We start from the raw sequence: 72,089 nt of genomic DNA on the forward strand, positions 1-72,089 counted from the left end.
ATAGTGAATATGCTTTGGACCAAATAGTGTTTGTCAAAGGTATGGAATATTACCAGTGTAGTGCAAAAATAGGCCCACCCAAGGCAAATACAAATGAATGTGCCTGGTTACAATAAAACTTTATTTACAAGAAGAGGCTTATAGGAGATGGTTTGCAATGTGTAGTATTATGTTTACTGTGTAAAGTATGTAAACATGTTTAAGCTTTGTCAAAATTCTGTACTCAAAAATGATGACTTATAATGCTTAAAACTGGGAGGGAGTTGACATTTATTGTTATAAGGGAAGGAACTCTCCTCTTTCTTACACCCATTTCTTAACTCTTATTTAGAGTAGTTAAGTTGTACAACCAAGTGCCCTTTTCTAAACAGTAAGAGCTATTTTAAAAAACATCAATGCTCCATACAATTATTGGAATGAAAATATAAAAAATAAACAGGTAATGAGATACAATATTGGAAGGATGTTTACCTAATCACTAGTATAACTATTTTCCACTCTTGGCCTGGTCAAGAAATACTTGCATATGTGTGCATATGTGTATCTCTACATAAATTGCTCCCTAAGTCTTTTACCTTTTGTCAAAAATTTCCACATGACAGATTAAAGTTACTGTCATCAAAATAAAAATCAGAGCCTGAGAAATGTTTTTATACTGAATTCAGTTCCTATTTAGCATTCTTATTTTGGATGACTTCTACTTTAGAACTTTTTCCAAAAGTATCTCAGGTCAAAATTAATTCAAGAAATTTAAAATCAGCCACAGAAAGAAGGAAATCCTGCCATTTGTGACAGTGTTCATGGGACTTGGGAGAATTATGCTAAGTGAAAGACAAATATTGCATAATTTCACTTATATGTGTAATTTAAAAAAAGAAAAGCAAAACCAAACTCACAGAAGCAGAGATCAGATTGGTAGTTGCCAGAGGTGGTAGGTGGAGGATATGTGAGGGTGTCAAAAGTTACAAACTTCTAGCTATAAGTAAATCCTAACTATAGTTGACAATGCTATATTTTATATTTAGACCTTGCTAATAAATTACAGTCTCAAAAGTTCTTACCAAAAGGAAAAAATAAATGTAGCCACATGATGTAATGGATGTTAGCTAAACTTATTGTTGTAATCATTTCACAATATATACAAATATCAACTCATTATGTTGTATACTTTAAAGTTTTATAATGTTATATGTCAATGCTGCTGCTAAGTTGCTAAGTCACTTCAGTCGTGTCCGACTCTGTGTGACCCCATAGATGGAAGCCCACCAGGCTCCCCCGTCCCTGGGATTCTCCAGGCAAGAACACTGGAGTGGGTTGCCATTTCCTTCTCCAATGTGTGAAAGTGAAAAGTGAAAAGTGAAAGTGAAGTCGCTCAGTCGTGTCTGACCCTTAGTGACCCAACGGACTGCAGCCTACCAGGCTCCTCCATCCATGGGATTTTCCAGACAAGAGTACTGGAGTGGCTTGCCATTGCTTTCTCCGTATTTTCTTTTTTTTTTTCAGAACCCCATCTCCTAAATACTAAATTAAAAAACCCAATAAAGCTGAAAAGATAAAATTAAAAATTTATTTGTAGGTTTTTTAATTTAGTATTTAGGAGATGGGGTTCTGAAAAAAAAAGAAAAAACAACTAACTAAGCTTAAATTCTCACAGTCATTTCGTCAGTTATGTAATCTTATGTTCTGAAGTATCTTTGCATTTATTTTCTGAGAAAGAAAAACTCACTTTTCAGAAGTTATATAAAAATGTTCCATTTTGTTGTTTACTGTTTCTTGTCTATCAAGTTATTACTCCATTCATCCATTTAAAAAGTATTTAATGGGGGCTTTCTACATGCAAGTCTTGTTTATGCTTTGCTTAGTTGCTCAGTCATGTCTGACTCTCTAGTCCCATGGACTGTAACCCGACAGGCTCCTCTGTTCCTGGAATTCTCCAAGCAAGAATAATGGAGTGGGTTGCCATTTCTTCCTCCAGGGAATCTTTCCAATCCAGGGATCAAACCTGCATCTCTTCAGTCTCCTGCATTGGCGGGAAGATTCCTTACCACTAGCACCACCTGGGAAGTCCTTATCTATAAGTAAATGGATATGGCTCTTGCTTTTATGGAGTTTCTAGGCTGATAAACAAGCCAGAGTAAGCAAGTAGATGCAGGAATGTTTATTTAAAATGTAATCGGTTATGTGTGCAAAGATAACAGAATCCATAATGTAGAGCATGAGTTGCACACCTCCAAGAAAGAATTATGCCTCTTTGTTATACATATATATTCTGATTCAAAGGTCATTTACTTAGAATCTAGGGAGTCAGTATCCCTGAGTGGGCAGTCAGCAATTCCAGGAAGTGTGATGGAGAAAAATAGTGTGATGAAAGATAGGGAGAAAAGACAGAAGTGTAAAAACAGAGATATATTGTTCATATAACAGTTATGAAAGACTTTTCTAGGAAGTTAACATTTTAGATAAACAGAAGAGGGAAGGGAATAACTTTACTACAGCAAAGAAAGAATTTTCCAAACTAAGAATAGAACAAAAACCAAAGCCTCATGTTGGAAAAAAATTGTTTTGTGAGTTTTTTATTTTTTTGCGAGAAAAAGAAAGTCAATGGGATTGGAGCTAACCTGTAGGCATGTGGTGAGGTAGTAAGAATCCTAAGGGACTCAAAGTCACAGTGAGGATTTCCAATTTAATTCTGGTGAAAAGGGAAATGACTGAAGAAAGTGAGATACGGTCTGACATATATTTTCAGAGGAAGTTCTGAATACTTCATATTCAGTCAAAAGTGCTGAAATGAGACCAAGCAGGAAAGTACCTCATTGGACCAGGAAAGCAATAATAGACAGGAAGAAAAATAGAAATAGACAAGTTTGAGATATATCTCTCTTCATTCAGAGCTTCTTTAAGTCAGAATGAAGAGCTTCCTGAATGAATTTCAACTATTCATTTTGATCATATTCCCTTGTTTAGCTTCTGTTCTACAAATTTTCTAGAGTGGAAAACATCACTAAAATATCAATAGACTTGAATTAAATTAGACATTTCCTAATTTTCTATGCCAATAGAATTTTATTATATATTTATCCACTAAGTAGGCAATGTTTAGAATGATAAATAAATGACAAGTTCCTGCTTTGCATCCTAACATCCTCTCACAGACAATAGTAATGAAAGTAAAAATGACCATCTTCTCTTAATATCATAATATCCTCAGTATAATAATTTTATATATTGTCTAAAACTATGGCTCATTATAAAGTCAAGTGCTATAGTAAATACAAGGATACATATTTTTTGTTTCAATCTTGGATATTTTGTTTATAAGTTGAATATTTCTTTTTTTTAATGGGAGTGCAAATTTATTTTTTTTTCTTTTCACACACACATATTTATTTATTTATTTAATAGTGCAATTGTTTTTCTTAACTAACTTAAATATATACATATTTAATTTTAGGCTTTGAATATATGTATTTATTTAGAAGTAATTTATTTTTATTTAGCATAAATTTTTTCTAAAAGATATAGGTAAACAGTCCTTGTTTTCAAGTTCCTTTAGAATCAGCCTTATTTCTTGTTAAGGAAAGCTGATTGTGCTCGCATATGAAACAATATAAATAATTGTTCAGGTATTTGTATTAGTTTATCAAGAATGCATTCTTATCACAGTCTTATTTATGTATTAAAAGTTATAGTGTTATAATCTGTTGGAAATAATACTAGCATTGAGATTTTACAATCTAATTCAGAATAAGTTATACCCATCGCTGAAATGCTCTGAAGGTCTAGCTGCCTCAGTGTTTCCTCATTTTAGAGAGAAGCTTGATATCTGCTTCATGGGACACCTTCACTGCCAAAGCTGTCCCTGAGGCTCACTATTCTTTTGTCAATTAGGCCTAAATCCTGATTTCAGACCAACTCTCTTGAAATGTTTCTGAAATAAAGTTACAGGAAATTAAAATATTACCTATAATGTTATTTTTAAGAAATGGAACCAGAAAGTTCAGCAAAATTTTTGATAAGATAATGTCTGATAGCTTCATCCCACATACATCTATTGAAATCTTATATATGCTCATTTTTAAACTGAATCCTACAAGGAGGAAATCAATAGAAGTGTAATTCTTTTCAGGAATTAAAATGAAAGTCTGGAGTCTGGCTAAATACTTGATTAACTGCTGTTAAGAAAACATTCTTATATAATTATTTTTCCAGAGTGCCTCCTGGCATGAATCCTGTATTCATTTTGAGACTCCTTTCCCAATTTGTCTGGTATAATTATCTTACCCATCACTAGGCTTTCTCTTCAAATTTATTTAGCTAAAAATCAACCTAATCATACCCCTTTTTCTGAGTTCAAGGAGAGAATGTCAGATTTACACAATGAAATCAGGGAAAGAAGTAGTTGCCACTCTGATAGTATAGTTTGTGAAGCACCAAATTTTTAGTGAAGACATTTAGCATAGACATTTAAGATTTTGACACGAGCAATGACATTGAGAGGTTGAAGGATAATTTATTCCCCATGTAGATTAAAACAGTGAAAAGCAAAATCAAAACTATTTCTTTTTGATGAACATGCTTTTCAATCTACATTTTCTTCTCTCAGCTCTGTACAATAAATATAATATAATCCTCATCCTTGACCAGCAAGTTGCTCAGAGATTAGTCCTTTATACTTATGTAGCTAGACATGCCCCCTGCTACATTAAACTGCATGCAGCTAAGGAGATTCATTGTGGAGGAGAAGAGGCTGGCCAGTTAGCAGACATGTTTGCGTCCTCATATGGCAGCATAAGAATTTTACTGGTAGAGTAAAAAACTCTTTGAAAGCAGGAACTGTTGCTTTCATTTTCATATTCTCAGGATCACACAGCTTGCACTTACCCAATACAATCAATGCAAAAGAGATAATTATTGAATGAAAACTAACTATTCATTCAATAAAACTAATCACTCATTTATCCAAAATGTATCGATACATATTGCTTCATACTCACTACATACAGGGCTCTGCGAGTGGCGTAGTGGTAAGGAATACACCTGCCAATGCAGGAGACACCAGAGATGCGGATTCCATCCCTGTGTAGGGAAGAAGAAAATGGCAACTCACTCCAGCAGTCTTGCCTGGAAATCCTGTGGTCAGAGTAGCCTGGATGGCTACAGTCCATGGGGTTGCAAAGAGCGTACACGACTGGGCACATGAGCATATTAGATGTAAAACAGATAAGATCATTGTCCTCAGGCATTCTGGGTCTTTATGTTCTTCCATTTATAGATGGTTGTCAATAATTCTTCTGTGTGCTGTATTAAGTTTTCTAGAACAATTTTAAAGCAATACTGTGACACACAACTTTGTAAAATAGCAGAGCTAGTGATACCAGCGTCTTTCAGGTCAAGGATGGAGACACTTCAAAACACAACTGGGAAGTTAATATAGAAAATATCCCTTTACTTAACAAGAAATAAATTTTTTCTGGGCCTCTGGGAAAAAGTATCCTAATAAGCATATGTGATATGAAACACTGGTTCCTAAGCCTTGCTATACATCAGAATCATTCAAGGAGCTTAATAGAAAAAGAATTATCATATCCTGAAATCATGCAGAATAAGTCCCTGGAAACTGACATTTTCATGTCTCTCAGATACTAAAAGGAGTAGCAAGTGTGATTTATGCTTATAAAATAGAACTCTCTCTCTAATCAAACACAAAATGATATTTGAAATCTGTTTTAGAGATTTAATACTATATCGCTGAGTTCATGATATTGTGATTCATTGATTTACACATCTGTAGTCACTTATTTCAATACCTTATTGCTTAGCATGGTCCTCACTATATAGTAGTCACACAAGACTCTTGCTAAATGACTGAATTAATTGAAAGGATTCTAATAACAGAGAATGATCTTATACCCCTTCATATACTCTAGTTTCCTGGACTGCAAGGAGATCCCACTAGTCCATTCTAAAGGAGATCAGTTCAATGGAAGGACTGATGCTAAAGCTGAAACTCCAATACTTTGGCCACCTCATGCGACCAGTTGACTCACTGGAAAAGAGTATAATGCTAGGAAGGATTGGGGGTGGGAGGAGACGGGGACGACAGAGAATGAGATGGCTGGATGGCATCACCGACTCTGTGGACATGAGTTTGAGTGAACTCCGGGAGTTGGTGATGGACAGGGAGGCCTGGCGTGCTGTGATTCATGGGGTCGCAAAGAGTCAGACACGACTGAGTGACTGAATTGAACTGAACTGATATTCTAGTTTCCAGCATAGTTTTTTTAGAAAAATAGTCCTTCATTGTACATCAATTTAAAAACTATTATTGAGAGAGAAACTTAGAAGCATGCACACACACACACACACACAGAGTCAAGGATAGTGGCTCACCTGGGTGTTCACACAAAGAAATTGATTCAGACTCTGATTCTGGTGATAATGGAATAGTTTTAATTGGACTAAACCTGCCATATATAACAATTCTAAAAGTTGGAGAAAAAATATCACGACAACTGTGTGACCAAAAGTTGTGTTACCAAATCTGAGCTCGTACTGCTCATAGGAAGACAGGCAAATAAACTGAGAGACAGGGTGTTGGAGCAAGGAATGGCAACTTCACTTAGAAAGGCAGAAGATCTAGAACATAGTGAAATAGGGCCCCAAAGAACCAATCCTACAAGAGTTTGAATTCAGACTATTTTTACACTAAAAGTGGAGGAGTTGTGGCGGGTTGTTGCAGACTTCTTGGCACTGACCAGACCTCGGAGAAGATGTAATAATTCTGTGTTTTTGCAGCTATCAATGTAGGTCTGGTCACATTGCTCCTGCAAACATTCAATAAGATAAATGTTATTTTCTGCTCTGCAACATTTTACCTCCATAAGAATGTACATGGCTTTAAAGGTCAAGCCTGAGAGACAGAGCCTTGAGAAAGAGGTATTATGTATATTTCAGTCTATAGGCAAAATTATTTTACTGATAGATGAGACAAAGCTACGGAACTGGCATGACTAAACATACGCAACAGAGCACAAAGCTTCAAACTAAAGGAAGAGATGCATTTTGGAGTCAGGCTTGTTCTTCTCTGTTATGGTAGGCAGAGACTGGAAGAGGTCTGACCCTCGAAAGAAGACAATGATTGGATGATATCCATCTGTGTATGACTTTCCCTGAGCACAACACCAGTCCACATGTGAGGCAGTAAGAACTCAAGCAGATAGTTGCAGTGTTTTGGGACTTAGAGGTCAGGGAACAGGGATGGTAGAAACTAGAGAAAATGGAGATTACAGGGGAAATATGTGAAAAGAGGAAGCACCAAGAGGGGAGCCCTAAATAAATTGCCTTCACACCTTTGGCTGACACTTACTTAGGCTGCTGCTGCTGCTAAGTTGCTTGTCATGTCCGACTCTGTGCGACCCCATAGATGGCAGCCCACCAGGCTCTGCTGTCCCTGGGATTCTCCAGGCAAGAACACTGGAGTGGGTTGACATTTCCTTCTCCAATGCATGAAAGTGAAAAGTGAAAGTCAAGTTGCTCAATCATGTCCGACTCTTAGGGACCCCATGGACTGCAGCACACCAGGCTCTTCCGTCCATGGGATTCTCCAGGCAAGAGTATTGGAGTGGGGTGCCATTGCCTTCTCTGACTTACTTAGGCATATGCAGGTAAAGACTGTAAGGATATAAAAAGTCAATAATTAGAAAACCAAAAGAAGTTAGAAGAGATTGCAGGAACCACGCACTCCAGGGATGAAAGAGCTTAGAGTTCAAGCCCTAAAAATGAACAGGACTTTAAAGCATAAAAGAGACTTTCTATTGAAATGAAACAAAGGCCCAATTTAGGAGTAGATTCTAGTAAAGTATTCATTTTAGTTCAGTCGCTCAGTTGTATCTGACTCTTTGCGACCCCATGAATCACAGCATGCCAGTCCTCCCTGTCCATCACCAACTCCCGGAGTTTACCCAAACTCATGTTCATCGAGTCGGTGATGCCATCCAAGCATCTCATCCTCTGTCATCCCCTTCTCCTCCTGCCCCCAATCCCTCCCAGCATCAGGAGTAAACAATAACATATTCATCCTAAAAATAAAAGGAAAATCAGAATAGACCCATTTTAACAAAATATTTAACCAAATTATAGGTTGAGTGGCATCTCAATAATTTAACTACTTTTTAGAACCAATATCTACTTAGTAGAAGTTTAAGCTGGAATCAAGTTTGCTGGAAGAAATATCAATAACCTCAGACACCACCCTTATGGCAGAAAGTGTAGAAGAACTAAAGAGCCTTTTGATAAAAATGAAAGAGGAGAGTGAAAAATTTGGCTTAAAACTCAACATTCAGAAAACTAAGATCATGGCATCTGGCCCCATCACTTCATGGCAAATAGATGGGAAACAATGAAAACAGTAACAGACTTTATTTTTTGAGGCTCCAAAATCACCTCAGATGGTGACTGCAGCCATGAAATTGAAAGATGCTTGCTCCTTGGAAGAAAAGTTATGACCAACCTAGACAGCATATTAAAAAGCAGAGACGTTACTTTGCCAACAAAGGTCCATCTAGTCAAAGCTATGGTTTTTCCAGTAGTCATGTATCTATGTGGAGTTGGACTATAAAGAAAGCTGAGTGTTGAAGAACTGATGTTTTTGAACTGTGATGTTGGAGAAGACTCTTGAGAGTCCCTTGGACAGCAAGGAGATACAACCATTCAATTCTAAAGGAAATCAGTCCTGAATATTCATTGGAAGGACTTTTGCTGAAGCTGAAACTTCAATACTTTGGCCACCTGATGCAAAGAACTGACTCATTTGAAAAGACCCTGATGTTGGGAATGATTGACAGTGGGAGGAGAAGGGGATGACAGAGGATGAGATGGTTGGATGGCATCACTGACTCAATGGACGTGAGTTTGAGTAAGCTCTGGGAGTTGGTAATAGACAGGGAAGCCTGGCATACTGCAGTCCATGGGGTTGCAAAGAATCGGATATGAGTGAGCGATTTAACTGAACTGAATAGAACCAAAAAACTTAACACCTTTCTGGGTATAATAACAAAATGTAGAGTCTTTACAATGCATCATATCTTATTTTCATAACACGAGAGATAATACTGGGCACTTGAAAGAATAAGAAAATGTGCCCCACTCCCCTAATCATAAGAAAGCTGTGGTGCATATACATGATGGAATATTACTCAGCCAATAAAAAGAATGCATTTGAATCAGTTCTAATGAAGTGGATGAAACTGGAGCCTATTATACAGAATGAAGTAAGTCAGAAAGAAAACCACCAATACAATAACTACAATAAATACATCTGTGAACCTGTTTCTGTTTTGTAAATAAATTCATTTGTAGCATCATTTGAGCTTCACATATAACTGATATTATATGACATTTGTCTTTCTCTATTTTACTTCAATTAATATGTTAATCTCTTAGGCCTTGAGAACAGAACTGGTTTCCTTGAAGAAAAGGAAATTCTGCTTGTGGATTGCAGCTTCATTTTCTGCCCAAGAATTCTACTTGTTCTTCTCAGTGACCTGCCTTTAAGAAACCTCCACTATTTTATATATATATATATATATATATATATATATATATATAAGCTCTGTTTCTCTAGGGGAACCTCAGCATAAAATCAACTTAGACCAGTCACTCATTTCTCAGATAGAGCAATTATAACCCACATAGAGATATGCCCCCAAATACACAGAGATTTGGAGGTAGAATTGTGGTCCAAACTGAAGTCTTTTTGCTCTAAATCTTGTACTTCTCTATTATTCATGTAATTTAGGCATTTCTGTCAGGAGATGTCAGATTCTTCCCTGCAATTTCAAATTTCCCAGACTATCTAGCAGGAAAATCTTTCAACATGAAAAAATAGACACAACTTTTAAATAGTTGTTCTATATTACATAGGGAAAACAGTCAAATCTTTGATACAGTTTTACCTTTTGCACTGAATTAAAAGTTCTGTTAACTATATGGTTAGGTTTCTCAACTGTAAAATGTGGTCATTGGTTTGGCCATGATCCTAATGCTAAAATATTTTAGTATTTTCTAAATCTTCTATTTTATTTCTACCAGATTTCACCATGAAGGACAAAAAAATGAATCTAATGAGAATTTGTCTGTATTTAAGGTACACTGCAAATACAAATGTATGTTCTTATCATGACTTTGAAGTATTTTAATTCATATTTGGCTAAGTTTATCTAGAAAATTAATCACTAATTAAAAATACATACACAGGGTATTCATGAAGTAAGTGGAAAGATAAGTAAATGACTTCCCTTGTATCAAATAAGTTTAATTTACTAGGCAAAACAAATAAAGACACTGTACTATAGCACATTGTAGGGCATAAGAACAGAGGCATCATTTGACTCAAAGACCTGGTTTTGAATCCTAACTCTATCAGTTACTAAATGTGTGACCCTGGATAGACTTCTGTTTGCTGACCTCTAAAACCTGAATAGTAACACCTACTTCAAAAAAGTTGCTGTGTGAAATGCATATGCTGTGTTCCTAAAGAATGTGACGGTATACCAGAAAATACCAAGTGCTTGTCTGGTGTTCTCTAAAGGCCCCCCTGATGGTGCCTTTGCCTATCTCTTCATCCTTAAGTTATTTCACACTCCCCCTTTTCTACCAAGCTCACTGTACTAGAGCAAGCCTAGCTTCAATTCAGATCCTCAAAAATTTCTAGAAAAGCTTTAAGATTCTTCTTATATTTTTACTTATATTTAGAAAGCTCTCAATTTGACCTGGCTGTTCCCTGTCATTCTTTGGCATTGCCTTTCTTTGGGTTGGAATGAAAACTGACCTTTTTCCAGTCCTGTGGCCACTGCTGAGTTTCCCAAATTTGCTGGCATACTGAGTGCAGCGTTTTCACAGCATCATCTTTTAGGGTTTGAAATAGCTCAGCTGGAATTCCATCACCTCCACTAGCTTTTCTTCCTAAGGCCCACTTGACTTTGCACTCCAGGATCTCTGGCTCTAGGTAACTTATCACACCATCCTGGTTATCTGGGTTGTTAAGATCTTTTTGTATAGTTCTTCTGTCTATTCTTGCCACCTTGTCTTAATATCTTCTGCTCTGTCAGGTCCATACCATTTCCATCCTTCTGGAATTTTTCTTTTTTTTTTTTTTTTAAGAAGTGTGAATTCTTAAGAAAGGCTGCTGGAGCTGCCTAAAATCTAATATAACTCATGTTATTATTGTGTAGGCTTGTTGAACTACAGTGTGCAAAGCACTTGGTATTTTGCACTTTCTGACTTAACAGCTGGAGATAAAATGGATTTTTTTTGACATTTCTTGAGGATAGAGGCTAAGTTAATAGTGTGAAGGAATACTTAGAATGTTAGAGCTGAACTTAGACCCCCATCTCTAAAGTCTTTTATTTAAAAAAATATTTATTTATTTGGCTGTGTCGGGTCTCAGATATGGCAGGTGGAATCTTTAGTTGTGGCATGTGAAGTTAGTTGTGGCGTGTGGGATCCAGTTCTCTGACCAAGGATTGAACCTGGGGCCCCTGCATCAGGAGCATGGAATCTTAGCCACTGGACTACAGCGAAGTAGCCCTGTCTCTAGAATCTTGATGGAGCATGCTGTCCTCCAAAGTACAGTTCTGCTCCATGACTTCCCTGGATCTGGCTCAGTGCCTAGCACCACATGAACCATGAGAAGAGCTTTCTTTGGGATGCAGCAAGCAGCAATTCAAATTCAGTAAGTTTGGCTCCTGAATTTAGAGCAGGTCTTCAAGTTGGGAAAATTTTACTCCAAAAATTAGCTGGGAGTTTATTGGAAATGTCTGCAGATGACTTACTCATGTCCCTAGTTTTAACTACCATCAACTGGGGACCTCCTTTGTGGGAATAAGGGAGTATTTTCTGTTGATTTTCTTTGATGCTCACCCTTAATTTTTCTTTTTTTTTAAATTTTTCATTAAGAATCATTTGTCATATTGCTTTAGTATTTCTTTGGTGTGTTAAGAAAGGTACATATTAACCACTTACAACATCTGTAACTGTTATGAAAGAACATTGTTGTTTTCATAAAAAACACTAAATAACTCTCATAACACTATTGGACATTCAGTCCCTCCTTTCAATCTACTATAGCCATACTAGAAACATTTCAATTACTATACATTGATCATTCACTAAGCATTTATTTATTTATAAAATATGTTCACACATTAATGAGAGAGCCTAAATTTGAGAAAAATTATATAATGTAAATAAGTAAGTGTTCAGTTCAGTTCAGTTCAATTGCTCTGTTGTGTCCGACTCTTTGCGACCCCATGAATTACAACATGCCACGCCTTAGTCGTGTCCAGTTGTTTGTGACTCTATGGACTGCAGCCCACTAAGCTCCTCTTTCCATGGGATTCTCCGGGTGAGAATACTGGACTGGATTGCCATTGCCTTCTCCAGAGGATCTTCCTGACCCAGGGATCAAACTTGAGTCTCCTGCATTGCAGGTAGCTTCTTTATTGTCTGAGCCTCCAGGGAAGCTCAGTACTATATAATGTAAACTACGTGTTTAAAGAATCAGTTCAGTTCAGTTCAGTTCAGTCGCTCAGTCATGTCCGACTCTCCATGACCCCATGAATCACAGCATGCCAGGCCTCCCTGTCCATCACCAACTCCCGGAGTTCACTCAAACTCATGTTAACAGAGTCGGTGATGCCATCCAACCATCTCATTCTCTGTTGTCCCCTTCTCCTCCCACCCCCAACCTTTCCCAGCATCAGAGTCTTTTCCAGTGAGTCAACTCGTCGCATGAGGTGGCCAAAGAATAAGCATCTGTAAAATGAGTAGACTTAGGATAAAGAATAAAGCATTAAATACTATTATGAGAAACCCAGGTGGAAATAATTTTCTGTCAAAACAAGAAAATCTGAATGTTTCCAAAATAAAGTAGAACCATAGTTAAAAAAAAATAAGTAAGCCTTAAGAAGTTAGACAAAGAACTTTAAAAAAAATAAATGAGAATGAAGATTTTATGATACCATTCCTAATGCAATGAAGGTAACACTAAAAAAACTGATTATAAATGCCTAGGAATTGATTCTATTTTGAAGCTACCCATTTAATAGTTGAAGCTTTCTTCCATGTATACAAAATAATTATGACTTATTTAATGGAGAAAATAGGTTTCTGGACATTCATATATTCAACAAATATTTTCTGAGCACTGAAGATCTCTAGGCATTGGTTTGGAAAGGGAGGAAAAACTATGATTAAGAAAAGAAATAATTTCAGTCTGTTCCAGGACTGAATATTTTAATTTGCCTCTTGAGATACATGTGTTATACTTAATTTTGCTCTGTGGCCTAAAAGCTCATGCTACTGAATTATATCACTGTTAAATTGCTATCCAGTCTCTGGTTGGATTAAACCAATGTAAAGTATAGACAGGAGAATAGAGGATAATAAAAAAATGGACATGGGATATTTTTCTCTGGACTACATATTTTTTGGGCCAAAATTGGCAGTGGATGCATTCCTCAATTAAAGGCCACACTACTTACTGTGTGTCCCTTTCCCAGGGTTAAAATCAAAAACCCAGAGACTGCTCCCTCCCTTGCCCCTTCAAGTCTAGGGATGGTAATAGGCTCTCACTGTAGCTAGGACCAGGGCATTTTCACATTTCGTTTCCCTTAATGCTGTGTAAACCTTATAAACTCATCCTTGGATCTGCCTTGTGTCAGATTCAGACGCATTACAACACACAGATTCTTTTTTTTATTAGATAAAATGTGGTAAGAATGAATTAAAAGTTTCCACTTGATTGCTTAATTCCTATTATCTATCATATATAAACTGTGTCCTGTGCTTAAAAGCAGACTTTAGAGAGAGAGGTATTTTAAATATAATGAAGACAGGGTGGATTTTACTCTTCTAAATTAAATGTACTTCTTTCTGTTCATAATTTATATTATACAAAGGAATAATCTGGAATTCAGTCTTATTTTCTCTTATATGCAAAATGCACAACAGACTAAAGAAGTTAAATATTTTAAACAGACACGTATATTCTTTATCTGTATATGTGTGTGTGTGGGTGTGTGTCTAGATACAAATACATGCAACACGATGTATCTGGATTTTGTCTTATATAATACAAAATCACTTTAAGAAACTTCCATGGAATGTTGAATTTCCTTGAAAATTTAATGTGCTGCATAGTTCTCTGACATAGATGGAAAAATATAAAACTGAGAGAGAGAAAAAGTGAAGGTAAGATTTTATCCCTTCACTGCTTTCTTTGAGCATTCTTCTTTTGACTATAATAAAAACAGATTATGTGAGAATCCCTCTTTCAAGAGTCCATCAGTTGTCAAATATATTAAAGTTTCATCTATAGTTTTAAACTTTTTGTCTTGTTATGTGTATTTCCAAATTTGATAATAATTTAAAGCTTAATCTAAAGCCATTTCCTGATTATGTCCTGACAATTAAATATCACAAATCTCCAGAATTCGTGTTCAGTGGAGATCTAGTTGATTTCAAGTCATTGAGACTTTAAGGTCTACAAACCTTATTCCATTATTAGAGCAAGAGATTTTGCTTAACTATAATTTGGATTTTTCCACCCTATTTTCCAGTCCAAATAAAAAGACATATTTATCCTGACACACCATAGTTCTAAAGTCTTTCTAATTCTGCCTAATATCACTCTTATTCAAGTCATTTGAGTGCATAAGGAGCTAGTTAGAATGCTTCATAAAACTTTGAACTTGGATGACAAAATTTGATCATTCCAGTTTCTGGATTTGGAGAAGAGTGGTGAATAAATAACTAGGCCTTTTCTTTATGGAAATCTACAGGATTATAAAGATTTATGTGAATGTGTATTGACTAATTTTTACACGTTTACACTCATCAGTCTCTAAATTTTCACACTCAGGTCTCAGAAGGCAGTGCCAGTTTATGGAAACACCTAAGACAATATGACCTCATTTTTCTCAAATAAGTTTTTATTTTATTGGCTTCTAATGGCTGGATGGCATCACCGACTCTGTGGACATGAGTTTGGGTGAACTCCGGGAGTTGGTGATGGACAGGGAGGCCTGGCGTGCTGTAGTTCATGGGGTCGTGGAGAGTCGGACACGACTGAGCGACTGAACTGAACTGAACTGAACTGAACTGAGGCAATGCTGATTGTTTCATTTCACAGACAGCTGGTAATTGGAAATATGACTTATTTAGTCAATATTTAGTTTCCCTGGAATAAAGTAAGCCATGCAGAGTTATGAAGAATTATGAACGAGTTGCACCATGATCTCTTGGAAAAGAGAAGTAACCAAATGGCCTCACGTTGTATTATCTTAATAATCCCAGGGAATGTTGCTTTCTAAGCAAAAGCATATGATATGTGTATGTGAAAGCAGGTTCTTATCTCTCTGAGCTATCTGTTTAAATTGTTATCAATAGATTTCAGACTAGGAAAGCAAGTTTGTATTTCTGGGAGAGACACAAATATTCACAGATCATTTTTAGAAATCCCTAGCTATGGAAAAGAGCCACTTTTCATGTAAGTATTTATCCTTTTGTGTAGTACCTTGTATTGCTATTCTCTTTCATCTCCAATAGAGTCTGAGCCTTTCAGTTCAGTTCAGTTCAGTCACTCTGTTGTGACCGACTCTTTGCGACCCCATGAATCATAGCACAACAGGCCTCCCTGTCCATCACCAACTCCTGGAGTTCACTCAAACTCATGTCATCGAGTCGGTGATGCCATCCAAACATCTCATTCTCTGTTGTCCCCTTCTCCTCCTGCCCCCAATCCTTCCCAGCATCAGAGTCTTTTCCAGTGAGTCAACTTGTTGCATGAGCTGGCCAAAGTATTGGAGTTTCAGCTTTAGAATCAGTCCTTCCAATGAACACCCAGGACTGATCTCCTTTAGAATGGAATGGTTGGATCTCCTTGAAGTCCAAGGGACTATGAGTAACCAAACCGTTCTTTATGAATGTCTGGTCATCTAACTCTACAGTTTTTTTATTTTCTTTTTGTGCTTACCATTATTTAATTCAAGTTATTAATTTGCTTATTTATTTTTGTTGAAGTACAGTTGGTTCATAATGTTGTGTTATAATAGTTTCACATGAACAGCAAAGTGATTCAGATTTTTTTTCAGATTCTTTTTTCTGTATAGGTTATTATGAAATACTGCATACAGTTCCCTGTGCTCAGGTAAGTCCTTGTTGGTTATCTATTTTATATGTAGCAGTGTTATATGTTAATTTCAAATGCCTAATTTATCCCTCCCCTCTACCTTTACCTTTTGATAACCATGAGTTTGCTTCCTAAGTCTATGAATCTACTTCTATTTTGTAAATAAGTTCATTTGTATAATTTTTAAGAGTCCACATATAAATGATATCATATGGTATTTGCTTTCACCTGCCTTACTTCCCTTAGTATAATAATCTGTAAATCTATCCATGTTGCTGCAAATGGCATTATTTTATTCTTTTTTATAAGATATAAACCTAGAGATAAACCCACAAACCAACGGTCAATTAATCTATGACACAGGAAGTAAGGATATACAATAGAGAAAGATAGTGTCTTCAAAAAGTAGTGATCAAAAACTGGACAGCTACAATAACATTCTCTAATACCGTATACAAAAATAAAATCGGAATGGACTGAAGACCTAAATGTATGACCAGATACTATGAAACTCCTAGAGGAAAACAGGCAGTCACTCTTTGACACCTATCACTGAAAAATCCTTTGGGATCTATCTCCTAGTGAAAATCAAAACACTGTATTCTTTGTAACTCTACCAAATTCCCTGACTTAACTTCTCTATCCCTCAATGCAGGGATTTTATTAGTATGCCAAATGGTTCATTCAATTTTTTTTTCTCATAAGGTAACTCTTAATACCATTTAGTTATCTTTAACTTCATTCAAGACAGTTTTGTTAGGTTGTGTTGTGCCAGCTGTCACATCAGTGTGCATTAAAAGAACATAAAAATTGGTGAAATTTAATATTGAAAGTAGAAGAAAAAAGCAATAATTTTAGCATATTATGTTTTATTATTTCAAGACAGGTAAAAACACAATTGAAACACACACACAAAATTATTTATGTTGAGTATGGAGAAGGTGCTGTGACTGCTCGAATGTCTCAAAAGAGCTTGTGAAGTTTCCTGCTGGAGATTTCTCACTGAACAATGCTTCATGGACAGAAAGACCAGTTGAAGTTGATAGTGATCAAATTGAGACATTTGATGCTTTCAAACTGTGGAGCTGGAGAAGACCCTTAAGAGCCCCATGGACAGCAAGAAGATCAAACCAATCAATCCGAAAGGAAATCAACAGTGGATGTTCATTAGAAGGACTGATGCTGAAGCTGAAACTCCAGTACTCTGACCACCTGATGTGGAAAGCCAACTCACTGGTAAAGACCTTTATGCTAGGAAAGATTGAGGGCAGAAGGAGGAGGGGATGACAGATTGGATGGCATCACCAATTCAGTGGACACGAGTTTGAACAAACTCTGGGAGGTAGTGAAGGACAGGGAAGACTGGTGAGCTGCAAAGAGTTGGACATGACTTAGCAACTGAAAAAGAACAGCAACGTTCTACTACGTGGGAGACAGACAACATACTCAAAATATCCAAACTAAGAAATGAAAATCATTTGCACCTGTCTGGTTATGTTAATCATTTTGATGTTTGGATTCCACATAAGTTAAGCAAAAGAAAAACAAACAAGCAAAAGAAACCTTAAGAATATTTCCACATACGATTTTCTACTGAAACTTAATAAAATCTTTCCATTTTTTAAAACAAATTGTGATAGATGATGAAAAGTTGGCACTGTACAATAACGTGGAATGGAAGAGAAACGAATCATCACCAACCATAACAAAGGCTTGCCTTTATTCAAAGAAGGTGATGTTGTGTATATGGTGGGATTGCAAGGGAGTTTATTATACATTCCTTCTGGAAAACCAAACAATTATTTCCAACAAGTACTGCTCTCAATTAGACTAACTGAGGCAGCACTCAATGAAAAGCATCCGGAATTAGTCAATAGAAAACAAATAATCATCCATCAGGATAACGGAAGACTGCATATTTCTTTGATAACCAGGCAAAAGCAGTCACAGCTTGCCTTGAAAGTTCTGATTCATATGCTGTATTCACCAGACATTGCAGCTTTGGATGTTCATTAATTTCAGTCTTTACAAAATTCACTTAACGGAAAAAAAGGTCAGTTCTGCGGAAGACTGAAAAAGGCACCTGGAACAGTTCTTTGCTCAAAAAGATGAAAAGTTTTGGGACAATAAAATTATGAATTTGCCTGAAAAATAACAAAAGTTAGGGGAACGAAATCTTGTTCAGTAAAGTTCTTGGTGAAAATGAAAAATATGTCTTTTAATTCAAAAGTTGAAGGAACTTTTTGGCCAATCCAATGTCTCCTAACTCAAATCGAAAATGGAATGACTAAACTCTCTGTCATTCTGTGTGCACTCACCCATTCTTGCTGTCTTCCCACTCGTCCTATGAGTAAGGAGTCCCATACTTTGTCAATACCTCATGACTTGGATTTGTCAAATTAATTTCTATGGTTCTCTCCTGGTTCTGCTCATAGTTCTTTGGTTGCTTTTTCTAGTGAGAAATGGGGACTGTTTATAGATATGCCATTCTGTACTCATTTAAAGTGTCTTAACAAAGTGGAGAAGACCCTGATGCTGGGAGGGCTTGGGGTCAGGAGAAGGGGACGACAGAGGATGAGATGGCTGGATGGCATCACCGACTCGATGCACGTGAGTTTGGGTGAACTCCAGGAGTTAGTGATGGACAGGGAAGCCTGGCGTGCTGCAATTCATTGGATCCCAAAGAGTCGGACACAACTGAGCGACTGAACTGAACTAAACCAAGTGTTCTACACTCAGCCCTTTTCTTCGGTTATATTAACATTTCATCTTGGACAACATTATCCATACCCAGGATTTCAAATATCTGCTTCCTAAATGTAGATGTCTCCCAAGTCTACAATTTCAATCCATTCTTTATTTTGAGACCCGTAAAATCAGCTTCTTATATATAACAAAGACATCTCAAATTCAACAAGCATGATACTAAAATAATCTATCTCTGCCCTTCTGTTTCTTCCAATAATTTGTTAAACTAAGTTAAATTAAGTGCACCTCTATAAACATAATCACATAGACCACCACCTTGTCTAACTCAATGGAACAATGAGCCAAGCCGTGCTGGACCACCCAAGACAGATGGGTCGTGGTGGAGAGTTCTGACAACACGTGGTTCACTGGAGAAGGGAATGACAACCCGCTTAAGTGTTCTTGCCTTGAGAACCCCATGAAGAGTATGAATTACTGTCCATGGGGTCACAAAGAGTCTGACACGACTGAGAAAATGAACTAAACTATAAACATAATAATATGTGTAAGCTATGACCAACCTAGACAGCATATTAAGAAGCAGAGACATTACTTTGCCAACAAAGGTCCGTCTAGTCAAGGCTATGGTTTTTCCAGTAGTCATGTATGGATGTGAGAGTTGGACCATAAAGAAAGCTGAGCAGAAGAATTGATGCTTTTGAACTGTGGTATTGGAGAAGACTCTTGAGAGTCCCTTGGACTGCAAGAAGATCCAACCAGTCCATCCTAAAGGAAATCAGTCCTGAATATTCATTGGAAGGACTGATGTTGAAGCTGAAACTCCAATACTTTGACCACCTGATGCGGACAGCTGACTCATTTGAAAAGACCCTGATGATGGGAAAGATTGAGGGAAGGAGGAGAAGGGGACGACAGAGGATGATATAGTTGGATGGCATCACTGACACAATGGACATGGGTTTGGGTGGACTCTGGAAGTTGGTGATGGACAGGGAGGCCTGGCGTACTGTGGTTCATGAGGTCACAAAGAGTCGGACATGACTGAGTGACTGAACTGAACTAAATTGATGTGTAAGAAAATTGGAAATCCCTAATATTCATGGGTTCCTAAAGGTATATCATTGGAGAAGGAAATGGCAACGCACTTCAGTATTCTTGCCTGGAGAATCCCAGGGACGGGGGAGCCTGGTGGGCTTCCATCTATGGGGTCACACAGAGTCGGACACAACTGCAGTGACTTAGCAGCAGCAGCTGCAAAACTATATCAAATCTAATTTCTGTATTTCTTTTTAACATTTCCCCTCCACTATCCTCATCTTTCTACCATTTACTCACAGAGTAATTATATGTTCAACAACCATGTGCTAGACATAGTTTTACAGTTTCTGCTACCTTAGACCAGCTTGTCATCATGTCTCATTATTTCTTGCTTTTATGTTGTTATGATCACTATAAAAATATGTACTATCATGTCACTTCATTACCATAGCCTTTAAAAAGTCTTTGTGCTACAGGTCAAAGAGCAAGTTTTAAAGGAAAGTCTTGATCTAGTTCCTGCCTGGGTCTGTAGAATCCTCACTAAACTTTCTTCAAATGTGTTCTGTTCTCACAGGCCTTTCTAGATGCCCATTCTGCTCCCTCTCTTTAGAATAGTCCATCCCTCATTTATAAATAAACCCTATAACACTTTCACATTTTAACTCGTGTGTCTCTTAGTTTTGGAAGACTTTCCAAATGTGTTCTCCAACAACATGTTAAATACTTGACTTGCACTACAGCACTTAGCATGTGATTTTGAATTTCTCAGTCTATCTTTCTTACTGGACGATGACTTCCTTGAGAGGAGGCAAAGTGTCTTTTATCTCTATAACTCTAATATCTAACATATATCTCAGTGTATGCCTCTCAATATGCCCCTGAATGTAGAAATGAGAGACAGATGATTGAAAATATTCTTATAAGGACTAGCACAAAGCCACTTCATTTTCCCTACTAAGAATTGACTTTTGCGAGTTACTCATTTTGAGTGGTCTCTACTGAGATGCTTTATCCATGAATACTCTTAGAGAAAACATTACTGTAGGGGAAGATTTTTCCTTGGCAGAACATTGTGTACAACCTAACTTGGCAAACATATGGTAAAGGAAACATACCTGATATATCAGCAATCCAAAAAAATTAACAGACCTCAGATATACATATACACACACACACATATATATATAATGTATAAATACACATATATACCATCTGTATGCATAATGCATATTTGCACTATATATATATATATTTGCATTTTATTTATTTGCTAAAATAGAGTTTGGGAAAGGAAAAAAGTACATTGAAAAACCAAACAATAAATATGTGTTGATCATTACAAATTTAGTGAATCCTAACAGGAAGGAAGAGTTCAGTCGTAAAATCTAGGAATTCTTCTTCCTCCAAAGATTGTTTGATTCTTCTTCTATAATTAACCATTGTTTGGTGGGGAGCTTTTTTTTCCACTTTTTTTCCAGAGGTTAATAATGTGAAGTTATTTTAGCAAATAAAATAAAATAAAATATTAGAAAATATGTGATTTTAAAGGAGATTTTGCAATCTGTGGAAATTGGGGTCAAAATATCTAGTCTTTTCAGTTTTGTGCAGACTCATGTTTTGTTGGTTAGCTAGCTTTAAGATACAGTGATTACTTGCTTTTAGCCATATCTATAAGCTTATTTTTGCTGTCATTTGCTATTGACCCTAATAAATTAAAACACTCCAGGAAATCACATTTAAGTTATTTTAGCTATTTAGAAACAGAGATAGAGAGAGGCAGAGAGAGGCAGAGAGAGACTGTATTATGCAAAAGACTTTTAGTTTCTGAAAGCTAAAAATATGTAATTAAAAAGTCTCTGTTCTCAAGGTGTTCCTGGAGGCATGTTTGAGGGAACAGAGTGGTTGGCAAAGAATCAGTAACTAGAATATAGTGAGCTTTTTAACATTATGGAGCTAGAATGGAGTTTTAGTGGAGCCAAAATGGGGGAGCCAGTGAGGTAAAGAAAGGATGTATAATTATCCAAGTAATTTAGGTTATAAACCACACTTAGTTCAATTATAATGAACTGAAGCACTTCATAATTGGTTCATTCTCTATTGTGTGTGGCACACATAGCCCTAATCTTAAAGCATCATTATCCTTCCTTTTGAAGCCAAGCCATGTAAGCATCTAACCTCCCAACCCTCTAGACCCCCTCCCACTTATGTGGCAACTCAGCATGCTTCTGATGATGAGAGCCACAAGCCACTGCACGTTGCCAGAACACACACATGGGTGGCAACGGTGATTTTTCTTTCCCTTAGACCAGCTATTATGTAAGGCACATCAGGGAAGTGAGTACAAAATTGGCATCCAGGTGTTAAGAAAAAAGGAAATAAAGCCCACTGAATATGCCAGGCTCAGCTGAACTTATTATACTGTCTAGAAACCACTCGCTCCAGCTGCCCTTGAGACCATCTGGAAGAATCACGGTAGAGATGGGGCAAAGTGAAAAGGAAGGTTAAAGTGATGCTTTATTAAAAGAAAAAAAATTATTTTAAAAAAGTTATATATGTTAGCTAACTTGGGAATAAAGATGATATGAAAGATATATTTCTTCTTTTAATTATTGTTATAAAGAGTGACATTTCAGAACCCTGGAAAGGGGATAATAGCACCCCCAATAGTGCAAATCTTAAAAAAATTAATCATTTTTGTTCCTCTGTCTTGTCTATGTGTTACACAGATTGCACAGTTCCTGGAACTGGCTATTGCTCTCCCTGTAGTATTTCTTCGCTTCCTTTTCCTTCTTCTCCCTTTCTTCTCTTCTTTCCCACTTTCCTTCCTTCCTTTTCTCCATGTTGTCTTTCTTCTCTTTCTCTCTGTCTCTTTCCTTCATTCCTGGTTTGTTTTTAACCCTATAATTATCTGATATGCTAAGATAATAGTGGCAATCATAGTATGAATATGCTAGAGTGCCATCAATAAACTACTTAACCTTTGGAGCCTCAATTTCTTCATCTGCAAAATGTGTATAATATAACTTGCCTACTTAGCTAGCTCTTATACTCATTACCTGAGAACAAACCTTATCACAGTTGATGCCATCAAATGGACTCGGTAATTTTTAAATTAATTTTTACTGGGGTATAGTTGCTTTACAATGTTGTATCAGTTTCTCCTGCACAGCAAGATGAATCAGCGAGTGCTGAGTCCAAAACAGTGACCACCATGGACTCTTAGTAATTTATGCAACTGCCATTACATACCTCTCAAGCATTTTCCTTGCTCTGGATATTTCTTCCTCATGAGCAAATACTATAACAAAAGTTATAAAAATTTTATTGTCTCTTTGCCTATTGCCAAGCTGCATTATAAAGAATCGATGCAGATGTTATTTTATATTTTAATAAAACAAGAATTTAAAATAGCAGGTATGAAAAACAGCTTGGTACCTTCAAAAATTGAAATCGCTAAAGAAAAAAATCAGGCTTCCTAGTCACAAAAGTTCAAGAGACAAAAATTTGGGCAAGGTTGAACTGTAAGGTTCATCTCTTATACAGGTCTCTCCTTCGAAAATAGGAGAGGCAGTTGTTTTGCCTAGTATTTAGAACCAAATACAAAGAGCCAAGCAAGATGAGGAGACAGAAGTACATGCCTCCCCAAAAGGATGAAACCCTAGAAAGACTTTAATAAAAGAGAAATAAGTAATTGTCTGATAAACAGTTCAAAGTAGTGATTAACTGGAAGAATACAATGAAGAAAACAACATCTGAACTAAAAATATGCAAGATGGGTTCAGCAGCACTCTACGTGATTCAGAAAAAGCCATCAGTGATCTGGAAGACAGGGTAGAGGCACAACCCAAACAGAGCAGAAAGAAGGAAAAAAAAAAAAAGTGAAGATATTGTAAGGGATCTGTGGGACAACATTGAATAAAATAACATCCTATTGGGGGTCTCAGAAGAAGAGAGAAAGGGAAAACTTCCCTAACTTGGAGAAAGAAACAGACATCCAGATCCAGGAAGCCCAGAGATTTTAAATATCATGTACCCAAAGGACCCAAATCAGGACATGGTATAATTAAAATGTTCAAAATTAGAGCTAAAGAGGGAATCTTAAAAGCAGCAAGAGCAAAAACAGCTTATTACACATAAGGGAACTCCCATAAGACTTCATAAGACTTATTAGCAGAAACTTTGCTAGCCAGGAAGCAGCAATATGCTATATTCAAATGCAACAAATACAAAAACAACAGCAAAAACCTTCCAACCAAAACAACAGCAAAAACCTTCCAACCAAATATACCCTTCCAGCCCAGTTACAATTCAGAATTGAAGGCGACATAAAAAACTTTCCAGGCAAGCTAAAACTAAGAGTCCCTTACCACTAAACTAACCTTATAAGGACAGTTATAGTAAAAGATAGTAAAGAAACTGCCTCATGGTAAAAAGAAAGGGCACTACTTTGTAATAAGAAATCACATGAATGTAAAAGTCTCATGGGTAAAATAAATATACAGTAAATATAGTAGATTAATCCTTTATAAAGCTAGTAAGAAGGTTAAAAGCTCAAAGTAGTAAAAATAACTATATCTACATTAATTAGTCAATAGATACAGAAAATAAAAACATGTAAAATATTATATTTTAAACATAAAACATGAGTGTAGCAAAAATGTAGAGTTTGGGAATATGTTCAAAGGTGAGCCTCTTAGAAACAAAGCAAACCACTAGAAGATACAGAAAAGACGGTGAGAAAGGATCCTAAGTGTATCATTACGGAAAGTTATCAAACCACAAGGGAGGAAAGCAAGAGAAGAAACAGAGTAGCTATAAAGTAGCAAGAAAACAATTAACAAAACACCAATAAGTATATAACCATTAATAATTACTTTACATGAAAATAGACTAACAGCTCCAATCAGAAGACAAATAGTAGCTGAATGAGTAAAACAAGACCCATCGACAGCTGCCTGTAAGAGACTCACTTCAGTATAAGGACACACACAGACTGAAACTGAAGAGCTGAAAAAAAGATGTCTCATACAAATGGAAGGAAAAGGAAATCCGGGGTGGCTATACTTATATCAGACAAAACAGACTTTAAAACGAAAACTGTGATAATAGGCAAAGTGGGAACTACAGAGTGATAAAAGGATCAATCAACATGAATATGTAACATTTGGAAATGTTATGCACTCAACATAGGAGCATAAAATATATAAAGCAAATATTAACAGGCCTAAAGGGAGAAGTTGACAGCTATATAATAATAGTAAGGGATTTAATACCCCACATTCATCAAGGGGCAGATTACCCAGACAGAAAATAAATAAGAAAGCTTCTGCTGCTGCTGCTAAGTCACTTTAGTCGTGTCTGACTCTGTGTGACCCCATAGACGGAAGCCCACCAGGCTCCCTTGTCCCTGGGATTCTCCAGGCAAGAACACTGGAGTGGATTGCCATTTCCTTCTCCAATGTGTGAAAGTGAAAAGTGAAAGTGAAGTCACTCAGTCATGTCCGACTCATAGCGATCCCATGGAGTGCAGCCTACCAGGCTGCTCCATCCATGGGATTTTCTAGGCAAGAGTACTGGAGTGGCTTGCCATTGCCTTCTCCGAATAAGAAAGCACCAGCCTTAAATGAAAATTAGATCAGATGTAAAATAAATCTATCTATCCATCTATCTATCTAGAACAGTCCATCCAAAAGCATAATACACATTCTTCTGAACTGCACATGGAACATTCTCTAGGACAGATCCTATATTAGGCCACAAAAGAAGCTCACTAAATTAAGAAGATTGAAATCCTATAAAGAAATATTTTTGACCCCCAAGATATGAAACTATAAATCAATTAGAAGAGAAAAAAAATGGTAATATAACAAGCATCTTAAACAGCAGCATGCTACTGGACAATCAAAGGGTCAATGAAGAAGTCAGTAAATTAGATAACAAATTTATTGTTAAGACCAACAAAAAGAGATATCTGTGGGGGAAAAAAAAAAAAAAAACACCCAAAGAAAGCTCTTTGTAAGGAAAGTTGGGAAGAGGAGGTGGTTCATCTTAACTAGATTTATATTGTCCTGGATAGAATTTTCTGAGGCTATCCTGAGGAAGATAATTTCCTTTTTTAAAACATTATTTTTAAAAGGCTTCTTAAAGGGATTTTATATTCCCAGAAAAACAGAGGAAGGTACAGAGATTTTCCCACACAAGCACAACCTTCTCCTTGTCAGCATCTCCCAGTAGAGTGGTACATTAGTTACAATTGATGAAGCTGCAGTCACACATCACAATCACCCACAGCCAATATTTCGCATTAGAATTCACTCTTGGTATTGTGGATTCTATGTGGTTAAGTATATAATGACATGTAACCACCATGATAGTATCATGCATAGTATTTCTACTGCCCTGTGAGCCTCCTGTTCACCCTTCTCCCACCAGCCAAGCGCTGGCAGCCACTGATCTTTCTACTGTCTCCAATCTTGCATTTTCCTGAATTTCATATAGTTGGAAGCATATAATATGTAGCTTTTTCATATTGAATTCTGTTATTTAATAATATGTGTATAAGATTCCTCTGTCTTTTCATGGCTTGATAGCACATACCTTTTTAGTAGTGAACAATGTTACATTGTCTGAATGTACCAGTTTATTTAGCCATTTCTCTACTGAAGTATTTATCTGTTGCTTCCAAATTGTTTCAATTATGAACAAAACTGCTGTAAACATTCATATGCGTGTTTTTGTGTGGACGTAAGTAATGTTGTGGATATGAGTTTAGTCTTTTGAGTAAACTTTTGGCTTTTATTGGTTTCCCTGATACCTCAGTTTATAAAGAATCTGCCTGCAATGCATGAGACCCTGGTTCAGTTCCTGGGTTGGGAAGATTCACTGGAGAAGGGATAGGCTACCCACACCAGTATTCTTGGGCTTCCCTTGTGGCTCAGCTGGTAAAGAATCCTCCTGCAGTGTGGGAGACCTGGGTTTGATCCCTGGGTTGGGAAGATCCCCTGGAGAAGGGAAAGGCTACCCACTCCAGGATTCTAGCCTAGAGAATTCCATGGATTGTATGCTGCTGCTGCTGCTGCTGAGTCACTTCAGTCGTGTCCGACTCTGTGTGACCCCTTAGACGGAAGCCCACCAGGCTCCCCCGTCCCTGGGATTCTCCAGGCAAGAACACTGGAGTGGGTTGCCATTTCCTTCTCCAATGTGTGAAAGTGAAAAGTGAAAGTGAAGTCGCTCAGTCGTGTCTGACCCTTAGCGACCCCACGGACTGCAGCCTACCAGGCTCCTCTGTCCATGGGATTTTCTAGGCAAGAGTACTGGAGTGGCTTGCCATTGCCTTCTCCACATGGACTGTATAGTCAGACACTAATGAGCGACTTTCAGTTTCATAGTTGCTGGATCATAGAGTAAGAATATGTTTAGTTTTGAAAGAAAACAGTAACCTTTCATTCAAAGAGTGATTTTCTTTTGTTTCCTTTGTTTTGTTTTTATTTTCTGCTCTGCATCCTTGCTGCATTTGGTTTTGTCAATATTCTGGACTTCGCACATTCTCATAAGTGTGCAGTGGTATCTCATTGTTTCAATTTGCATTTCCCTGATGACATATTGTATTGTGTACAGAATCTTTTCATATGCTTATCTGACATCTGTAGATCTTCTTTGGTGTGGTTTCTCTAAAACATTATTTTTAATTAGTAGAAGAATGAATGCTAATTTGGAAAAAGACCAATTGGTTCCTCAATCCTAAGGATACCAGATTCTTTGAGAATTCAATAATTTCATCCTGGGAGCTATTCGTTAATCTAAATTGTGATTGAAAATATTTTGATGCGCATTCACATTCTCCTAGCGTATAAAGAGTTTAGTGCTTTTCACACTGACATGCACCTCAAGCAAAATTTGTAGTTTGTTTGGTCTTTGTTTCCATATCCTGAAACAGAAAAATAATTTTCTTGGAATTTTAAATACTTGGGGTGTCACAAAAATTGAGTGGGGATTTTTGTGGATAGGTGTGTGCTCAGTTTTCTAAGTAGAGGTTCCAGTTTTCACTAGTTTTTCACAGAAGTTTGTTATTTAAAAAAAACAAAGTAAGCATGCTTTTAAAATGTAGCACAAGCTTGATTATCACAATTGTAATTATAGATTTATAACCAAAATTATTGATTTTGAATTCTAGCTTCAGGTGTTTCAGAAATAAGTGTTTATAGGCAATTGCAGAACTCTTAATGATGCTGACACAACACCATATTTTCACCTTATATGTTCCATATTGATGTTTCCGGTCATGCTTCTTTCTTCTTTTCATCTATCAGCTGTACGTTTGGTTTGAAATTTCACATTTAGCCATTTAAAAATATATCTTCTTCTAATTCTGCCCCCATACATATGATTCATCCTCATCTTCATAGCATTCCTATATTTTATTTCAATTCAACTTTCTCACGTAAAGTCGTTTTAGGTTCTTGATGTGATAAAAACAAATTCTACATCAGGGCACATGATTCGTTGTGCAGTAGGTTATGGGTTGGAGACATGGATATCACTTGAGGGCTCATATTTTGTAATATCCTATGATAGTCTCTGAATATGATTTCTCCTTGCTTATTCATTGGGCAGTTGAGATGGAGGGTTTAGAATAGGCCCAGGGCATGGCAAAAGCACTTGCCAAAAACAACCTGAGCCTCTCAGTCACCACTTGGAAAGTCACCTGCATAACTGCTACTTAGATTGTAATATGAGAAAAAATGCTAATCTCTATTGTATTAAACCTTTAAGAATTTAGTATTGTTTTCTGTAAATGTGTCTGTTAACTATCTTCTTCACACAGAAAGTCATTTCCTCTTGCTTTATAAATCCCTGAGATTGGGCCTTTATTTCTATATTGTCAAGATAATCAATTTGTCTCTTCTTTATCACTCCCATCTGATCTCACTAAATTTTTAAATATAACCTTTGCTTTTTACTGTATTGGTTGTCTAGAACCCTAAATCTTTATGTGAATAAGAATGGTTCCGTTGTGAGATTTAGGTAAATACATGTTTGTTCTTACTTATAGGCAGGTTTATTACAACTGTTCCTGAATGTTATCAGAAGGATCATGATGCAAGCGCTTATAGCAATTAAAGCAATAAACATCCAGTGGAGGATGTGTAGGCACTGCTGGTCATAAAGCTCTTCCCATCCACAGCTCTGTACTTTGGAATAAATGCCCCAGATTCTCAGGGTTTTCAGTTATCTATATGACTATTTGGATTTTTGCACCTAATAAACTTCCACATTTGCAACTGAGATCTTCTTCAATAAATTCTTCACTTGTTTTGGGAGATTACATTTGTGGTCACTTTCAACATAGAAAACTCTTATTGCTTCTTTATAGTGAGAGTCATTGTAGGATAATACACATCATTTAGGGGTCATATACACCCAGATTCTAATCTTATCATGGCATTAAATGTATCTGAGAAAGTTCTCCAGTTTCTTCATTTCTCTTTTAAGGAGATTATTGCTGAGGAGCATTTTCAGATACATGAACCATATTAACTCAGCCCAACAAGGCTTCCGGACCCTCTTCCTCTATGTAGGTAATTATCGTTGCATTGTAACTATGGATTGAAGAGATGTGGCAGCCTAGAAAATCAACACGGATAGGTCTACCTATATTTCCAATAAACTGTCCTAGACTAACATCACGAACTCTGCTTTACTTGAGACATTCAGATGCAACTTGCTATAACGTCCAACAAAATTCTCAGGTGAGTCTGAGATGCATGTAGTAGACTCTTTCCTTTCACTCCAATTACCATATTCTGGTAGTACCTTCTCCTGAAGGTATTGTTAAGATATATATAACCCACAACTCAATTCTGAAAGCACTTACAATATCTATTCTCATTTCAAACTTATTATGGACTAGCATTCTTATCTCTGATTTACTCTAGACATTTGGATAGGATCTAAAGGGCTGACTTAGAAAAAAAATGTTCAGAAAATGAAAGTTGAGCGGATATGAAATGTCCGCCTTCTGCTCATAAGTGGGCAATGCTGTGACAGGTGTGTTGATGCAGCTATTTTGAATAAAGTAGAAACAATGATGTCTGTAAGGAGGGAGGAATTGGATGATTACTACTATATTGTATTCATGCCCCATGGAAGGAAAATAAACCAAATGCTGATAATGTCTTAATAAGAACTAGACAACTTTGGTGGTAGCTTGCAGAGAAGACCTCATCACCAAGAGTGAAAGGATGGATGAATGCAATTGAATGGAAGACTAAAGACCTATTTGTTAAGTCACATAGTTACAAAGATATTTGAATGCTCATTCAATGTGGATCTGTAATACAATGATGATGACCATGGTGGGGAAAATATATGATCCTGGAAACTCAGGAAAGGACACGTGAATGGAAATCTCTAAGAATGCTGACTTTCCAACCACCTACACTCACCTAGACCTTTTGTGCTTGTGGTCAACAGTTCCCTTGCAAGGAGCAGGTAATTCTTGTTCTGGAATATGTTGAAGAAGGTGCTGACTCATAAGGCAATACATACCCTACTCAGGGCTATTCTCCCATCACCTCTCTTAGCTGCCAGGCCAAAAATAAGGGTTAAATCCCAGTATAATTTGGCTGTGGATACATTGGTTCTGATAACTGAGGAAAGAAGCTATGTAAATGATGTCAAAAGGGATTCATGTGAATGGTGGGTGCACTTCTAGGATTGGATTTTAAGGGTTCTTAAACAATGAGCTTCCCTTGTGGCTCAGTTGGTAAAGAATCCACCTGTAATGTGGGAGACCTGGGTTGTGAAGATCCCCTGGAGAAGGGAAAGGCTACTTCTAGTATTCTGGCCTGGAGAATTCCATGAACTATACAGTCCATAGGGTTGCAGAAAGTCGGACACAACTGAGCGACTTTCACTTTCAAACAATGAGGTCAAAGTATAAGACTAGATAATAAAGAATTTTTTGTATAAGGGATATTTCTTTGATATATATTTAACACACTGTTAGTGACCTAAGGTGATGAGGTAAATTCACCACTGGACTGGCTCTTAGAAGCCTGGACAAATCATACTCACTGTAGCAGAAATATCTAAGTTGTCCTGATACGCAATAGTGGAAGAAATAAAACAGTTAAGGGAAGTGGGCATGTTGGAAAGTAAATATGATGGAAAACTAGAAGTTCCACTAGTGTGTTATTTTCTGGTAGAAGTCTTGGGTACATATCATTGACCAAAGGCATCAGGAATAAAATGGGGGAAATGAAACTGATACCACTATGAAATTCTGTGATAATTCTCTGCAATCCAAGGATAACTAGAAGAGTCACTTGCTGCTGCTGCTAAGTCACTTCAGTCGTGTCCGACACTTAGCCTCCCATTAACACACATGGAGACAAGGAAATTCTAAAGTAACAGAGGCCAGGTAGTCACACTATAACAACCAGAAACCAAGAATATGCAATTACTATAACAACTGACAACATCAAAGAGAAGCCAAGGAGGTCTGACCTGTGAGGAGTTGAGGTGGTTAATAGAATTTGGCATCTATATTAGTAAATTTGATAAATATCACTTTCACTGGTTGTCTAACATTTATTTAAAAATCAAACAAACAAAAAGTTTCTGGAATGAAAGAACAATTATTAAAAGAACAAAAAATTATGATCCCTTCAGTTCCAAAACCTGAACTGATTTTCAGATCTAGAAACCACTGATTAAAAACATATTAATAGCTGGGTCCCCAGGAGAAAGAACCCTATAGTACAAAGGAAGGTAGCTTACTGTGATGAATATTTAATTTTGTCAAATGCTTTTTTGCATCTATTGAGATGATCAAATAATTTTTAGCCCTCACTTCATTAATGGGTGTATCACATTGGTTGATTTGCAGTTATTGAGCCATCCTTGCATCCTTGGAATAAATCCTGCTTGTTTATAGTATATGGTTCTTTTTATATTGTTGAATTAGGTTTGCTTGCATTTTGTTGAGGCTTTTTAATCTATATTCATTAAAGACATTAGTTTTTAATTTTCTTTTTTGTAGTGTCTTTTCTGTGTTAGATTTACAGGATGGTGGCTTCAAAGAATGAATTTGGGAGTGTCCCCTGCTCTTCAATTTTTTTGATAATTTGAGAAGGATAGGTATTAACTTTTCTTTATAGGTTTGGTAAAATTCCCTTGTGAAGCTGTCTGGTGCTGGACTTCTTTTTGCTTTTGGAGTTTTCTCTTTTTCAATACAGATTCAGTTTCAATACTAGTGATCAATGTGTTAATATTGTATATTTCATTCTCAATCAGTCTTAGAAAATTGTATGTTCCTTGAATTGTGTCCATTTCTTCCAGGTTGTCCAATTTGCTGATATATAACCGTTTGCAGTATCCTCTTATAATTTTTGGAATCTCTGTGATTTTGGTTGTCATTTCTCCCCTTTAATTTCTTATTTTGGCTGGGTCCTCTGTCTCTCTCTTATATATATATATATATATATATATGTATATATGTTTTTTTTTTTCTTGATGAATCTGGGTAAAGGAATATCAATTTTGTTTGCCTTTTCAAAACAATAGTCATTGGTTTCATAGATTTTCTCTGTTGTCTCTTTTCCTTTACTTCCTTTTTTTTTTCTAATTCCTTTCCATCAGTTCAGTTCAGTTGCTCAGTAACGTCTGCTCTTTGCGACCCCATGTACTGCAGCACACCAGGCTTACCTGTCCATCACCAATTTCCAGAGCTTGCTCAAACTCATGTGATCTAGTCAGTGATCCCACCCAGCTATCTCATCTTCTGTTGTCCCCTTCTCCTCCTGCCTTCAATCTTTCCCAGCATCAGGGTCTTATCCAATGAGTCAATTCTTTGCATCAGGCGGCCAAAGTATTGGAGTTTCAGCTTCAACATCAGTCCTCCCAATGACTATTCAGGACTGATTTCCTTTAGGATATACTGGTTGGATCTCCTTGCAGTCCAAGGGACTCTTAAGAGTCTTCTCCAACACCCCAGTTCAAAAGCATCAATTCTTCAGCGCTCAGCTTTCTTTATAGTCCAGCTCTCACATCCATACATGACTACTGGAAAAACCAAGCCTTGACTACATGCACCTTTGTTGATTAAGTAATGTCTCCACCTGTTAATATGCTATCTAAGTTGGTCATAATTTGTCTTCCAAGGAGAAATCATTTTTACATTTCATGGCTACAGTTACCATCTGCAGTGATTTAGGAGCCCCCCAAAATAAAGTCTGTCACTGTTTCCATTGTTTCCCCATCTATTTGCCATGAAGTGATGGGACCAGATGCCATGACTTGGTTTTCTGAATGTTGAATTTTAAGCCAACTTTTTCACTCTCCTCTTTCACTTTCATCAAGAAGCTCTTTAGTTCTTTTTCGCTTTCTCTCATAAGGGTGGTGTCATCTGCATATCTGAGGTTATTGATATTTCACCCGGCAAACTGGATTCCAGCTTGTGCTTCATCCAGCCCAGCATCTCTCATGATGTACTCTGCATAGAAGTTAAATAAGCAGGATGACAATATACAGCCTTGAGGTACTCCCTTCCTGATTTGGAACCAGTCTCTTCCATCCAGTTCTAACTGTTGCTTCTCGACCTGCATACAGATTTCTCAAGAGGCAGGTCAGGTGGTCTTGTATTCTCATTTCTTGAAGAATTTTCAACACTTTGCTGTGATCCACACAGTCAAAGGCTTTGGCATCGTCTATAAAGCAGAAGTAGATGTTTGTTCTGGAATTCTCTTGCTTTTTCCTTTCCTTAGTAGGAGGGTTTTTTTTTTGAGATTTTTCTCTCTTTTTTCTACTTTTCTTAAGGTAGGTTTGTATCATTGTAAACTCTCCTGTTAGAATTACTTTTCATATAAATTTTGGGAAGCTGTATTTTTATTTTCATTTGTCTTGGTATATTTTCTGATTTTTCTCTTTGATTTCTTCATTGAAACTGATTTTTATAGTAGCATGCTATTTAGTTTCCACATTTGTGTTTTTCAATTTTCCTTCCTGTAATTGTTTCTCATTTCAATCCATAGTGGTTGGAAAAACACTTGAGATAGTTTCTGTCTTCTTGAATTTGTTTAGACATGTTTTGTAGCCAAGTATATGATCTATTTTGGATTTCATTCAATGTGCTCTTGAGAAGTTTGTGTATTGTGCTGTTTTGGATGGAAAGTTCTACAGATGTCTATTAATTCCAGTAGGTGCTATTTTACATTATTGTCAATATCTCCCTTTATGTATTTTAATATTTCTTTTATAGATTTAGTTCCTGCTATATTAAGTTTAGATATAGATGGATATAAATATAGGTTCTTCTTGTATTTATCCCTTATCACTATATAAGACCTTCTTTATCTTTTGTTACAGATTTTGTTCTGAGTATTACTACCCAACTTTTTGTCATTTCTATTTGCATAATATATGTAAATATCCCCTCACTTTCAGTCTGTGTATGTCAATGAGTGAGTCTCTTATAAGCAACATTTAAATGAGATTTGTGCTTTTTTTTTTAACCCAGTCAGTACCCTGTCTATTTTAACCTGACATTTAGTCTATTGACATTTAAAGTGATACTTGATATATATGTACTTATTGGCATTTTGTTTTTATTTTCTATTTTTGTTGTTGTTCTCTATTCCTTTCTTTTAGTTTATGTCTTGTGGTTTGATGATTGCCTTTAGTGGTATTCTTCTGTTCCTTTCTCTCTAGCTTTTGTGTATCTGCTGTAAGTTTTTGATTTGTAGTTACCATGGAGTTCATATATGTTGACCTATAACTATATATACTTGTTTCACATTGGCATCCATTATAGCTCTAACACATTCTAAGAGTTACATTTTTTACTCCATTCTTCCATGTTTAGTGTTTTTTTATGCCATATTTTACATCTTAATATTTATCCCTTCACTGTTTATTGTAGTTATAGTGGATTTTACAATTTTTATCTTTTAGTCTTCATACTAGCTTATTTTACTGGTTGATACACAATATAAAGTATATTTTCCTTTACTAGTGGGATTTTTCCTTTCCCGTAAATTCTTACTTCTTATAGCATTTCCTTTTCCAATCAGAGAAGATCCTTTAACTTTTCCTTTAGGATAGATTTAATGTTCAGTATTGATGAACCGTTTAAAAATGTTTTTGCTTATCTGAGAAGATTTTATTTCTCTTTTGATTAAAAGTTATAATCTTGCTGAGTAGAGTATCCTAGGTTGCATTTTTCTCTTTTCTTTTCCCTTTCAGCACTTTAAATATATCATGTCACTCCCTTCTGGCCTGCAAAGTTGTTGCAGAAAAATCAGCTGACAGCCTTTTGTGGGTTCCCTGTATGTGACTCTTTGTGTTACTCTTGCTGCCTTTAGAATTGTATCTTTATCTTCAACTTTCACCATTCTAATCATAATATATCTTGGTGAGCGTCTGTTTGGGTTCATCTTGTTTGGTACCCTCTGTCTTCCTATATCTGGTCATCTGTTTCCTTCTTCAGGTTCAGGAAGTTTTCAGTCATAGTTTCATCAATTTTAATTTTTAAAACCTTTGTCTCCCTCTTCTCCTTCTGGAGTGTCAGTATGCTTGATGTTTTTCAAGAGTGTTCTTATTTTTTAAAGTTTTTATTTTATTTTATTTTTGCTCTTCTGGTTAGATGAGTTCCCTTATTCTATCAATATCTTATAGATCATTTGTGCATTCTCCTGTATCATCTACTCTGTTGTTAATTTCTTATAGTGTGTTTTATTTTTGGTTATTTTATTCTTCAATTCCAAAGGACTTTTTGTTTTTAAGTTTTCTAGATCACTATTTAGTATATATACACATTTTCACTCTGTTGTCCTATGAAAAAAAGTGACAGTGTAAGTGTCATTTGCTCAGTCTTGTCCAACTCTTTGCAACCCCATGGACTGTAGCCCACCAGGGTCCTCTGTCCATGGAATTCTCCAGGCAAGAATACTGGAGTGGGTAGTCATTCTCTTCTCCAGGGGATCTTCCTGACCCAGGAATCATTCTTTTCCCTAAATCTTATCACTAATTAACATTATTATCACTAATACTTTGAATTTTTTATCTGGTAAATTATTTCTATTTAATTAGTTTTTTTTTAAGGTTTTCCTCTTTTTATTTTCAATTGGGATAAACACTCCTGTTTTATTTTTGTTTCTCTCTGAAATAAGGAGTAACAGCTAACAATTCAGGCCTTAAAGAGGTGTCCTTGTGTGAGAATATCCTTATACAGTCTCCGTGTGCCCAGTGACTTTGGTGGGAGAGTTAGACCTGAAGTGAGCTGGAGTCATAGCATGCCTGTATATGTGTTGGCAGTTACCAGGAGGTGGGCTTGGAGGTGGAATGGCTAGGGCCAGAGACAGGTGTGAGCTAGGGCTTCTCCTCTGCCCAGTGCCCAGCACCACCCCCTATCAGGGCAGGGTCAGTTGCTGGAGCAGACGCCCTGATGATCAAGTCCTGGCTGATTCCATTCCCTCTAGGTGTGCACTCTCCCCAACAAAGCACTGGTTCCCACATCCCTGAGCAAAGCAGTCCTGGAGCAAGAGCGTCTTGAGCAGGTAGCTGGTGAGTGTCACAGGGTGGCCTCTAGTGGGCCTGGCCCTGGTCAGTGTTGCAGACCACTCCTGTTGTGCTGCCTGCATAAGTCCCAGCAGTGGCTGCCCGTACTCCATTCAGATGCTGTTCCAAGCCTGAGTCAGCTCTGTCCCCCAAATTATGCACTTTCCCTGGGTGACTACACACCATGCCCTAATCTAGAGCTGGGCCCTGGAGCAAAAGGGCCCAGAATGGGTGTGTGGTTCAGGCTAGAAACTGGCCAGAGTCCTGGGCAGTTTTGAACTTCTTCTTCTGCCTTGTTTCATGAATAAACAAGTGTATGCGTGCTTTTTGTGAGTGGCGTGTAGGTTTCTTACAGCCTTCCTGTTATTTTCACTGGTTTTCAAACCAGCTAAGGGGACTTGTCTTCCCAGTGTCAGATACCAGGGCAGAGGTGCCCTACACGTGGCTCAAACTACTCTCTTCCCTGTGAGACTCTCCAAGACTCTGTAATCCCCCTCCTCTTCTGTGACCCTTCCCAGGGGTCACCTGATCCCTTCTTGGCCCTTCCTGTGTGATTCTGTCTGGTTCTTACTCACAGCTTTTGTTGTATAAGAGTCTTTCTGCCAGTCTCCATTTTGTTTTCAGTGAGAATTTCTCCACATGTGGATGTACTTTTTAGGTCTTCATGAGACGAAGTAAGTTCCATAACCTTCTACTCAAGCATCTTGGTCTTTCCTTAAGGAACAATTTTTAAGCCACTTTTTGAGGAAGGTGATGTTATTCACATATTCACATCAGTATATGGAAAAATAATAGGGAGAAACAGGTGAATAATGTATAATGTGTTTATGCAAGTGAAGTTTATGGCGAGAGTAAATTTTAAAAACAAAGTATTCATAAACTAAATTCAACTTCATTTAACTGTTAAATGCAATATATGAGTAGGAAATTCAATTGGCTGAAACCTCGTATCTTGAACACTCACATCTGGGTTAAATCACTGAACCTTTAGGTGTCTTACACAGTATCACTAATGTGCCTCAATGAAATAATAAAAACATGGAGAGCAGCACAATTTGTGCCACATGAATGGAAAATGCATTAAGACAAATGCATTCTCTGAGCATTACCAATTCAACACCTCTTGCCCCTCATGGTCTGCATTGTGTATTTGCTGAGAAATGAAAGTAACAACTTGAAATACAAGCTGGCTTTCAATTGTGGACTTTTATAACTTCTGTAAGCTATTACAAGCTAGCTTGGATTTTAGAGCCTATCTCTTCTGATCCAGACACTGAATGTGCTTGAATAGTTTTATTTGCTATATTGTTGAGTTTATACAGAAAATGTTAAAAGCAGACAGTGACACAGCTCTGGATTAGCAAAGCTATCATGCAAATAAAGGTTATGACTTCTTGGCTAAAAGGATAGAGGGGCTATAAAAAGTCTGATTCTGAGCTTGCAGTCTGCCTCCGCAGAGTCTAATTAGTAGAACTTTTGGAAGGTTGAACAAAAGTATGGAAGAATTTTTTTTCTGGTGTACATTCATTGGATAAATTAGATACACTCACTTTTCCAGTCGTATGCCAAGTGGTTGCCATAAAGCATTATGTTATGAGTAGCCATTCTGGACTTATGTTTCTGTCAACAATTGAAGAGGACTGAAATTACTGGAAGAAAAATTTATTGAAATATCATAATTGTACGATGTTTTGCATTGGCGCAGTAGTCCTCTACAGACTCATAGATAATAAAAGGACATTCAATTTTGGTGAGTTTCTGCAAACACTTATGGCCACAGATGGTATTTATGATCATAACTGCAGACAATGCCTCTCAAATAATTACTGCACTCTTTCTCAATAACCGTATTTATCAGACCACTTTGGCTGTTTAAGAACATTAAGATTTCTGGAAATCTTTAGGTCATCTTGATTTTATTACTTTAAGAGAACATAGAACCAGGAGTTATATAGCTAACATTTCAAAAATGAAAAGAATACTTTAAATTATGAAATATGGGTGGGATGATTTCTGAAAATAATAAATTACTCAGTATTTTTAGTTAGAAATAGCTATAAAAATATGAGGATTATTTTTCATGAGTGTAGGTACAATTAGTCATTGACTCTTAGCTCTGTTTCTTGACAATGTAAGCATTTATAATGTAAAACTAGTGTCATGTTATTTAAATACAGAATCTCAAGTGGAGTATTTACTTTTACATTAATTCCCACCTAACTCTCAATGTTAAATGTAGTTTGCCCAACTTAATATAATATCATCAGTATTTGTACTTTTTCACTTCATGGTTACATGTTAATTGAGCTATAATAATATATTAATAGTAGTTAACATTACTCCCAGTAAAAAATTTGAAAAGTAAAAGTGGTATGCAAAGATTTTTAAGTAGGTGTTTAAAAACAAACCTATTTTTCAAGTTCTTGAACACAAAGAATACAAAAATATCAAAAGTAAAATGATGGAAAATGCATGCAAAGAATTATTAGAAGGAACTTATATGGTTTTATCATAAATTAATTTTAAGGCAATTGCACTAGTATGCACATAAAAATTATGAAATAATTTTAAAAATTGAAAGTCAACAAGCAGTATAATAATTTTAATATTTAATATTATCACCCATATATAACAAAATTAGGAAACTATAGGAAATAGAGACAAATCCTTAATATATTTGCAGATTTTAAAACACTTTCCTCATTGGGGGAAATGTTGTTTACAACTAACAGATAAATAAGTCCTGGAGTTCAAAAACATGGAATAGAGATTATAATCAGCAATACTGTATTATAAAAATCAAAGTTGCTAAAACACTAAATCTTAGTTTTTCACACCATAAAATAATAAAAAATAATCCCATACTATGACAGTAGTGTTAGCTAATGCTGCCTTGGTAATCATACTGCTATATATGAATATCATATCACCACATTGCACACCTTAAACTTACACAATATTTTTTCAATTATATCTCAATTTAAAAATGAAAAAGAAAAAGGCAGACAAACATCTGTAAGAAAATAGACTAGATGATCTCAACAGCACAACTCGCAATCAGCAGTTTATGGACAGTTGTAAAAGACCTAACTACAGAATTCAAAACTACACAGTCTCTTAAAGCAGGCATAGTACATTTCAATAATTGACTATGTCCTGGGAAAAGAAGTAAATTTCAACAAGTTTGAAATAGTTGATGTGCATACACAAAATCTACAGACTCAAATGATATTGGTAAGTCCTCCCTAGTTTCCGCAATAAGATAATTGATGACAAGACAAAATAGAGGAAGAAGGAAATGGAGAAGCTAGTGAAACTGAGACAAATTGCAAAATAAAAGGAAGGACCAATCAGAATCACTGGTACTGACTGACCAAGTGATATAATAAGAATTTGCCGCTTAGTGATGTTATTTGTTATCTATATTTGTATATATAGTGGTTGATCAGTTGCCCAGTCGTGTTTGACTGTTTGTGACCCCATGGGCTGCAGCACACCAGGCCTCCTTTCCCTCACCATCTCCCGAAGTTTACCCAAGTTCATGTCCATTGCATTGGTGATGCCATCCAGCCATTTCATAATATATACACATGCATATATATATATATAAATATATATATATATTTCTCTAGATCTTCAGTAATGCATACTAGTTTATAAACAATTTTTATAAATTATACTATAAGTATATATATGAAAAGTTTAAAAGGAGATCAATTTCACACTGTTTTTATACTTAACAACTACTAAAGCATAGCCCAGGAAGTCAAATGCTTTATAACAGTTGAAGTTCTCAAAAATTTTAAGGGGGGTTGTAAAATCTCTTATTTTCTGCAAGCTGTAACCCTGTGTGTATGTGAGAAGCAGGGAGGGGAGGTTCATGTACTTAAGATACACAGAATCTACGAACAACCAGGGGCTTCCCTGGTGGCTCGGACGGTAAAGAATCTGCCCGCAATGCGGGAGACCTGGGTTCGATCTCTGGGTTGGGAAGATCCCCTGGAGGAGGGCATGGCAACCCACTCCAGTATTCTTGCCTGGAGAATCCCCATGGACAGGGGAGCCTGGCTGGCTGTAGTCCATGGGGTTGCAAAGAGTTGGACACGACTGAGTGACCAAGCACAGCACAAGAACAACCAGAGAACATCTCAGTGACAGCTTCCTAATGTAAACACTGGTCTTGTGTAAACAGCACCTTTGAAAAAGAGATAAGGGTCCATCATAGATAGGCAGACAGACTGACGGGTTAATTTTTCCACTATCTCCTTTTTTTGTATTATGAATTTACATCTCACTAAATTGTGAATTTTGCATGAGTTAGGAATGTGTTGGTCGCCTTAAAGATGCATTATTTTAATACATTCTATTCTTACATTGCATTTGGATGATCTATAAAAATAAAAAACTCCAACTGAAACATTTGTGGTGTTGTCATGACTAAAATATGTGCATGAAATTCAATGTGATATGGTTATGTTACACATATTTTTTGTATATTTTGAATTCAGAATAGATAATTCTTAGTTCTGGAACCATATTTCCAGAAATTCTGTTTGGTATTTTTCAGTCTCTGGAGTTTTGTAACAATCACTCCTAGTGGGTCTCAGGAATCCTGCCAAAATCCCTACTCAGACTGTCCTAAAAGTATTAGTCATGTTTATATACTTTTGAGTATTACATTTCTGGGACTATATTGTGTTTAAACGGTACTTTTGAAGGGGAGATTTTGTCATAATTTGTCAATAATTCTATGACTACTGTTCAGTTGAAATCTGGAGATTGCTATTGGTCTAAGCAGTTAAGCTACGTAGCTAGGCTTTCTTTGAATCGGTGCATTTTAACTGGGAATCATATGATCTCCAATTCTAAAACAGTCAGTAAGTCCCAGAAGTTCAGTCAGATTGGATGAGAAGAGAGAAAGCTGTTGATTAAGGCACAAATCAGTTCTAGTGGCTTTGGGCTACTGACTGTTTATGAGTTCTGCTTCCACAAGCAAGATGCTAAATAGTGAAGCTCGACTAGATACATGAATCTGTATTCTTCTCATTTTGGCCTTTGCCTTCACATTTTAATTTTTCTTCCTTTTCAGTTTTAATTTCCTTTTTTTTTTTTTTGCCTTGGCTGTATGTTAGACACATGATGTGATTTCCTTGACTTATTTGAGTTGACTGCAACCCTCTCTCCTCCTTCCATCACAGTTTCCAAAGTACCATTCCAGAGATGCACTCAGTGAGCTCATTATGGATTAATTTGGGAATCAAAAACAACTGATCATTTCTTTTAGGAAGTTGTGAGAGAAATGGATATGTGCTACCACAATGTGATAACTGCCCATGTGATGTATCAGAGTTCTTATGGGCAAAGATAGCTATTGAGAGAGGAATTTTCATGGTGTTCTCTGAACTATCTGTTCCCCACCTCCCACCAACCAATTTTCTCAAATAAAAGGGAAGAAATGTGCTTAAGGGCTACTTTATATGAGTATATCCTGGGTTGGCACCAGGTAATTCTGTCCTCGAAGTAATTAGTATTATTAATGGTAACTTGCTCTCCTTTTCACAATTCACCAAAGTCAGAAAGGAGAAACATTTTTTGCTTCAAACTTTTTTCCCCAGCTCAGTTTTTCCTTCCCTTGATACTAAACTTTCTAGCTAAGCCTTACAGAAAAATAAGTATCTTAAAAAATATATTAAAATTGTACAATTTTAAGACTCCAGACTCACCAAAATGTACTTTCTCAAATCTATTATCTCATTCCAATTTTATATTTGAATGCCAGCAGTTAAGTACTGCTTCTCTCACTTTTCATTACTTCTGTAGAAAAATTTAATCCACACTCCAGGGAGAGGTTCAGTTCAGTCGCTCAGACAATTCTGACTCTTTGCAGCACGCCAGGCCTCCCTGTCCATCAACAACTCCCGGAACATACTCAAACTCATGTCCACCCAGTCGATGATGCTATCCAACCATCTCATCCTCTGTCGTCCCCTTCTCTTTCTGCCTTCAATTTTTCCCAGCATGGGGGTCTTTTCCAGTGAGTCAGTTCTTTTCATCAGATGGTCAGAGTATTGGAGATTCAGCTTCAGCTTCAGTCCTTCCAATGAATATTCAGGACTGATTTCCTTTAGGATGGGCCGGTTGGATCTCCTTGCAGTCCAAAGGACTCTCAAGAGTCTTCTCTAACACCACAGTTCAAAAGCACCAATTCTTTGGCACTCAGCTTTCTTTATAGTCCAGCTCTCACATCCATACATGACTACTGGAAAAACCAAGCTTTGACTAGATGGACCTTTGTTGGCAAATAATGTTTCTGCTTTTTAATATTCTGTGTAGGTTCATCATAACTTTTCTTCCAAGGAGCAAGTGTCATTTAATTTTATGGCTGCAGTCACCATCTGTAGTGATTTTGGAGCCCTCCAAAATAAAGTCTGTCACTGTTTCCATTGTTTCTCCATCTATTTGCCATGAAGTGATGGGGCCCAATGCCATGATCTTGGTTTTCTGAATGTTGAGTTTTAAGTCAACTTTTTCATTCTCCTCTTGCACTTTCATCAAGAGGCTCTTCAGTTTTTCACTTTCTGCCATATGGGTGGTGTCATTAGCATATGTGAGGTTATTGATATTTCTCCTGGCAATCTTGATTCCAGCTTGTGCTTCATTCTGTACAGGATTTCTGATGATATACTCTGAATATATGTTAAATAATCAGATTGACAACATACAGCCTTGAGATGCTCCTAAACTGATTTGGAATCAGTCTGTTGTTCCATGTCTGGTTTTAACTGTTGCTTCTTGATCTGCATACAGGTTTCTCAGGAAGAAGGTCTGGTGGTCTGGTATTCCCATCTCTTTAAGAATTTTCCACAACTTATTGTGATTCACACAGTCAAAGGCTCTAGCATAGTCAATAAAGCAGAAGTAAATGTTTTTCTGGTATTTTCTTGCATTTTTAGTGATCCAAAGGATGTTGCCAATTTGATCTTTGGTTCCTCTATTTTTTCTAAATCCAGTTTGAACATCTGGAAGTTCATGGTTCTCAACTGTTGAAGCCTGGTTTGGAGAATTTTGAGCATTACTTTGCTATCATGTGAGATGAGTGCAACTGTGTGGTAGTTTGAGCATTTTTGACATTGTCTTTCTTTGGGATTAGAATGAAAACTGACCTTTTCCAGTCTGTGGCCACTGCTGAGTTTTCCAAATTTGCTGACATATTGAGTGCAACACTTTCACAGCATTATCTTTTAGGATTTGAAATAGCTCAACTGATATTAAATCACCTCCACTAACTTTATTTGTAGTGATGCTTCCTAAGGCCTACTTGGCTTTGCATTCCAAGATGTCTGGCTCCAGGTGAGTGATCACACCATCGTGGTCTTCTGGATCATGAAGATCTTTTTTGTACAGTTCTTCTGTGTATTCTTGGCACCTCTTTTAATATCTTTTCCTTATGTTGCTGCTGCTGCTAAGTCACTTCAGTCGTGTCCGACTCTGTGCGACCCCAAAGATGGAAGCCCATCAGGCTCCCCTGTCACTGGGATTCTCCAGGCAAGAACACTGGAGTGGGTTGCCATTTCCTTCTCCAATTTCTGTTCTTTATTGTGCCCATCTTTGCATGAAATTTTCCCTTGGTATCTCTAATTTTCTTGATGAGATGTCTAGTCTTTCCCATTCTATTGTGTTCCTCTATTTCTTTACACTGATCACCGAGGAAGGCTTTCTTATCTCTCCTTGCTATTCTTTGGAACTCTGCATTCAAATGGGTATATCTTTCCTTTTCTCCTTTGTCTTTTGCTTCTTTTCTTTTGACAGCTATTTGGAAGGCCTCCTCAGACAATCATTTTGTGCTGTTGCATTTCTTTTTCTAGGGGATGGTCTTGATCACTGCCTCCTGCACAATGTCACAAACCTCTGTTCATAGTTCCTCAGGCACTTTATCATATCTAATCCCTTGAATCTATTTGTTCCTTCCACTGTACAATCTTAAGGGATTTGATTTAGGTCATACCTGAATGGTATAGTGGTTTTTCCTACTTTCTTCAATTTAAATCTGAATTTGGCAATAAGGAGTTCTTCATCTGAGCCAAAGTCTTGTTTTTGCTGACTGTATAGAGTTTCTTCATCTTTAGCTGCAAAGAATATAATCAATCTGATTTCAGTATTGACCATCTGGTGATGTCCATGTGTATAGTCTTCTCTTGTGTTGTTGGAAGAGGGTGTTTACTATGATCACTGCGTTCTCTTGGCAGAACTCTATTAGCCTTTGCCCTGCTTCATTCTGTACTCCAAGGACAAATTTGCCTGTTACTCCAGATGTTTCTTGACTTCCTACTTTTGCATTCCAGTCCCCTATAATGAAAAGGACATCTCTTTTGGGTGTTAGTTCTAGAACCATTCAACTTCAGCTTCTTCAGCATTACTGGTTGGGGCATAGACTTGGATTACTGTGATACTAAATGGTTTGCCTTGGAAATAGAGATCATTCTGTCATTTTTGAGATTGCATTTGAGTACTGCATTTCAGAGTCTTTGTTGACTATGATAGCTACCCTATTTCTTATAAGGGATTCTTTCCCACAGTAGTAGATATAATGGTAATCTGAGTTAAATTCACCCATTCCAATCCATCTTATTTTGCTGATTCCTAGAATGTCGACGTTTACTCTTGCCATCTCCTGTTTGACCACTTCCAATTTGCCTTGATTCATGGAACTAACTTTCAAGGTTCCTATGCAATATTATTCCTTATAGCATTGAACTTCACTTCCATCACCAGTCACATCCACAACTGGGTGTTGCTTTTGCTTTGGCTCAGTCTTTTCTTTGTTTGTTGGAGTTATTTCTCCACTGATCTCCAGTAGCATATTGGGCACCTACCGAACTGGGGAGTTCATCTTTCTCTGTCCTATCTTTTTGATGTTTTAGAGGTATTCTAGATCAAATAAACAGTTTATGTACTCAGAGGAATCTATATTTATCTTATCTTATCTATCTATATCTAGGCATCCCAGATGACTTAGTGTGTAAAGAATCTTCCTGCCAAAGCAGGAGACATAAGGGACATGGGTTTGATCCCTGGGTCAGAGGAGAACATGGCAGACCATTACAGTATTCTTGACGATAGAATCCCATGGACAGAGGAGCCTAGTTGGACACAGTCCATGGGTTCACAGAGTCAGATACAGCTGAAGTGACTTAGCATGCACGCATATGTGTGTGTGTGTGTGTGTGTGTGTGTGTGTGTGTGTGTGTAACCAAGCTTGAAATAAAGCAGTTCAAGAACCTTGTCCATTTCACAATCCATCAGAATATTTACAGTATAGTCCATATACAGTTAGCACATCTTCTGAAGCATGCTGACTTTGTTGTCCAATAGAAAATACCACCCAAGAAAGGTATCTTGAGACTTTCCTTTTTTCTTAAAAGCGTATCTTCAGATTGGAATTTTAAAAGTTGATTCAAGAAGAAGCTGCACTTTACTGAGCAGTCATATTCAGTGACTGAATCATCTCAAATCTGCCCCCAGTAACAGCGGCCTGGACTGAAAATGTTCAGGTTTTTCTCTGCTGCTCTCATTGTACTCTTTTCAATAAAGTTCATTTACTATAGAAAGTTATTTAATGTACATATTTCAGCAAGGCACTTATAAAGAGTTGCAAAATAAAAAGAAATATTTGATGTTTTATGATTTAGGACTCAAAACAGTTCTGGAACTTATGCATATTTCTCCTTAAAAGTCAATCTATTATAAATGATTTTAAACACATATATCAATATTTGAATGTTTCTTTTAATCTACCCTTAATGTCAGACAAATGTGCACCTATTTAACTATACATAAGGATGTGCAAAATGCATGCCTATATACAATATATATTTAAGAATATATAGTAACATGTTGTATATATCATCCACAGTGAAGACAGTGGAATATGATGAAACAAAGCTAGTGAAAACAGATTAAATTTTTTAAAATGTCTTAAATTATATTATTTTTGTCACATGTACTGAATATTTTGGAAATTATTAATATGTCTTATGTTTTGGGACACTTAAGAAATCTATGCAGAAGGCAGAAGGGAGGCAAGGTAGTGAAGGAAAAAGCAAGAAAAACAACTAAAAATTTAGAAAGAATAAAATAACAACAATAAAAAGAAAAGATACAAAGAAGATGGCACTCTTTTTCAATATAAATTGTATCTATGCTCTGAGCTTAATTAGCTATTTGCCTTAGGTAATTCAGCAAGTGTACGCTTATACTGTATGAAATAAACAGAAGATATTCTAAGTGAGTGAAGTGAAGTGAAAGTCACTCAGTCGTGTCCTACTCTTTGTGACCCCAGGGACTATACAGTCCGAGGAATTCTCCAGGCTAGGATAGTGGAGTGGGTAGCCTTTCCCTTGTCCGGGAGATCTTCCCAACCCAGGAAGTGAGAGTTACTCTAAATGGTGAACTTGAGATGCTGTGCAGCATGCATATAAAGTGTGCATATATAAGATAATTTTTGTTGATTTGAAAGTGTTCTGTGATTTTTTTTAAGTTTCTTAAAAATTATTTATTTCATAATTCATGAAATGGAAAGAAATTAATAAATTTTTAAGGAAGGCAATATACTAAACAAAATGGTTTAATAAGATATCCCTCAACATATTCCCTCTGCCAAGGAAAATAATTAAATTTAATATCCTGCCATGAGTAAAAATATTAATACATTTGTGGGACCTGTGAGATCCAGCACCATATGCCAAGGAATGCAGGAGGAATCTTACTTACTTGCATGTGGAATAATGGGCAGACAAACCTCAGTTCTGGCTACAGAACTTGGAAGTGGACTGTGAATCAGTTTCAGTCCCTCCTGACCACAGTCTGGGAGGCTATGCTGAACACTGCCTTAGATAATCACCCATGTACAAGACAATATTTGTGGAATCAGTGAAGATCCAGTGAAGATCCAACAAACATTTGGAGCTAAAAGTTGCAAGATTAGACACATTTGAGAGGGTAAAAGGAACAGTTTGACTTCAACTGCATTGCACCTTTTTCAAGGTGGCATGCAGCCAGGGGCCAGGGGCTAAAGGGGTGTGTGTGTGTGTGTGTGTGTATACTCACTAGTCTTCCCTAGCTGTATAGGATGCTGCCAAACAAGACCATTTCTCTCTGTCCCATCCAGAGTACTGATTGTGAACTGCATGAAGATGGCTATGGTTGAGTGGTAGAGGGTATAAGTGCCTGGAAGGATAGTAGTCAGAGCTCAGGAATGCCTTTAAAGGATACAGACCCTACTAACTACATCACAGATTCTATCAGAACACCCACACAAAAGTCACTGGGGTGCCTCATCTGCTGATTCCCTCAGTTGATTCCTGAAAAGTGAAAGTGTAATCACTCAGTTGTGTCAGACTCTTTGCAACCTGATGGACTGTAGCCCACCAGGCTCCTCTGTCCATGGAGGTCTCTAGGCAAGAATAGTGGAGTGGATTGCCATTTCTTTCTCCAGGGGATCTTCTTGACCCAGGGATTGAACCTGGATCTCCCACATTGCAGGCAGATTCTTTACTGTCTGAGCCATAAAGGAATCCTGCATACTTCCAATGCTCCAGATGCCTTGTTTGCACATACTTGTACTTCATGACTGGCACCCTGTATATGCTCCAGGAAAGAGTGAACTTTGGCAGATACCTAGGAAGTACATGCAGAAAGCCACCTAAATCCATGGGCCAAGGAGAACCAAAAGTTTGAGCTTAGTACTACCTGTGGGAAAGCATAGGGAGGCTGTTAGCAATGAAATCTGGAAATAAAACCTATTAGAAGCAATTGTTGTTCAGTATAAGTCATGTTTGACTCATTGCTACCTCATGGACTACAGCATGCCATGATATTCTGTCTTCTGCTATTTGCCAGAGTTTGCTCAAATTAATGTCCATTGAGTTGGTGATGCTATCTAACTATCTCATTCTATTTTGCCCCCTTCTCCTTTTGCCTTCAATCTTTCCTAGCATCAAGATCTTTTCCAGTGAGCCAGCTCTTTGCTTTGGGTGGCCAAAGTGTTGGAGCTTCAGCTTCAGCCACAGTCCTTCCAATAAATATTCAGGGTTGATTTCCTTTAGGATTCATCTCCTTGCTGTCCAAGTGACTCTCAAGAGTCTTCTCCAGTATCAGAATTCAAAGACACCAACTCTTCAGCACTCAGCCTTCTTTATGGTCCACCTCTAACATCCATACACAACTACTGGAAAAACCATAGCTTTGACTATATAGACTTCGGTGGACAGTGATGGCTCCACTTTTTAACATACTATCTAGGTTGTCACAGCTTTCCTCCCATGGAGCAAGTATCTTTTAATTTCATGGCTGTAGTCACTGTCTACAGTGATTTTGGAACCCTAAAATGAAAATCAGTCACTGCTTCCACTTTTTCTCACTGCAGATGGTGATTGCAGCCATGAAATTAAAAGACGCTTACTCCTTGGAAGGAAAGTTATGATCAACCTTGATAATATATTAAAAAGCAGAGACATTACTTTGCCAAGAAAGGTCCGTCTAGTCAAGGCTATGGTTTTTCCCGTGGTCATGTATGGATGTGAGAGTTGGACTGTGAAGAAAGCTGATCGCCGAAGAATTGATGCTTTTGAACTGTGGTGTTGGAGAAGACTCTTGAGAGTCCTTTGTACCGCAAGGAGATCCAACCAGTCCATTCTAAGGGAGATCGATCCTGGGTGTTCATTGGAAGGACTGATGCTAAAGCTGAAACTGCAATACTTTGGCCACCTCATGAGACAAGTTGACTCACTGGAAAAGACTCTGATGCTGGGAAAGGTTGGGGGCGGGAGGAGAAGGGAACGACCGAGAATTAGATGGCTGGATGGCATCACTGACTCTGTGGACATGAGTTTGAGTGAACTCCGGGAGTTGGTGATGGACAGGGAGTCCTGGCATGCTGTGATTCATGGGGTCGCAGAGGGTCGGACACGACTGAGCGACTGAACTGAACTGAAAGATGAGGTAATGGAAATAAATGTCATTATCTTAGTTTTTTAATGTTAAGTTTCAAGCCAGCTTTTTCACTCTCCACTTTCACTTTCATTAAGAGGCTCTTTAGTTTCTCATTTTATGCAGCTAGAGTGGTTGTTGGTTGTTGTTCAGTCAATCAGTCATGTCTGACTCTTTGTGACCCCATGGACTGCAGCACGCCAGGTTTCCTGTCCTTCACCAACTCCCGGAGTTTACTCAAACTCATGTCTATTGAATTGTTGATGCCATCCATCCATCTCATCCTCTCTCGTCCCCTTTTCCTCCTGACTTCAATCTTTTCCAGCATCAGGGTCTTTTCTAATAAGTCAGCTCTTGGTATCAGGTGGCCAAAGTACTGGAGCTTCAGCTTCAGAATCAGTCCTTCCAACTAGAGAGGTATTATTTGCATATCTGAGATTATTCATATTTCTCCTGGTCATCTTGATTCCAGCTTCTGATTCATACAGCCTGGCATTTTGCATGATATGCTCTGTATATGATAAATTAGGAGGGTAACAATATACAGCCTTGTACTCCTTTCCCAATTTTTAACCAGTCAATTGTACCATGTCCAGTTCTAACTGTTGCTTCTTAACTATCATACAGGTTTCTCAGGAAACAGGCAAGGTTGTCTGCTACTCCCATATCATAAGAATTTTCTACAGTTTGTTATGATCCACACAGTGAAAGGCTTTAGTGTAGTCAATGAAGCACGAGTAGATGTTTTGCTGAAACTCCTTGCTTTCTACATGATTCAATGAATGTTGGCAATTTGGTCTCTGGTACAGCTGTCTCTTTGAGACCCAGTTTGCACATTTGGAAGTTTTCAGTTCACATAATGCTAAGGCCTAGCTTGAAGGATTTTGAGTATAACCTTGCTAGCATATGTAAGTAGTGCAATTGTATGCTAGTCTGAACATTCTTTGACATTGCTCTTCTTTGGGATTGGAATGAAAACTGACCTTTTCCAGTCCTGTGGTCACTGCTGAGTTTTCCAAATTTGCTGGCATGTTGGGTGCAGCATTTTAACAGCATCCTCCTTTAGGATTTTAAATAGCTCACCTAGAATTCCATTACTTTCACTAGAGTTGTTCGTAGTGATGCTTCCTAAAATCCCCTTGACCTTACACTCCACAATGTCCCACTCTAGGTGAGTGATCACACTACCATGGTAATCCAGCTCATTAAGATTTTTCTCGTATAGTTCTCTGTGTATTTTTGCCACCTCTTCTTCATGTCTTCTGCTTCTTTTAAGTCCTTTCCGTTTCTGTCCTTTATAGTGTCCATCCTTGCATGAAAATTTCCCTTGGTATCTCCAATTTTCTCGACAAGATCTCACTCTTCCTCATTCTGTTGTTTTCCTCTGTTCCTTTGCATTGTTCATTTAAGAAGGCTTTCTTATCTCTCATCGCTATTCTCTGGGACTCTCATTCAGCTAGGCATCTCTTTCTCTTTCTCCCTTAACTTTCAGCTCTCTTGTTTCCTCAACTATTTGTAAAGCCTCATCATACAGCTACTTTGCCTTCTTGCATTTCTTTGGAATGGTTTTTGTCACCACTTCCTGTGCAATATTACAAGCCTATAGTCCATAGTTCTTCAGGCACTCTGTCTACCAGCTCTAACCCCTTGAATCTATTGGTCACTTCCACTGTGTAATCATAAGGGATTTAATTTAGGTCATACCTAACAGGCTAGTGGTTTTCCCTACTTTCTTCAATATAAGCCTGCATTTTGCAACAAAGAGTTGATGCTCTGAGCTACAGTCACCTCCAAGTCTTGTTTTTGCTGACTGTACAGAGCTTCTCCATCTTTGGCTGTAATAAATATAATCAAATCTCATTTCAGTAATGACCATTTGATGATGTCTATGTGTAGAGTCATATCTTGGGTTCTTGGAAAAGGGTGTTTGCTATAACAAGTGTGTTCTTTTGACAGAACTCTAATAGTCTTTTCCCTGCTTCATTTTGTACTCCAAGCTACATTTTGTACTCCAAATTGCATGTTTTTCTGGGTCATCTCAATAGATGCAGAAAAATCATTTGACAAAATATCACATCCTTTCATAATAAGAACTCTCAACAAATTGAGTAAAGATGGAATGTTCCTCAACATAATAAATACTATATGTATGACAAGCCTTCAGTTGACACCATACTCAATAGTGAAAGACTGAAATCTTTTTTCTAGAAGTAGAAACAAGACAAAAGTGTCCCCTCCCCTTACCTTTCCTATTCAACACACTACTGCAAAACCTAGTGAGAGCAATTAGACAAGAATAAGAAGTCATCTAAAGTGGAAAGAAAGAGGTAAATTTGTCTTTGCTTGCATATGATATGATCTTATAAATAGAAAATCTTAAAGACACCACTAAAATACTGTTAAAATAATCAAAGTTGCAGAATGCAAAATTGTTATATATCAATTAGTTCTGCTTCCATACACTAACAGTGAAATACTGGAAAAAGAAATAACAAAAACACTTAATTTTACAATAGCATTAAAGACAATAAAATACTTAAATTCAATCAATGAAGTGAATATGCACAGTCAAAAACATGACATTAATAAACTTAAGATACAAAAATGGAAAACTATCTCATGTACATGTATTGAAAATTATTTATAATATCCTAAAGTCAAAGCCACCTATAAATTCAGTGAAATCCACATCATAATCCCAATGGCGTTTTTCAAAGAAATAGAAAATGCAATCCTAAAATTCATATTGAATCTCAAAGGAGCCCAAATAGTCAATGAAATCCTGAGAAAGAACAAAGTTGAGGCAGTGCACTTATCAAACCGTTCTACAAAGCTGCACTAATCAGAACAGTATTGTATTGGCATTAAAAACAGATACATAGGCAAATGTGAATCTAGAGTACAGAAATTAACCCTTATACATATCATAAAATAGTGTTTGACAAGGGAACCAAGAACTCAATGGCTAAATAATAGTGTCTTCAATAAATGGTGTTGGGGAAAATGAATATAAATATGCAAAAAAATGAAACTGGACTGCTTCCTTACACCAATGACAAAAATTATGTTAAAATGAATTAAAAGTTTAAACATAAGACTCAAAGCTTTAAAAGCCCCTTAAGAAAACCTAGGAAATATCTCCTTGACATAAACTTGGCAATTTTTTTTTAATAATTAAACCAAAAGTACAAAAGAAAAAAGAAAAACAATATTGGGACATAAAATTTAAAAGGATCTGCACAGTAAAGGAAACCGACAAAAAATGAAGATGTAACATATGGAATGGGAGAAAATATTTACAAATCATTTTCCTAATAAAGGGTTAATATCCAAAATCTATAAGTGACTCATACAACTTAATAACAAGAAAACAAACAACCTAATACTGGGAGAGGAATTGAATAAATATTTTTCAAAAGAAGACTTACAAATGGCCATCAGGTATGCAAAAATATCACTTATCAATATCTACTAATCCCCAATGAAATGCAAATCAAAGCTATAATGTGGTATTATCTCACACCTGTTAGTGGGCTATTGTAAAAAGACAAGAGAGAAGAAGTTTAGGCAAGGATGTACTCTTGCCTAGAAAATCCCATGGATGGAGCAGCCTGGTAGGCTGCAGTCCGTGGGGTCGCTAAGGGTCGGACACGACTGAGCGACTTCACTTTCACTTTTCACTTTCACACATTGGAGAAGGAAATGGCAACCCACTCCAGAGTTCTTGCCTGGAGAATCCCAGGGACGGGGGAGCCTGGTGGGCTTCCGTCTATGGGGTCACACAGAGTCGGACACGACTGAAGTGACTTAGCAGTAGAGAAAAGGGAATCCTCTGCACTGTTGGTGGAAAACAGTATGGAGTTTCCTCCAAAAATTGAAAATAGAACTACCATATGATTCAGCAATTCCACTGGGTATATATGTAAAGAAAGTGAAATCAGAGTCTTGGAGGAGCTGCACGCCCATCTTCCTTGTAGTAGTATTCATAATATGGAAAATTATGGAAACACCCTAAGTGTCCATCTATGGATAAATGGATCTACATGGACTATGTATACAATGGCATAATATGCAGCTATAAGAAAAGAAGAAATGCTACTATTTATGACAACATGGATGGATTTAAGTATACTATACTAAATGAAATGTTTCAGGAAGAAGAAAACAAATACTGTATGATTTCTCCTTTATGCGGAATCTAAAAAAGTCGAACACACAGAAACAGAGCAAAATGGTGGTTGCAGGCCCTGGAATGTGAGGGAAATGGAGAAATGCTAGCCAACAAGAACAAACTTCCCATTAAAAGATGAAAAACTTCTGAGGATGCAATGTACAGCATGGTGACTAGAGTTATTATTATATACTTGAAAGTTGTTAAACGAGAGTACATCTTAAATGTTTTTACTACACATAAATAAAAATTATATGAGATGATGAAGGTGTTAACTAATCTAATTTGGAAATCATTTTGCAATAAATTTGTTTCACATCAACAGATCATATACCTTAACTTACCCAATGCTACATGTCAGTTACAGCTCAGTAAAGCTGAAAAGAGGCAATTTAGTTAATACAGCAAACAGTTGGTGGGAAGGGAATTGCTTTGCACATGTATAAGATAAAATAATACAAAAGACATCTTTGATATAAATTTTACCAACTTCATTAAAATAAATTTTAGTCAAAGAATGCTTTTTTAAAACTTTTTGTATTCGGGAATAACCAATTAACTATTTTGTTATAGTTTCAGGTGAACAGTGAAGAGACTCAGCCCTGCATATACATGTATCCATTCTTCCCCAAAGTCCCCTCCGTCCAGGCTGTAACATAACATTGAGTAGAGTTCCATGTGCTATACAGTACGTCCTTGGTTATCTATTTTTTTTCTTTTTGCTTTTATTTTTTTAAATTAATTACTTTCTTTTAATTGAAGGCTAATGACTCCACAATATCGTGGTGGTTTTCGCCATACATTGACATAAATCAGCCATGGGTGTCCAGGAAACCAAACCCACCTCTCTCCCCACCCCACCCCTCGGGGTTGTCCCAGAGAACTAGCTTTGAGTGACCTGCCTCGTGTATCGAACTTGCACTGGTCATCTATTTCGCATATGGCAATATACACGCTTCAGTGCTGTTCCCTCACCTTGTCCCGTCGGCGCTTTCTATAAGGCAGTGTGCACAGGGGTAGGCAGGAAGTTTGGGATGGACATGTACACACTGCTACCTCTATTCAAGGAGTACCTTTTAAAAACATTATAGAAAATGCAAATTATAATTTCCACATTGTTCACTAAAAAGAAAACTATTCTTCACAAATATTTAAAACATCAGTCCAGAATGGGAACCACAATTTTGACATCATTTGCATTAGGAAAAGCTTCTCTTTTGGTTGTTAAATAATTTAGACAGTGAGCTGAGCTGAATTTTTAGTTTTCCTTGTAATTAGGGCAGAAAGTCATGGTCAGTGGCCTGTAAAGCAAATTATGGTTTAATGACTTAACATTCTTTTAATTCTAATAAAAATGAAATAAAATACTGCTGAAATAGGAAGAGAGTTCTCGGGTGTGACAGTGAGGCTTTAGATGAGATGGGGGTTCACCTGTTACACTGTTCCATCAGCGTGTATCCAAACGCAAATTTGGTGGAAGCGGTGATCCTTGTCCCTTCCGCGAATGCTCACTCGGGTTTGCGCATGGCTGCTGGCCGGAGGCAGGAAATACGAATGCAGGCGTGTCTTCCCCGTTCCTCACCGCCTTGTTCAGCACTCCCCACTACCATCCGTTGGGGCCCTCACATTTCATGTCTTTCTCCACTCTCCCCACCTGCCTTTCTCTCTTCCTTGCTCCATCCTCTGTGTTCTGCTTTTATAATAATAAAAATGAAACTGTCGTAAGACCATCGCACATTTGTTTCTTCTGGACAATTCAGGGTTACCTGGAGTTTTAAGACAAGACTTCAGCGCACCATTTCGCTCATTCCTAAAAACCCTGGAAATTGACCCTTCTTTCCCTTTCTCCTTAACTTGATAACCATTTTTCTATTTCCAAGGGTTTCTGTGTTCTCAAGATTGGTTACAGACATGACTCTAAAAATATTAAAGTCCTTTTATAATTTTTCAAAAGTTGTATTATTTAAATTTTTATTCTTTTTATATAATAGGATATATTATAAATACAATTCCATTATATTACTGTAGGAAATTCATGAATATATAACCTAAAGTAATTTATATTTTAAGAAATATCCCCTATTAATGAAGTACTGGTCTACATCATATAAAACAACAAGTTTAGAGTGCAGTGTTATTCCAATAATGGCAACTCACCTACTGAAAACACCTATAAAAGTTAAGATTTTGCATGTGTGTGTGTGTGTGTGTGTATGTGTGTGTATTTTATATGTAGAAAATACATATAAATGTTTGAAGATACTGGAAAATTAACAAGGCAGTGAAAAATTACAGGCTGAAATTGAAGAGAAGGATGTGTGGAAGTGCTGCTCAGCATTTGAGATTCCATTGCCGCCAAGGCATCTGTGCATTGCAGAAAACACCTGTGAACACAAAAACGAGGGAATGTTAACTGTCTTAGATGTCTAATAGGACAAAAAGTAGAGTTGAAGGCTATTCATAGATAAAGTACCATGGGAATTCCCAAGCACTTTGGGAAGGGGCCCCAAATAAATACATTTTAAGATTAAGAAAGAGACACAACTAGAACTGCTTTCAAGGGCTGAACCAAAGCTTTGCTTTACCTTGTTCCCTAAGGTTAGATTCAAATAATGAGTGCCTCTAGCCAAATACCAAAAGCAAATAGAAAATTTCTCTTAAGGAAAACAACATTGTACTTAGTGTTCAAAATTTTACCTCCTACATTGTAAAAACACAATGTTCATCATTCAAACAAAAATCATCAATCACATTATGATAAAACATGAGATCAAAATCCAAGAAATCAATGGGAGACACAGACAAATTATCAGAATCTTGAGATAAAAGATTTTCACACAGAGACTTAAAAATAACTATGCTGAATATGTTAACAAAAACAAAGGGAAGTATTCAAAGCTTTGTTAGAGAATGATAAACAAAAAAATAAAACTCTAGAACAAAAAAGTACAAGAATAAAAAGAATTCAAGGGACTTAATAGTTGTTAGAAATAGATGAAGGCGTTGAAAGACAAATCATGCGAAAATATTGGAAATGAAGCACATACACAAAATGATTAAAAAATACATTAAAGAACATAAGACACACAGGGGATATTTATTTTTTAAAATCTGTCATACATTTTTCTGCTACACAACTTAATATTTTGAAGTTTTAAAATATTACCTAGAATATAAAAGAAAGAAAAAGACTCGGGGAGAGAGAGAAAGAAGGAAAGAAAAAAAGATAGAAGGGAAGGAAGAAAAAGAAGGAGGCGAGAGGAGAAAAGACGACTGAAGGAATGGGAAGAGAAGGGAAGAAACTGAAAGAAAGGGGGAGAAAGCAAACCATAAGCAATCTTTGAAAAGATCAGGGCTAAGAACTTTTTCAGAAGCATGAAAGTTGTCAAGCTACAGATTCAAAAAGTTCTATGAGTTTGAAAAGCATTAAATAGAGCTCATTGGCACCTGGAAGATAAGAAGAGAAAGGGATAATTTATTACACAAAGTAGTTATAAACTCTGTCAATCAAATTATTATTTATATAATATGGAAGATAAAAAGGCATCTGGGCAAAATAATAACAGTAATAAACTTCAGGAGAGTACTTATTGGGTTATCTACTCTAACTCAACACCAGACTTGCCTGGTGGCTCAGACAGTAAAGAATATGCCTGCAATGTGGGAGACTTGGGTTTGATCCTTGGGTCAAGAAGATCCCCTGGAGAAGGGAATGGCTACCCACTCCAGTATTCTTGCTTGGAGAATTCCATGGACAGAGAAGCCAAGCAGGCTATATAGTCCATGGGGTTGAACAGAGTCAGACATGACTGATTGATGAACACTTTCACTTCATTTTCAGAGTACTTTCTGGGTTATCTAATCTAACTCAACAATCTGTACATGCATACTATTTTTTCTCCTAATTTATAAATAGAAAATTAAAATGGATAAATAGTGGTGTAAGGTCACACAGAGAATAATAGGTGACACGGTTAATTTTTGTTTGATATACAAACCCTGACTCTTGTCCATTCTGTTCTACAGTCTTGTTGACATGTAATTTTATTTTCGTCCAAAGAAAATATGATTTGCAAGGTCTGTCATTTAACAAATACAATTCTATATTTACATAAGTGCTGTAGTTTCTTTCTTATATTCACTCACATATTTATTAATTCAACATTTATTTATTTAGTACTTTCAGTGAGCTCTACACTTTCATAGGCATTTAAGTTATATCTGTAAAGGGCCTAGGATTTTTCCCTACTTGTAAGCTAACAAGTTAGTGTGCCACGATTTCATAGATGTTGACAGTAAAAAACAAGACACTTGGGTCAAAAAGAATTTACTACACACAGCACAGCTGGGAACGTGGACTTTGGGTTAATACTAGTTCCCCTTGCCTCTTAATCCACTCAGAAGGATGGAGAGTGGCTTCAGAGGGTTCTATACACAGTGAGTTTGCATCATTCTGAGGAAGCTCAAGCTTTAGTAAACCTGTCTTTTTAAAGAGAATGCACGCAAAGATGCCAACTTTTGCCTTACAAAGAGATATTATATTTATTAAACTTGGAAGAAAAGGAAAAATTCCCCCTTTTATGAGGAGAGATACCATCAATGATTTTTCCAACAGGGATTGCTATACAAAATCCTTGAAAAGATGATCCAGATTAAAAGGCTGTAGTACCTTTACTTAAAAGTGCAGAAATGAAAATGACTCAAGGAAATGTGTCTCAATAATCAATGAACAGAGGCACAAAAACTCTCTTTTGTGAAGCTTACATAATCAGACAGAAACACTAAATATAACAAAGAAGGATTTTAGTAGATTAAAGGTGATCAATGCTATGTGAGAAAAAGCAGAGTATATAAAGGAAAGTAGATTGGGGAGTGCAATACATATTTGAGTAGAGCAAAGTAAGCCAAGATAAGAAGGTTCAGAGCAAAGAATTAAAACCTTGAAGGAATAATTTCTCTAAATGTTGCATTTTTCTCTAGATTTCATCGTAATTTATTATTGGGAAATTAATATACTTAAAGCACATTCCTTAATTTATTTATTGCAGATCAAGGCCTCACATGAGAACGATAAGAAGAATGTAAAGGAGGAAATCTATTCCTAACTGTTTTGTATACAGTGTTTATCAGATATAGGTGCATACACCTATATTTGGGGTTCTGTTAATGGTTATATTCAAGTCCCATAAATGCTACTCTGGTAAAGCAATTCTGAGTTCTCACAGTACACTGGCATATTATCTTGTAAATGAGAAACCAATTTTCTCAAGAGAATCTAACAAACAAAACTTCATCCCAAATCCTCAGAGGTTTACATTCACTTTGCAAGCCAATGGCCATGAGGTGAAAGGATTTCCAATCTTGGCAATGTGCCTTTTCCTTGCTTTTTTAAAAATTTATTTTTTCTTTATAGAAGGATAATTACTTTACAGAATTTTGTTGTTTTCTATGAAAACCTCAACTTGAATCAGCCATACATATGCTTACATTCGCTCCCTTTTGAACCTCCCTTCCATCTCCCTCCCCACTCCACCCCTCTAGGTTGATACAGAGTCTTGTTTGAGTTTCCTGAGTTTCATACAGCAAATTCCTGTTGGCTATCTATTTTACACATGGTAATGTAAGTTTCCATGTTACTCTTTCCATACATCTCACCCTCTCCTCCCCTCTCCCCATTTCCGTAAGTCTATTCTCTGTGTCTGTTTCTCCATTCAGTTCAGTTCAGTTCAGTCGCTCAGTCGTGTCCGACTCTTTGCGACCCCATAAATCACAGCACGCCAGGCCTCCCTGTCCATCACCAAATCCTGGAGTTCACTCAAACTCATGTCCATCAAGTCGGTGATGCCATCCAGCCATCTCATTCTCTGTCGTCCCCTTCTCCTCCTGCCCCCAATCCTTCCCAGCATCAGACTCTTTTCCAGTGAGTCAGCTCATCTCATGAGGTGGCCAAAGTATTGGAGTTTCAGCTTTAGCATCAGTCCTTCCAATGAACACCCAGGATTGATCTCCTTTAGAATGGACTGGTTGCATCTCCTTGCAGTCCAAGGGACTCTCAAGAGTCTTCTCCGGCACCACAGTTCAAAAGCATCAATTCTATGCATTAGAATATGATATTTATCTTTTTCTTTCTTACTTCACTCTCTGTAACAGGTTCTAGGTTCATCCACCTCATTAGAACTGACTCAAATGTAATCCTTTTCATGGCCAAGTAAGATGGCTGGATGGCATCACCGACTCTGTGGACATGAGTTTGAGTGAACTCCGGGAGTTGGTCATGGACAGGGAGGCCTGGCATGCTGTGATTCATAGGGTCGTGGAGAGTCGGACACGACTGAGCGACTGAAGTGAACTGAACTGACTATTCTGTTGTGTATATGTATCACAACTTCTTTATCCATTCATCTGTCAATAGGTATCTAGGTTGCTTCCATGTTCTAGCTATTGTACATACTGCTGCAATGAAAATTGGGATACATGTGTCTTTTTCAATTTTGGTTTTCTCAGAGTATATGCCTAGGAGTGGGATTGCTGGGTTTTATTCCTAGTTTTTAAGGAATCCCCATTCCATCTTCCATAGTGGTTATATGAATTTACATTCACAGCAACACAGCAAGCATGTTCCCTTTGCTCCACATCCTCTTCAACATTTATTGTTTGTAGACTTTTTCATGATGACCATTCTGACCCGTGTGAGGTGATACCTCATTGTAGATTTGATTTGCATTTCACTAATAATGAGTGATGTTGAGCAACTTTTCAAGTGTTTGTTAGGTATCTGTATGCCTTCTTTGGAGAAATCTCTGTTTAGGTCTTTTCCCCATTTTTTTGATTGGGTTGTTTGTTTCTCTGGTATTGAGTTGTATGAACTGCTTGTATATTTTGGAAATTAATCCTTTGTCAGTTGTTTCATTTGCTGTTATTTTCTCCCATTCTGAGGGTTATCTTTCCACCTTGCTTATAGCTTCCTTTACTGTACAAAATCTTTTAAGTTTAATCAGGTGTCACTTGTTTACTTTTTTTTTATTTCCATTACTCTAGGAGGTGGGTCATAGAGGATCTTGCTTTGAATTATGTCATCAAGTGGTCTATGGGTTCCTCTAGGAGTTTAATGGTTTCTGGTCTTACATTTAGGTCTTTAACCCATTTTGAGTTTATCTTTGTGTATGGTGTTAAGAAATGTTCTAATTTCATTCTTTTTCATGTAGCTGTCCAGTTTTCCCAGCACCATTTATTGAAGAGCTTTTCTTTGCACATTGTATATTCTTGCCTCCTTTGTCAAAAATAAGGTACCCATAGGTGCATGGGTTTATTTCTGGGCTTTCTATCTTGTTCCATTGGTCTATAATTCTGTTTTTGTGCCAGTACCATACTTTCTTGATGACTATAGCTTTGTACTATAATCTAAAGTCAGGAAGGTTGATTCCTCCAGATCCATTCTTCTTTCTCAAGACTGCTTTGGCTATTTGGGGTCTTTTGTGTTTCCATATGAATTGTGAATTTATTTGCTCTAGTTCAGTGAAAAATGCCATTGGCAATTTATTAGGAATCACTTTGCATCTGTAGATTGTGTTTGGTAGTATAGTCATTTTCACAATATTGATTCTTCCTACCCAGGAACATGGAATATCTCTGCATCTGTTTTTATCATCTTTATTTCATTAGTGTCTTATAATTATCTGTGTACAGTTCTTTTGTCTCCTTACGTAAGTTTGTTCCTAGATATTTCATTATTTTTGCTGCAATGGTGAATGGGATTGATTCCTTAATTTCTTTTTCAATATTTCATTGTTTAGTATGTAGAAATGCAAGTGATTTCTGTGTATTAATCTTGTATCCTGTGATTTCATTAAATTCACTGGTTAGCTCTAGCACTTTTCTGATACTGTCTTTAGGGTTTTCTATGTACAGTACCATGTCAATTGCCAACAGTGAGAGCTTTGCTTCTTCTTTTCCAATCTGGATTCCTTTTATTTCTTTTTCTTCTCTGATTGCTGTAGATAAGACTTCCAGAACTATGCTGAATAATAGTGGTGAAAGTGGACACCCTTGTTTTGTTCCTGATCTTAAGGGGAATGCTTTCAGCTTTTCACCATTGAGAATAATGTTTGCTGTAGGCTTATCATATATGGCCTTTACCATGTTGAGGTAGGTTCTTTTATGCCCATTGTTTGAAGAATTTTATCATAAATGGGTGCTGAATTGTGTCAAAGGCTTTTTCTGCATCTATTGAGAAAAGAAAAGAAAAAAATAAAGAGAAAAAAACGAAAAGATAAAAAGGAAAGAAAGAAAGAATAGATATGCAAAATTAAATAGAGGTAGATGAAGAAGATTTATAAACATTAAAGATTAACTGCAAGGGGAAAAGAGCAGTAGGAAAAGCAAACAAAGGAATGAATGTAGAAAAAATAATAATAGGTTTAAAAGAATTAAAAATTAGAAAAAAAGAAAAAAAAAAGGAAGAAGACCAAAAAAAGAAAGAAAGAAAGGAAAATTCCACAGAACTGCAAAAGCCCAATGTAGAGGCAGAGGCTTATAACAATAAAAAATGTGACTAAAAAATAAAAAAGCTCAAAACTTTAATTAGATTTCATAGTGCCAATAAAATCAGCAGCTACAACAGACCGGGTGGGGGGGGGGGAGGGAGAAAAAGAAAAAAAAAATCCAAAAGAATCTACAGGACAGTCAAAACATACGAATAATAAATGCTTTTCTTGAGTCACTGCTGTCAGAGTCCTTTCTGTCACTGGGAGTCACAGTCCACCTCACCTCCCTAGGATGCCCTCCAACACTGAACTGGTCTCTGGACCTGCTGTGGGGACAACTCAGATTCTAATCTGGTCCTATTCCCATGCATTCTTGCCTCCAATGTCCATAGCTATCAGAAGCAGTTCATTTTCTCCTGTGGGAACTCTTAATGGCCTTTTATATATTCCATAAACACAGAGTACCTAGTTGATCAAGTGGATTTAATCTGCAAATTGTACAGCTTGTGGGAAGTTTTGAGTCTTCTGCCTTAGTCACACTGCCCCTGGGTTTCAACTGCGGCTTTATTTCCACCTCTACATGTGGGTCGTCCACTGGGGTTTGCTCCTGAGGCTGCCCTGCCTTGGGTTTGCCCCAGTGAGGGTCAGGTGTGGAGGTGGTGCAGCTGCTTGGGTCTCAGGGGTTTTGGCAGCACCAGGTACTCAAGGGAGTTGGCAACTAGGGCAGCAGGAAGTATAGTGGGTAGAAGTTTAGAAGGCTATGGAAACCAGTATTGGCCAATACTCTCCAGTGTTCTTGCCTGGAGAACCTCTGACAGAGAAGCTCAGCAGGCCACGGTCCACAGGGCTGCAGAAAGTTGGACACACCAAAGTGATCCTGTGCACATAGGCGCAAGACTTTTTGCCTGTGGCACCTCTGCTCCAATGAGGGTTGAGTGTGAAGGTGGTGCAACTGCTTGGCTTGCGGGGACCCTGGCGGTGCCACATGTGCAGGGACACCAACTGCCTCCACGGCAGGAGTTATGGCCCTATCGGAGTCTTTTTCCAAGCCTCTTGTAGCTGGCAATCAGAAGGCCTCTTTGGCCAGTCTTTCTCTACAGCCCCACTCATTCAGGCACTTAAAGGGCTCCCTTTCCTGGGGTCCTTCTCTGTTGTTTGGCACGTCAGGCACATAGAGGTGCCTCCCTGGGTGGAGTCCTACTCTGTAAATCAGTGCATCAGGCTCTTGATGGGCCAGCCTCTCTGTTGTTCAGTTCCGGATGCTGGCCTGTTGGGGGAGAGAGGCCATGGTGATGGCTCCACCCTCTACACGTGACTCAGCAGTATCGCCTTGCTTCCATGGTGCCAAGCTTTCCTTCACAGGCATTTCCCACCATGATCTCCTCCCTCACATCCCCTGGATCCTTCTCTCCACAGTCAACAGCAGCTCTTGCGTTGGAATTGCTTCAGTTCAGTTCAGTCGCTCAGTCATGTCTGACTCTCCATGACCCCATGAATCACAACACGCCAGGCCTCCCTGTCCATCTCCAGCTCCCAGCCGCTGCGCCTTCCAGGGGACCTGTGTCCCTGTCCGGGATATGCATGACTGCAGCAAGGACTGTCTGATTCTCGTTCAGTTAGGCTGCCACAGGTCAGCTGTTTCACTCTCAGCCTTAAACATTTCTCATCCTACCGAGTTTTGTGTGGTTCTATACATTCTTTTCCACTGGTCAGGTCCTCCTGTCTGCTCTCAGCTGGTGTTCTGCATGCATTTCTGTCTGAAGGTGTATTCCTGATATATCCGTGGAGAAAGGTAGGCTCCACGTCCACCTACTCCTCTGCCCTCTTGTTATGTAACCATTTTCTTTGCTTTTGATACTATTTCTGGTCATTATTAATGTTTCTTCTGCAACAATTAATTCATCCAAACTGACTTGCATCCTCTGGCACAAAATAGGAAAGTCTGGACCTACTTATGGCTGTAGGATATGTTATAAGCTGTATATTTTGAGGGAACAGGAAAGTTATGATTTGAGTATTGTAAAATCCTGCAAACCCTTGAGGACAATATACATCATGTAAGGAGTAATGATAAAATGATACAACAAAAGATTTCTACACAGATCCACCAAAGCAAGTTCAGAGACATAATAACATTATAGAAAATATACACCACCATATAACTGGATATTATATATACAGCTTAAATAAATAACTGAATTAGGTTTTAGGACTTAGTGAAAATTAATGTACTATGTATGACTTACGAAAATAAATGTCCTGCTGACTCAGCAACAGGAAGATTACTTGTTTGACAGAGAGTACAAGAAATATAGTACTGGGTATGGAAATGATATTTTTTTCTTTTAAAAAATAAAGTTGTATTTATGACCAGAAGTTTTATAAACTCTATATATTTTTGCAGCTGCTAAACACTAGAATGATTGCTTAAGGTATAATATTTTTAAGGTGTAAATTAGGTTTTTAATGTTGTCAAAAGTTGTATTAGTACTTTTGGATACACATGGACAAATTTTTATTCTTGGAGAAAAATGCACCCACTACTTATTAAATTCAACATTAAAACAAAACAACAACAACAAAAAACTATGATATTCACATTTAGGCCCATCACTTCATGGCAAATAGAAGGGGGAAAAGTGGAATCAGTAACAGATTTTATTTTCCTGGACTCCAAAAATCACTGCAGATGTTGACTGCAGCCATGAAATGAAAAGATGTTTGTTCCTTGAAAGGGAAGCTTTGATAAATATAGACAACAATAAATAAACAACAATAAAGCAGAGAACTCATTTTGCCAACAAAATTCCAAAGAGTCCAAGCTATGGTTTTTCCAATAGTCATGTGTACATGTGAGAGTTGTACCATAAAGAAGGCTGAGTGCTGAAGAGTTGAGTATTTTGAATTGTCGTACTGGAGAAGACTAATGAGAGTCCCTTGGACAGCAAGGAGATCAATCCTAAATATTCACTGGAAGGACTGTTGCTGAAGCTGAAACTCCAAAAGTTTGACAATCTGATGCAAAGAGTTGACTCAAAAGACCTTGATGCTGGGAATGATTGGAGGTAAAAGGAGAAGGGGATGAAATAGGATGAGATGGCTAAATAGAATCACTGACTCAATGCACATGAGTTTGAGGACACTCCGGGAGATAGTGAAGGACAGAGGAGCCTGACATGCTGCAGTCTATGGGGTCACAAAAAGTCGGACTCAACCTAGGGACTAAACAACAACTTAGAATATGTAAACATGAAAAAATAGTTTTCAACTTCACATCATGACAAGAAGAATATGATAGTGGGTGTTATTGTTTAAGTAAAGGCATGTAAAATGGATTGATACGTAAACATGAAAAAATAGTTTTCAACTTCACATCATGACAAGAAGAATATAATAGTGGGTGTTATTGTTTAAGTAAAGGCATGTAAAATGGACTGATATCAATCCATTTTCCTGGAGCTATCAACATTTTTATCACACTCTCCCACATTAATATTTGAGCATTTAGGAGATAGTTTTGGAAAATTGAATTAACCTACTTATTAAAGAGTAAAGTTTTCAAATTTCAGACTTATATGTTTTTGAAATATTATAGCATATCTCAACAAACTGCAATCCACTGAAAAATGGCATTCAGATAATGTGAAATTGGAAGAAGACACAATATTGGAGAAGATACATTTGGGATATTGGAAGATAACTCTACTTCAAGCTTACACACATACATAAAGTTACACACACACACACAGTTATACATGTACATGTGGCTTTATCATGCCTCAGTGGTAAAGAATCCACTTGTGATGTAGGAGATGCAGGTTTAATCTCTGGCTTAGAAAGATCACCTGGAGAAGGAAATGGCATCCCATTTTCCCACTTCAGTATACTTGCCTGGGAAATCCTATGGACCGAGAAGCCTCACTGGCTACAGGCTATGAGGTCACAAGAGCCAGACACAACTTAACAACTAAACCACCATACATATACAGAGACATAGACATATATATATATAAAACAGTTACATATGCATATATGATATATATGTATGTACTCAGTTGCTCAGTCATGTCTGACCCTGCGCCTCCATGGACTATAGCCAGCCAGTCTCCTGTGTCCACGGAGATTCTCCAGGAAAGAACACTGGAGTGGTTTACCATTTCCTCCTCCAGGGAATCTTCCAACTAGGGGTTGAACCCAGGTCTCCCACAATCCTTTACTATCTGAGCCACCAAGTCGAGTCTGACTCTTTTGCAACACCATGAACTATAGCCCATCAGTCTACTGTGTCCACGTGATTTCCAGGCAGGAACACTGGAGTGGGTTGCCATGCCCTCCTCCAGGGGATCTTCCCAACCCAGGGATCAAACCCAAGTCTCCCACGTAGCAGGTGGATTCTTTACCATTTGAGCCACCAGGGAATCCAAATATATATATGTATAGCTCTCTCACACACACACATATATATATATTTAAATTTGTTTTTTTGTGTTTGTTTAGTCACTAAGTCACGTCTGACTCTTTTGCAACGTCATGGACTGTAACCTGCCAGTCTCCTGGGTCCAAGGGATTTCCCAGGCAAGAATACTGGAGTGTGTTCCTATTTCCTTCTCCAGGGGATCTTCCTGACCCTGGGATTGAACCTGTGTCTCCTGAATTGGCAGATGGAGTCTTTACCACCTAGCTGCTACCTGGGAAGCCCCATATTTAAATTCACCTGACTACTGAATTCAAGGCTATGGTTTTTCAGTGGTCATGTATGGATGTGAGAGCTGGACTGTGAAGAAAGCTGAGTGCCGAAGAATTGATGCTTTTGAACTGTGGTGCTGGAGAAGACTCTTGAGAGTCCCTTGGACTGCAAGGAGATTAAACCAGTCCATTCTAAAGGAGATCAGTCCTGGGTGTTCATTGGAAGGACTGATGTTAAAGCTGAAACTCCAATACTTTGGCCACCTCATGCGAAGAGTTGACTCATTGGAAAAGACTCTGATACTGGGAGGGATTGGGGGCAGGAGGAGAAGGGGGATGACAGAGAATGAGATGGCTGGATGGCATCACCGACTCGATGGACATGAGTTTGAGTGAACTCCGGGAGTTGGTGATGGACAGGGAGGCCTGGCATGCTGTGATTCATGGAGTCGCAAAGAGTCGGACACAACTGAGCGACTGAACTAAACTGAACTGACTACTGAATTGGAGCCCTGAAATTTTCTGGTATCATAATCTAAGTAAAATAAAAGAAAATGGAAGTATCCCAGGAACTGTACAATGCCAAGTCTAAGAATGCAAACCCTGGGAGAAGGGGGCTCATTGATCACCCGCATGATAATTTTTGTTTTCTTTCTGTAGAATATTTCCAAATGACTATAGAAAACTGAAATCCAATTAGAGTCTGATGGTCCTGCTGAATTGAAGAATCAGAGATCAGGGTTTGTAGATACAGAACGTGATGAAATGACTGGAGTATAGAACTGGAAAGTGAGTTCCGTCTGTGACTCCTTGGCTAGTCTAGGTTTGCATGCACAAAATAAAACTATACAACACTTACCAGAAAGCAATTGCTATAGGATTAAAATGCAACAGAGGTATTGCAGGACAAATGCGGTACAATGGAGATCTGCCTTCGGATGGAGAGAATTCCTTAACACTAGGGCCCACTGAGACACAAGAAAGACTTACCTTTAGGAATAAGGCTGTTTTCCCTGGTGGCTCAGAGGTTAAAGCGTCTGCCTGCAATGCGGGAGACCTGAGATAGATAACTGGGTCAGAAAGATCCCCTGGAGAAGGAAATGGCAACCCACTCCAGTATTCTTGCCTGGAGAATCCCATGTACGTAGAAGCCTGGTGGGCTATAGTCCACGGGGTCTCAAAGAGTTGGACAAGACCGAACGACTTCACTTTCACTTTCAGGAGTACAGACTACTCCAGACCCACCCAAAAATGAAACCAAATTCAAGTGATCTAAGTATGTTAAAAAGCAGAGAAATTACTTTGCCAACCAAGGTCCGTCTAGTCAAGGCTATGGTTTTTCCAGTGGTCATGTATGGATGTGAGAGTTGGACTGTGAAGAAGGCTGATCGCCGAAGAATTGATGCTTTTGAATTGTGGTGCTGGAGAAGACTCTTGAGAGTCCCTTGGACTGCAAGGAGATCCAACCAGTCCATTCTAAAGGACTTGGTGTTCTTTGGAAGGATTGATGCTAAAGCTGAAACTCCAATACTTAGGCCACCTCATGCGACAAGTTGACTCAGTGGAAAAGACTCTGATGCTGGGAGGGATTGGGGGCAGGAGGAGAAGGGGGACGACAGAGAATGAGATGGCTGGATGGCATCACCGACTCGATGGACATGAGTTTGAGTGAACTCCAGGATTTGGTGATGGACAGGGAGGCCTAGCGTGCTGTGATTCATGGGGTCGCAAAGAGTCGGACACGACTGAGCGAATGAACTTAACTGAACTGAACTGAAGGAAAGACCAGGCTTGGAAAGACAGAGTTTGAAGTTTGAATCCCTAGCTTATTTATTCTTTGTTGTGAGAATATATATTAATAAAACTGCGCTGAAAACCATGCTTCTCCAGAGCACTTCCCCAGAGTGCTCTCTCTCTATATATATGTATGCATGTGTGTGTATATATATATATAGAAGCACTTCCATGCTAGTCTTCAGTTTCAAATAAAGCTCTTTCTATTCCTATTATAGTTTGTTTATTGATTGCTTTTGTCAACAGAGGTTATCAACAAGTTATTGATCTGGGTAATAGAATAGAAGTCTTCAGAGGAAGAGAATAGATACAGTGTCTTTAAATCATAATTAATATCTGATACACATAAAATTTGGGCTTCCCAGATGACACTAGTGGTAAAGAACCTTCCTGCCAATGCAGGAAACATAAGAGATGTGGGTTCGATTCCTGGGTTGGGAAGATCCCCTGGAAGAGGGCACAGCAACCCACTCCAGTATTATTTCCTGGAGAATTGCACGGACAGAGGAGTCTGGCGGGCAACAGTTCATAGGGCTGCACAAAATCCAGACATGACTGAAGCAACTAAGCGTGCATGTAAGCACACACACATAAATCTTTTTAGATATGTAAAGAATGAGAAAATGCAATTCATAGCCAAAGAAGTTCACTAATAGGAAGGAAAAGACCCCATAAAATGTAGAAGTTATTTAATCATATGTAAAAAAGAAAAATATATTTATATTTGAAGAGTCATAGGGAAAGATGTTTAATATTATTATGTATAAAATGAAAATTAAAACCACAATGAATTCCTACTTTGCACTAAAATAAAAATACAATAATACCAAGTATAGATCAAATGTAGTGCAACTAGAAAACTCATATGTTGCTCTGGGTAATGTAACATACTCCAATGATGTAGAAAAGAGTTTCATAGTATCTTATACTTTTAAACATATACATTATGTTATTTAATAATTCCACTCATTGGTAGATTACTCTAAAGAAATCAGAATTTATGCCCACAAAAAAAGACTGTGATCAGAAGTAGTAATCAGTGATCAGAGAACAGATCCCCAGTATGTGGAAAACAGGTTATTGTTGCCCATCCTGGCTCCCATAAGCTGTGTGCAAGCAGTTCCAGTAACAGGTGCACAGCTGTCCTGTGGTGGGGGTGGGGGTCAGGTCAGTTCAGTTCAGTCACTCAGTCATGTCCGACTCTTTGCAACCCCATGGCCTGCAGCCAGGCCTCCCTGTCCATCACCATCTCCCAGAGTTTACTCAAACCCATGTCCATTGTGTCGGTGATGCCATCCAACCATCTCATTTCCTGTCGTCTCCTTCTCCTCCTGCCTTCAATCTTTCCCAGCATCAGGTTCTTTTCCAATGATTCAGCTCTTCGCATCAGGTGACCAAAGTATTGGAGTTTCAGCTTCAATATCAGTCATTCCAATGAAGATTCAGGACTGATTTCCTTTAGAATGGAATGGTTGGATCTCCTTGCAGTGCAGGGGACTCTCTAGAGTCTTCTCCAACACCACAGTTCAAAAGCATCAATTCTTCGATGTTCTGCTTTCTTTATAGTCCAACTCTCACATCATACATGACTACTGGAAAAACCATACCTTTGACTAGACAGACCTTCGTTGGCGAAGTAATGTCTCTGCTTTTTAATATGCTGTCTAGGTTGACCATAACTTGTCTTCCAAAGAGCAAGGATCTATTAATTTCACGGTGGCAATCACCATCTCAGTGAATTTGGAGCCCCCCAAAATAAAATCTCTCACTGTTTCCATTGCTTCCCCATCTATTTGCCATGAAGTAATGGGACTAGATGCCATGATCTTAGTTTTCTGAATGTTGAGCTTTAAGCAAAACTTTTCACTCTCCTCTTTCACTTTCATCAAGAGTCTTTTTAGTTCTTCTTCACTTTCTGGCATAAGGGTGGTATCATCTGCTTATATGAGGTTATTGATGTTTCTTCTGGCAATAACAGGTGCACAGATACCTATCCTGTGGTGTGGATGGAATTGGGTAGTTGCTACTGTACTGGAAGCTGACACTGATTGCAATTAACCACAATTTACCTCCAAGTCTTCCCCAGGGAGTTTTAAGTCTTCAATAGATTCCAGAGTTCCAAATAGGCACTTTAGACAGAATCTGTCAGTGTAATTATTATCTCATTGGGGAAACAGATTCCTGGTGCTCCCTACTCTGCCATATTTTCAGATCCCTTTCCTCTATATTATGGCATTTTTTTATATTAAAAAAAAAATCCATGTGTGTCAGGAATATCCCATAGGTGGGATATATTATCCTTTTAAATACACTTTTTGAATTTGATTTGCTAAGATTTTGTTTAGAACTTTAATTTTTATGAGGAAAAATTTATTTTTCTTTATTGTAATGAGTCTGATGCTAGGAAGAATTGGGGGTGGGAGGAGACAGGGACGACAAAGAATGAGATGGCTGGATGGCATCACTGACTCGATGGACATGAGTTTGAGTGAACTCCGGGAGTTGGTGATGGACAGGGAGGCCTGGCGTGCTGTGGTTCATGGGGTCGCAAAGAGTCGGACATGACTGAGCGACTGAACTGAACTGAACTGACTGAATGACTTTAAGTTTTTTGTATCAATGAGAGCCTCATGAAATGAATTTTGAAGTATTTTTTTTCTCTATTTTCTAGAATGCCTTCTTAAGACTGATATTGTTTCTTCTTTAAAAGTTTGTAAGAGTTTACTGATCAAGTCACGTAGATCTGGAAATTTCTTTTGCAGTATGTATTTGTTAGTGATTCAATTGCTATTATAGATATTTAGAATTTTTGACTCTTCTTATATCATTTTTGAATGGCTTTGTTTTTCTAATCTGTCAGTTGTTTCATTCAAATTTAAATATTTGTTATTTTAAAGTTGTTTATAATACTTTCTTATTATTTCTTCAATAGTTTTAGAATCTCTAGTGAAGTTACCATTTTTCTTACTATTATTGTATTTTTTATACTTTTGTTTTCTGTGAAAAGCCTGTATAGAGGTTACAAATTTAATTTGTCTTTTACAGCAAAAAACTTTTGGACTTAATGATGTTCTCTATTATATGTTCACTTTCTATATCACTGATTTCTTATCTTGATTAATTTCCTTTTCTCATAAAATTTGTGTGTTCAGTGAAATCTTCCAGTTTTTGAGATCATTCTTTTTCGTCTTTATTCCTTTGTATGTATGTCTACAAATTTCTCTTTAAATACAACTTAAGTTGTAACATTGAAATCAAAGGATATTTTAATTTCCCTCAGACTTGTTCTTTTACTTTTATAGTATATAGATATATATTGCACAATTTTCAAATATTTGAGGATTTCCTTGTTATTATTTATTATAGAATTCTAATTTTCACTCTATTTGGGAAGCATAATCTGTATGATTTAATCAATTGTTGGGTTTTATTTTATGATGCAAATTTTGATCAATTTGATAATATCTTGAAGAAC

Source organism: Moschus berezovskii, chromosome 25 (genome assembly GCF_049115385.1).
Source record: "Moschus berezovskii isolate FMDL1 chromosome 25, NW_MosBer_1.0, whole genome shotgun sequence".
Classification (NCBI taxonomy): Eukaryota; Metazoa; Chordata; class Mammalia; order Artiodactyla; family Moschidae; genus Moschus; species Moschus berezovskii.